The sequence below is a fragment of the Nicotiana attenuata genome, chromosome 9 (assembly GCF_001879085.1).
Source record: "Nicotiana attenuata strain UT chromosome 9, NIATTr2, whole genome shotgun sequence".
Lineage (NCBI taxonomy): Eukaryota > Viridiplantae > Streptophyta > Magnoliopsida > Solanales > Solanaceae > Nicotiana > Nicotiana attenuata.
In genome coordinates, this window is record NC_031997.1 from 1,887,351 (window position 1) to 1,959,439 (window position 72,089).

Genomic DNA, 72,089 nt, shown 5'->3' on the forward strand with positions numbered 1-72,089 from the left:
GGTAATCAACATACTAAAATTTACGGTAAACAAAAATAAGCTGAAGACTTAAGCAGCTAAAAATAACCAAGCTAGTACTACAATGCCAATATACTCCTCTACCTGGAATCTGGTGTCACAATATTCACGGACGGACTAAGATTACTACAACAAATGTCTGAAAGAAATACAATCTGTCTCGAAATCTAATGAAAATAGAGTCCATAATGAGATAGAAGAGAACGCCGAGCCTGCGGACGCCTGCAGGACTACCTCGGGATCTCTGGATGGACTGAAGGCTGGCTCCCCAAGTTCTACTGTTCAAATGCTGCTCCGGTATCTGCACATAGTGCAGAGTGTAGTATCAGCACAACCGACCCCATGTGCTGGTAAGTGCCTGGCCTAACCCCAGCGAGGTAGTGACGAGGCTAGGACCAGACTCCAGATAAACCTGTGCAGTTATATAATATACAGCGGAAAATAAACAGGAATAAACAATTTATATGGGAGGGGATACATGCTACAGGGAAAAATGTCCAATCCAGCAGGAACTTAAGAGAAATATGAAAGAACAACTCAGAATCTACAACAAACAATAATAATATTGTTGCGGCGCGCAACCCGATCCAATATAACATTTGTTGCGGCGTGCAACCCGATCCATAATTAGTATTGTTGCGGCGTGCAACCAGATCCATATTTAATATTGTTGCGGCGTGCAACCCGATCCATATTTAATATTGTTGCGGCGTGCAACCCGATCCATATATAGTATTGTTGCGGCGTGCAACCCGATCCATATATAGTATTGTTGCGACGTGCAACCCGATCCATATATTCATATACCTTTAGCAACAACCATACCAAGAGTCCCGGCAAGGGATCAACAATAAACTACACTATCCCGGCAAGGGATCAACAATAACTACACTATCCCGGCAAGGGATCAACAATAAAAGTAAATATGTCCCGGCAAGGGAGAATCAGCTATAACCAATCTTAACTCAACTTCTATTCATCTCAAATAACACCAATATTCAAATCATAAGTAATTTCCACGAGAACAAACTTAATCCTTGCTCAATATCGAGAATCATCAATTAAAGCATCTGTAGTATCACTTAAGAACACAACAAATTTCAATTTAAGACTCACAGTCATGCTCGACTCCAACGTATAGATACTCGTCACCATGCCTATATGTCGTACTCAACAAGAAGCAAATAGCAAATAGGACACAACTCCTAATCCCTCGAGCTAATGTTAGACCGAACACTTACCTCGAACTTCCACGGTCAACTCAATCCTCAAACACCGCCTTTCCTTTCGAATTCGGCTCCAAATCAATTGTATCTATAAATAATCGACTTAATAACATCAATATATGCTAAAAAATCCAATCCCAATACTTAATTATAGTTTTCTAATCATTCTTCCCAAAAAGTCAAAAATTGACCCCGGGCCCGCTTGGTCAAAATACGAGGTTCGGACCAAAACCCGATCACCCATTTACCCACAAGCCGAATATATAATTTGTTTTGGAATCAGACCCCAAAACGAGGTCAAATTCCCAAATAATCAAAGAGCCCTAATTCTACCCAATTCCCCAATTTTCTACCATTAAAACCCTAGGATTATTGATAAAAGTTGATGAAAAACATTAGATAGTTGACAGAAATCAGTTAATGAATACTTACTTGTGATTTGTGAAGAAAATCTCTTGAGAAAATCGCCCTAGTTCTTCTATTTTTGTGAAAGTTTGAAAGAAAAATCGCTGAAGTTATGTTTTAAAAGACTCATTGTCCGACTTCCGCACCTGCGGTGCCTGGTCGCACCTGCGAGACCGCACGTGCGGAAAATTGGTCGCTTCTGCGAAATGACTAGGCCCCGCTGGGGCCGCACCTGTGAGAAAAGGACCCGCTCCTGCGGAACCGCTTCTGCGGAAGATTGTCCGCATCTGCGAGACTGGACCGCACCTGCGACCCACTGTGCGCACCTGCGAGCTCGCAGCTGCGGTGCTCGACTCGCAGGTGCGGTTACACCAGAACTGATGCAACAACAGTGTTTTCCTAAGTTTAAGCACCCCGGAATGTACCCGAAACTCACCCGGGCCCTCGGGGATCCAAACCAAACATGCGTACTAACTCAAAAACATCATATGAACTTATCCTTGCGATCAAATCGCCAAAATAACCTCTCAAACAACGAATTAAACCTCAAAATCAATGAAATATCTCAAAACTTCTTAAACATCAACTTTTGCATTTTAGGTACGAATTCCGTTTCTTACCAAAATTCACAGAATTATCTTAAACCACATATAAGACATGTACCGGGCACCGGAACCAAAATACGGGCTCGATACCAACATGTTCTGATCAAAATTCATTTCCATATCCTTTAAACAATTTCAGAAAACAATTTTCTTTAAAAATTCATTTCTCGGGCTTGGGACCTCGGAATTCGATTTCGGGCATACGCCCAAGTCCCATATTTTCCTACAGATCCTCCGGGATCGTCACATCACGGGTCCGGGTCCGTTTACCCAAAACGTTGACCGAAGTCAAATTAATTAATTTTATAGTCAAAATTTATCATTTTTCACAGATTTTCTCATTTAAGCTTTTCGGATACACGCCCGGACTGTGCACGTAAATCGAGGTGAAGATAAAAGAGGATTTTAAGGCCTCGAAACACTGAATTCAATTTAAAAGCAAGTGATGACCTTTTGGGTCATCACACTTTATATGCTAAAAGTGCCTCTCAGTATGTTCCATTGCAGTCACTGCCTGCAAACTATAGTCATCATTAGGCTATGAGTCAGGGTGGTGAAAAATATCTACAAGGGAGCTCTAGTGCTCAGGTTCAGGCTGGCCCTGCTGCTTCACAGGCCCAAAGTGTTGTAAATGCCAAGCCATCAGCTCAAGGAGGTGCTTTTCCATTCACCAAAGAACAGTATGAGCAAATCATGCAAATCCTGAACAGCAGTCACAATGGCACTCCATCCTCTACTTCTCATGCAAATGCAGCAGGTACTACCATTGCTCTTTTGGCATCATCACCTAGCTCACATGAATGGATCATTGACACAAGAGCCACAAACCACATGGTTTCAGATATTAATCTGTTAACCAAAACCTCCCTAACTGCTCCTACTGATCCTAGAAAAGTTCTACTACCTAATGGAGATGTCACTCCAGTCACACACATTGGAGATAGTCATATTTCAGACAACAATGTCATTAAAGAAGTTTTCTATGTGCCTCAGTTCAAATTCAGTTTGTTGTCAGTTTCCAAAGTGACAAGCGACTTAAGATGTTTTGCTTCTTTTTATCCTGATTTCTGTGTATTTCAGGATCTCTTCAGTGGTAGGGTGAGGGAGATTGGTAGGGAGAGAAATGGCTTGTACTTCCTGCAGAGGCATGGCTCCAAGAAGCTCACTGCTATCTCATTGGTTGCAGCTGGAATAAAGTCACACAGGAAGAACTCTACTTAGGGGTGTGCATCGGTTTATCGATTCGATTTTGACCCTTATCGATAATTACTTATCGATTATCGATTTGTAAATATGCTTATCGTTATCGTTTCAATAAGGTTTCAATTTTTTCGATTTCTATTTATTGATTTTTGGGGCTTATCGATTCGGTTATCGATTACACCAATAAGAAAATTTGCAGGATTCCACGGAAAGTATATCGCTATAAACACGCCGGAGTACGCCGGAGTACGCCGGAGTTCACTTTCTCTGCTGGGTTTGCAGTTCGCGGGAGAGAGGGAGAAAGGTAAAAGCAGCACTGAAGAATGGGTAGAGGAAATGATAGGGCTAGGGACTTAGGGTAAAGGAAAGGGTATTATAGAATAAGGGTATATTTGTCTTTTTAGTATATCTTATCGGTTTATCGAGAAACCGATAACCGAAGAGGACAAAATCAAAATCGAAATCGATAACTCGATAAGGAAAATTTCGAAATCAAAAACAAAATCGATAAATTGATAAACCGATAACAAATAATCGATTCGATTTTTCGATAAACTGATTCGAATGCACACCCCTAACTCTACTATTGATGTTAGCTTGTGGCACAAAAGATTAGGACATGTGTCTAGCATAGTTCTTAAGAAATTATTTCCTGCCAAACTAGCAAATATTACTGACATCATAAATAAATGCACTGTATGTCCATGTGCTAAGCAAACCAGACTGCCTTTCCTAATAATTGTATTAAAAGTACTGCTACTTTTGATCTCATTCATGTTGACGTTTGGGGTCCCTACAAATATGCAACATTTGATGGTCATAGATATTTTCTAACAGTGGTTGATGACTTCACCAGAATGACTTGGTTGTTTCTCTTGAAACTAAAGTCTGATGTTTGTATGGTTCTTACTCAGTTTGTTGTTTTTGTTCAAACTCAATTTAACAAAGTTCTAAAGGCAGTCAGGTCTGATAATGGATATGAGTTTGTCAACTCTATCTGTCTTGCTCTATTTCAAAAATATGGTATTATTCACCAGAAGACTTGTGCATATACCCCTCAGAAAAATGGAGTTGCTGAGAGGAAACACAGACATATTCTGGAGGTAAATAAGGCCTTGATATTTCAAGCACATATTCCTATTAAATAATGGGGTCACTGTGTTATTGCAGTTGTCTATATTATCAATAGAATGCCAACTTCTGTTCTCAATGGTTTATCTCCCTTTGAGCTGCTATATGGACAGGAACCTACATTAGAGCATCTGAGAGTTCTTGGTTGCTTATGTTATGCCAAGCAAGTTCAAGAGACAGATAAGCTCCTTCCAAGGGTTAACCTTATTGTTGTTATGGGTTTCTCTGATACTCAAAAGGGTTATGTGTTACTGGATCTTGCCCCCAACTGTTTCTTCATCAATAGGGATGTCTCCTTTAGAGAGGATATTTTTCCCTAAGGAGTCTTCTTCATCTCCACACGTGTTCTTGTCTTCTGATCCTTCAACTTATGGTGCAGACTATATATCTACTTCACATGAGTTACACAGTTCAGAACATGCATCTTCTCCTTCTACATCTACCAATCTAAGTCCTGCAGGTGATGGCTCAAGCTAGGAGGCACCAGGGCAGCTGTCTAGTACCACTGAAGGAGTGTCAACCTTACTGCCTTCTGCTGATCAACACCCTACTGGCCTGAGAAGATCTCTGAGGACCAAGCAAGCTCCTATATGGTTGAAGGATTTTGTGACAGGTCCCAGTCACAAATCTGTTCCTTACTCTATTGCTAACTACATCTCTTATGATGGTGTGTCTCCCAAGTATCAGTGCTATCTAGCTGCTTTCTCTTCAATAATAGAACCTACTACATTTGAAGAAGCTGTCAAGGATCCCAGGTGGGTTGAGGCAATGCAAGCTGAGATTACTGCCTTGGAAACCAATCATACTTGGGATGTGGTACCTTTGCCTGCTGACAAAGTACCAATTGGATGTAAATGGATATATAAAGTGAAGTACAAAGCCACATGGGAGGTGGAGAGGTTTAAAGATAGACCTGTGGACAAGGGTTATAGCCAACAAGAGGGCATTGACTATCAGGAAACTTTCAGTCATGTAGTCAAAATGGTTACTATTAGGACAATTCTAGTTGTTGATGCTTCTGAACATTGGCATATCCATCAAATGGATGTGTACAATGCTTTTCTGCAGGGAGACCTACATGATGAGATCTATATGACTCTGCCACAAGGATTTCAGAGTCAAGGGGAGAGCAAACCAGCTTGCAGACTTCTGAAATCCATATATGGACTAAAACAGGCACCAAGACAGTGGAATGCCAAACTCTCAGAAGCACTACTGAAGTTTGGGTTCATACAGAGCCAGCATGACCACTCATTGTTCATAAAAGGAACAGGCAAACACACTATAATTATCTCAGTGTATGTAGATGACATGCTCCTTACTAGACCTGATCTGATGCTATTAGAAGAAGTCAAGGCCAATCTGCAACAAGCCTTTAAAATGAAAGACCTATGTGAACTGAAATACTTTCTTGGCATTGAGTTTGCTAGGTCACAACAAGGCATTCTAATGCACCAAAGGAAGTATAGCCTGGAACTAATCTCTGAGCTTAGACTAGGAGCTGCAAAACCAGCTGCTACACCTATTGAAGCCAACACTAAACTAACCACTAAGGACTATGATGAACATACAGGTATGCACAACACAATAGTTGATGAGTTGCTACCTGATCCTAGCAAGTATCAAAGACTACTAGGCAAACTACTTTATCTGACTGTCACAAGACCAGACATAGCCTTCAGTGTACAGACACTAAGTCAGTTCATGCAGAAACCCAAAAGATCTCATATGGCGGCTGCACAAAGAATAGTTAGATATGTGAAGAATCAGCCTGGACAAGGCATACTGTTGTCTACTGAGAAAAAGAACATAGTCACCGCCTATTGTGATGCTGACTGGGCAGCCTGTCCTCTCACTAGAAAGTCCGTAACTGGACTCTTCATTATGTATGGTGACGCACTAGTGTTCTGGAAGTCTAAGAAGCAGAGCACTATCTCTAGGAGTTCTGCAGAATCAGAATACAGAAGCATTGCATCGACTGTGGCAGAAATAGTTTGGATACTTGGATTGTTTAAAGATATTGGAGTGCATGTTGTTCTCCCTGTAACCATTCACACTGACAGCAAGGCAGCAATTCAGATAGCTGCAAATCCAGTATTTCATGAACGTACCAAACACATTGAGATCGATTGTCATTTTATAAGGGAAAATATACAAAATGGGCTGGTGAAGACAGAGTATGTTGCCACAAAGGAACAACTTGCAGATGTTTAACAAAAGGCTTAACTAGAGTGCAACATGAGTACTTGATGTCCAAGCTAGGTGTTCTTAATGTTTTTGTATCACCTAGCTTGAGGGGGAGTGTTGAGGAAAGAGGAGTGACTTAAGCATGAAGGATAGTTTAGTCTATTTATACTTAGCTGGATTAGTTAAGTTTGTTAGATAGGTTGTTAGAAGTTAACTTATGTGTATATATATAGCCTACTGTACAGCTCTTAAGCTCAGAATGAAAATGCTACTGTTTCATTCATTTCTCTTCTTCTCTTCTTCCTCTCAACTAGGGTTCTCTACTGCATCCAATCCATAAACTTTAGTATTACTCCACTTATTAAAAAAAGGTCAGAGTTGTGCCAAATATTTAAAATTCCAATATTAAATTTAGACACAATTGACAAAAAAATCCTTAGAACTGATGATAGTGCAAAAGAATACTTCAAATACAAAAAGAAAATTGTAGAAAGAAAGAATAGACATTTTCCCAAAATAGTTCGATTTCTACTGATTTCTTCCCATTCAGTATTCACCCTATTTTTTGGCGAAGGAAATCGTCCTTACAACAACATATTTGGTCAAAGAATACCTTTTAGAGTTTGACTTCCAGACTCCATGTTAGATTCTCCTTCAATCATTCCAAACTATCAAGTCATATTCACTATTCTTTTTAATGTTTTCGGATGCGGTGCATTTGCTAATGTTCATTAACATCAAATAGGAAAATTGATTTTAAAGTAATTGAAGGCATATTCATTAGATATTCACCAGATCAAAATATATGTGTACTGTTTTATATGAAATGTCTATTGCGCTGAACGTTTTATAAAGTCTCGTCCCATTTTGTGATAAAGAGAGAGTCGATAATACTTATTGAATACCGTGACGATTCAACCCTCTTGTGGGTCCATCTACGTACTTTACATATTCTAAAATGAGGGTGTCAGGGATGAGCAAACAATGCTAGGATGGTTTTCTTTTCTAGACTTTTTGGTGAGGCACCCCTTCTTGTTCATGGTAGCTATTATTCCTCCTTTATATTTAGTTTCGGAGTTATTTTGAATGATCATTCTTACTTCATGTATTTAGAGGCTTCATAGATAGATATATTGTATTTAATTTACAGTCTTCCAAACATACACGAAAGAAAACATTTATGATAATGTATAATTTCAACTTATATATATGAAATGGGCTGAACGAGCCAAAAATTAAATGTTTCATGCATGATTTTGAAAATGATTTATTTTGGTTTTTGATGCATATAGTTGGGGCATATTATATGAGTTGGATCACTCAGTGTGAATAGCATATCAGGTGCCGAACGCATCAGTTCATAGATTAGGGCGTGACACTAGTGTTCTTTGTGCAACTCTAGCCACAAAATAAAAATATTCTGCAACTCTTTCTATAGCAGGGGCGGGTTCTACTGAATCCGCTTCGCGAAAAACATACTGTTTATTATATAAATTATATTGGAAAAAGACAACTTTCTTGTTATATTATTGCAAATGAACCCACTTGACAAACCCGAAGGCTGTGGAGCAATGGTCAAGCGTGTTCAATAAGTCCAAGAAGTTCCGAGATCGAACCTTTTGTGCTGGCTCGGTTGTACTCTTTCGTTAACAAATTTATCCTGTAACTGTCTTATTCCTTATCCATATATTTCATTATTAGCTTATCAAATTTCTTTTCTATACTAATAGTGAGTTTTTTTAGTTCAGTGGTAAAATCTAGAAGAACCCCGTGAAATTTGATTTTTTTTTATTTGAGCAAACAAAAAAATAAGCCCACATATGTGGATTACTAATTCGATAATATGGTATATATTTCATAAGAACTTGTGATTTTGTTTTGCAGCAGAATTTGCTGAAACACATTTGTTATTTTTAGGGTACTTTAACTTTCGTTTATATTTAATTTTATTTATGTTACAGTAAGATTATGTGATTGCTATACAACATTCTTCCTTCTATTACACTTTGTAGTTTTGTTTACGTTGTAGTCCTCTTTTCTTTTTAGTTACTTTATTAGTTCATTATTTATATGTATAGAATTTGCTTTTGTTATTTCCTTTAAGAAATTATTAAATTTTTTAAAGTATGTTAGAGTTTAACAAATTTAAATTGAAAAAAAATATAAGAGTATATATTTGAAAGTAAAATTTATCAAATTGTAATTATTATTGATAAAATTTAAATTTGATAATTTATAATTTTCTTTTCTTAAACGATGACATTAACATTGATATACCTCTATTGAAGTGCGTAAAAAAAAGGGAAAAGGCTAAAAGATGGTGCACGATGTCGACTTTACTATGGTTGTACCATGAATTTACTAATAGTTTTTGACTCCACTTATGGGAAATCCTGGGTCCGCCATTGTTCTATAGATTGTCTAATCCTTCACTTGCACATTTCCAGTTTGTTTTTTGTTACAGAGTATTAGGCATTAATAAATCAGAGAGGAAGTACTGGAATATTGAATTGTTGGATCTAAAACTAAATTTCGTGTATGAATATTATTCCTGACATCTAACTCATTTGATAATATTTCTTTTCTTCAAAAAATAACTTAATAAAACTAGAACTTGGGATAAACCCACCGTGTCGATTTTAGCTTTAATTTTTTTGTTTTGTTTGTGGTAAACAAAATCTATTTTGAAAGTATAAAGACAAAAAGAAAAACAAGTCTATATCTTATTATATTAAAATGAGGGTAGTATGCATTGTGGTAAAGCCAAGTGGCAAGCTAAAAGCCACTTGGCAATTTTAGGACAACATTAGTTAATTAGAAATTACAAAATGGAAACATAGCTAAGGGAAGTAATTTAATAAATCTTATACATAATCTAAATATATTTTAGACAAATCTAATATATATATATATATATATATATATATATATACTGTCGCGACCGGAACTCCCACCACGTCGGACCGTGATGGCGCCTAACATCACACTNAACGTTAGAGGTTCTATTAGCCAAATATTTATGCGTCTTTTGTTTTGATGATTTGACAAACTTCATGAGAGAACCAGATAAGGAACCTGATACAATTAGTTCTCTTGCATTTAGAGTAACTAGTCAGATGTCTGGTCAATTCTCAACGAAATCAGATAAGGGAACAACAGAGGGAACAGATATGGATCAGCTCCCCTGGTCGTCGTATAGTCAACTCTACAGCTTTAAACATTCTCAAGACCTTAAGATCACAAGGTTCCAGGTTGGGATCCAGTTTGGGATATGGCTCATTTCTTCAGAGTCGAAGGAACAGCTGAGGGACCAGGTCCCTACCAGTTCCCGAGGTGACTGTACGAAGTCAACTCTCCAGTTGGAAAGTTGCTGCCTGCACACGCTACAGTACAGGAACAGTACAGCAGTCAACTTTCTGTGAAAAACTTTTTACCTACCTTGCTTACATCATCTAAGTGATGTCACAAATGAGATATTAACATCAAGCAAAGGTAAAACAAATCACTTGCACATTCAAGAACTCATCAAGCATTCTCTCAAGTGTGTGTCCATCTTGCAAGTGATTCTCAAGGGCATCAAGAATAAAGAACAATATAGCAACAGACATGTTCCCTATATTGAGTTATTATACGTCCTTAGTTGTGTTGTATCTTTGTTGAAGTTCTTACTTGTAATTCCTACTTAGATTACTTAGAAGCATTGTGTAGGAAATTCTTTGTAAATCATAAACCCTTGTGTTTGTGTCCTGGCTAGAGTTAGTTGAATTGTGAAGTCTTTATAATAGAGTTATTACAAAGTGGCTTGTAATAGTATTGTTACAAGTTAGTGAGTGATTAAGTCTTTATAATAGAGTTATTACAAAGTGGCTTGTAATAGTGTAGTTACAAGTTACTGAAGGATTAAGAGGTTAATTCCTAGGTTACAATAGCTTGTAATCTGAAGATTGCTCAGTAGTGAAGTTGGAATCCTACAAGGTTAGGTCATCGTTTTTAATCCCCTGAGCTGGGAGTTTTCCACGTAAAATTCCTCTGTGTTCTTTATTCACTGCTGATTTACAGTGGGAACAGATAAAGAACCTGATTCCCTATACTGTTTGGTTTTATAGTCTGTTGCTTACTGTGGGAACTGATAGAGAACTTGATTCTCTATATAGTTTGGTGGACCCTAAATTCTATCGATTGGTATAGAGCAGGTTCTTTCTAAAAGGTTAACACCTATAAAGGATCTTCATGGCTGCTCCACCAAACTTCGAGGAAGGACAATCAACATACAGACCATCGAGATTCAACGACCAATGCTATGGTTGGTGGAAAATAAGAATGCATGACTTCATAATGGCTGAGGACTCCGAGCTTTGGGATATGATTTGTGATGGTCCCTTTGTCCCTATGAAAGCAGTTGGAGAGGGAACAAAGACTGTTCCAGAAACAAGAAAAGAATACATTGGTGCTGACCGAAAAGCTATTGAGAAGAACTTCAAGGTGAAGAAGATTCTTGTGTGTGGTATTGGACCAGACGAGTATAATCGTCTCGACATGTGAATCTGGCAAGGAAATCTGGGAAGCTCTTCAAACGACTCATGAGGGAACTACTCAGGTAAAGCAGTCCAAAATATATATGCTTACAACTGAGTATGAACTCTTTAAAATGGAAGAGCATGAGTCCATTCAAGAGATCCATACACGCTTCACCTCCATAATCAATGAGCTTCATTCTCTTGGTGAAATCATTCCAACAAACAAGCTGGTCCGGAAGATACTCAGTGTTCTACCAGGTTCCTGGGAGAGCAAGGTTAATGCTATCACTGAAGCCAAAGACCTGCAGAGGCTGACTATTGACGAGCTTATTGGAAATCTCAAAACATATGAGATGAAGAGAAAGAAGGATATTGAAAGAAGAGAGCCCAATGAGGAGAGGAACCTGGTTCTCAAAGCTGCCCACACTGACTCAAGTAGTGATGAATCTGAAATTACGTATCTCACTCGAATATTTCAAAAGATGGTTCGTAAAAATGGTGGGATCCTAAAGAAAGGAAGTTCCACCAGGAATTTCAAAGGAAATGATTGTTGTCATAAGTGTGGAAAGCCTGGACACTTCATTAAAGATTGCCCTTTTCATAAGCAGGATCATTACAAAACCAAAACTGATAAGGTGGCTAAGAGGAACCAGGTCCCTGACAGGAAATTCAAATTAAGAAGATGTAGCATAATCTCCAAAAGACACAGAGGAACCTGGTCCCTTTATCACCTCGAATGTAGCTGAACATAGGGTTGTTGATGCTGCATTAGGTACTCTTGAAGCAGACAAAAGAGTGGAAGCCATAATTCTGTTGATGTCAATGATGACTCACATATGGAGGAACCTGGTCCTTCAGATTCTGAAGTTCAAGTATCCAACTAGAAGCAAAAGACTTCACATCCCTTCAAAATGTAATCAGACGCTTAAACTCTGGTATTCAACCTAGTTTTAAGGCAAGGAACATGTTTTCCCTCTCAGCGTTCTTGTCTCAAACGAGCCTAAGAACATAAAAGAAGCATTGAAAAATGCTAACTGGATGGCTGCTATGCAAGAAGAACTCCATCAGTTGAGAGGAACCAAGTGTGACACCTGGTCCCTAGGCCTTCAGACAGAACAGTGATTGGAACCTGGTCCCTCGATGATTGGCTATGTTAAGAAGGAAAGGTACAATGCTAAAAAGTGTTTTTTAGCGACATCTAACTCAAATCTATACTGTTACTAGTATACATACATGGCAGTTTCAGGACAAAACAAGTAAGAGTGACATTGCGCTTCTGGGAATTTTTGCTCAAATTTTCAAAAACCATCAAGGTACCTGGTTCCCGTGACCCAGGCTAGTAGTCTCTTCAATACTTATATGCATTTTTAAACTGCTAAAGTGTAATGTCATTAATTATTCCATTCTCTCTCCAAATTTTTGAAGTCCAAAATTTTAAACCTTTTCTGAACCGTCCTGTTGCCCCCAAAAACCATTTCCTTCTCTCACACCCAACCAAAACCGATTCTTTTCTTCGAAACAAAATCAAACTTGTCTCAAAAAGAATCCATTTCTCCAAATATGCCAGAAGTGTACCCAACTCTATCACCTCGCAAAATCCTAACTCCATCTGAATTGAAACCCAAGAAGTCTTTGGTAGATTTTGATGGGACTTTAACTGAAAAAGAACGGGGTAGATCTAATATCCTAGAGAGTGAGGGTGAAATTATTGCTGGGTTTGTAGAAGCCTTGAAGGATGGAGGAATTGGTGAAAGTGCTGGGAAAAAGTGGGAATTGAATGAGGGACCTGGTCCCTCAAATCCTTCTTAGGGTGTTAATTCTGATGGTGATATTTTTCTCTTGGGTTCTGTGCTTAAACGAACCTATGATCCAGTAAAAAGGATTGAGAAAAGTAGGCTGATTGATGGTGAAGTGGTATGACTTGCAGATGTGGTGATTGTGGAAGGGAGAATAAAGTGGAAAAATCTCCATTTGTGAGAAAGAATTCAAAAAAATAGAGAAAAGAAAGTTGGGTGAGAAAGATGCAGCAGATGATAAGGGTGAACAGATTGAGAAGAAGAAGAGGGAGACATGGCCGCTTAGGGAAAGAAAGGGTAGTGTGAGTGAGGAACCTGGTTTCTTACAAAAGCAAAAGGTTGAGTTGTCGGGTTTGGAGAGGTAGAAGACTCTGATTTCTCAAAAAGTGCTGTTAGGTAGAGTGTTGACTATGATATTACTGAAAACTAAGGAACTTCTTGACATTGTTGAGTACCAAAAATAGAATCACCTCTTTGTTCCTCCAAGTCCCAACATTTATGAAGAAGAAGTAAAAACTTCTATGTTGTATGTGTTACTTTGATGCTATGTGTGCATGGGACTGAGTTTGTTCTTGATGACGAGAAGCTTGGGGAGATTCTTGGTGATCTGATTGATGGTTCAGCCTGCTCAGATAGGTAGAGAACCAGGTCCACGTGGACCCTTGGCAGAATAGAATGCTAAGTTGAAGGGTGAGAATGAAAGATTGAGGAAACATGTGGAGGAACTGAGAGAGCAGATGATCATTGATCAAAGGAGAGTGAATGAACGAATGGACAAGTTCATCAAGGCCTTAGCCCCTTACTTTTGTTCCTGCCTAGTGATCTATGTCTTTCACTCCTTCCAAATTCCCTCGAATTCCTATCTTCTTTTGATCCCTATATTTGATGACAGTGGTACTTAGTTGTTTAAATTTTCATATTCTGTATTGTTGAAACTACTATGCTTTTGTTATAATTACTCTACTATGGGCAATCACTCTATTTTGTGCAATGACATTCACTTGTTGTTCTTGTTATTGTTTATGCTGTGTTGCCCAAGTGGCATGAGTTAATGTTGTTTAACTTCTTTTTGGTTGTGCTTCTTTTGTTATTCTTTTCAATGATGCCAAAAGGGGGAAGTTATATAGGTGTCAACATGGGGGATGAACAGAATCAAATTGATATGTTGTGTTGTGCATGAAAGATAGCTTTGCTTCGCATGGGGAACGTTGCTGATAACATGTTGATTCTAGGTCTGATCCGCAGGGAAACATGTGAGGAATCTGGTTCTCAGGGGGAACATTAATTTTGGGTTTGTCATCATCAAAAAGGGGGAAATTGATAAGTTATGTTATTTTGTGTTTTGATGATTTGCCAAACAATATTGAAGAACCAGTTGTGATCAGTTCCAAACATGTGAGGAATCTGGTTCTCAAGGGGAACACTAATTTTGGGTTTATCATCATCAAAAAGGGGGAAATTGATAAGTTATGTTATTTTGTGTTTTGATGATTTGCCAAACAATCTTGAAGAACGAGTTGTGATCAGTTCCTTTGGTCTAGTTCTCATGGGAAATATGGCTGATTCATAGGGGGGACAATGTAGAGATCTGGTTCTCAGGGGGAATATCAATTCTAAGTTTGTCATCATCAAAAAGGGGAAAATTGATAAGTTATGCGTCTTTTGTTTTGATGATTTGACAAACTTCATGAGAGAACCATATAAGGAACTTGATACAATTAGTTCTCTTGCATTTAGAGTAACTAGTCATATGTCTGGTTGAATTCTCAACGAAATCGGATAAGGGAACATCAGAGGGAACAGATATGGATCAGTTCCCCTGGTTGTCGTATAGTCAACTCTACAGCTTTAAACATTCTCAAGGCCTTAAGATCACAAGGTTCCAGGTTGGGATCCAGTTTGGGATATGGCTCAACTCTTCAGAGTCGAAGGAACAGCTGAGGGACCAGGTCCCTACCAATTCCCAACGTGACTGTACGGAGTCAACTCTCCAGCTGGAAAGTTACTGCCTGCACACGCTACAGTACAGGAACAGTGCAGCAGTCAACTTTCTGTGGAAAGCTTTTTACCTACCTTGCTTACATCATCCAAGTGATGTCACAAATGAGATATTAACATCAAGCAAAGGTAAAACAAATCATAAACCCTTGTGTTTGTGTCTTGGCTAGAGTTAGTCGAGTTGTGAAGTCTTTGTAATAGAGTTATTACAATGTGGTTTGTAAATAGTGTTGTTACAAGTTAGTGAGTGATTAAGTCTTTGTAATAGAGTTATTACAAAGTGGCTTGTAATAGTGTAGTTACAAGTTAGTGAGGAATTAAGAGGTTAATTCCTAGGTTACAGTAGGTTGTAATCTGAAGATTGCTCGGTAGTGAAGTTGAAATACTACAAGGGTAGGTCGTGGTTTTTAATACCGTGAGCTAGGAGTTTTCCACGTAAAATTGTTCTTTATTCACTGCCGATTTACTGTGGGAACAGATAGAGAACTTGGTTCCCTATACTGTTTGGTTTTATAGTCTGTTGTTTATTGTGGGAACTGATAGAGAACTTGGTTCTCTATATAGTTTGGCGGACCCTTAAATTCTATTACGGTGATTAACAACAAACAAGCTAAAACAAGTAGAAATAAATGCAGAAGTAAGTAAATAGCCTCTTTGTTTATATACTATTATTGTTACTAACCAGAATCTGGTGTCACAATCCACGAACATTCTAAGATTCTACTACAAGTATTTGTCCGAAAGAAAATGCAAATATTTACGAAATAAGGAAAATAGCAAAGTTTGGGGTATAGAAGGGGACGCCAGGGCCTGCGGACGCCAACATGACTACCTTGGGTCTCCAAACAAGTGAATCCTACAGCCAACCTCTCGATCAGCACGAGCCTGTTCCAAAATCTACATAGGAAATGCAGAGTGTAGTATCAGTACAACTGACCTCATGTAGTGGTAAGTGCCGAGCCTAACCTCGACGAGGTAGTGACGAGGCTGCGATGGGGCATTTACAATATAACCTGCATAACAGTGTATAATAAAAGGAGAAAGAAAGACAGGATAAAATAAAGCAGTAACTAGCAAGGAATAAATACAGTTCTCGAAGCGTATCATCAGTGTTAGGCTATTACCAATCCTTAAGTAAAGTTTAAGACCACCGTTCAGCTAACACAGTCAAGGAAAAATATAAGCATAAAGATTGTTGCGGCGTGCAACCCGATCCCACCATATCACAATAATCACAATCACAATTCACCCTTATTTCACCACAAACCACCCTTATTACACCTGTTGCGGCATGCAACCCGATCCCACCGTACACATCATTTCACCCTTATTCCTCCTTAATATATCACCCTTATTCCACATATTGCGGCCTGATCCCACCATATCAATATCATTTACTCATTAAATACATAAATTACATAATTCAAATCACATAACTCTTCACAAGGCTCAACTTCTAACCAAAACATCTAAGGATATTATACACTATGAGACTTTACACAAGTAATATATACTCAGTGAGACCAATCCAGAATATGCCTTGAAAGTACCAATAACAAGCTCAAACAAACAATAGGAGACAACGAAGCTATGAAAGAAATAATACTTCCAACAAGAGATACAATGTCTAAGTAGCAAATAGGCATGGAATTACAGGTAAAACATGTAGCAATTAAGGCAGGAAAAGACTATATAAGAAGAACGGGGAGAAAACAGGCAAAACAGATAATTGGTGGCGCATAGGTACTCATCACCTCACCTATACGCCACGCACATGAATTTCACATAGCAAATAAGTCAGGGGTTCCTAATCCCTCGAGTCAAAGTTAGACATGACACTTACCTCGCTCCGCGGGCCGCTCAATGCTCAATTACCGCTTTTCCTCTAGTATCCACCTCCAAACCACTCTTATCTAGCCACAATTAACTCAATAACATCAATTATTGCTAAAAGAACCAACTACAATGCATAAATTTAGATTTCTCAAGCTTTACCCCAAAAGGTCAAAAATAGACCCGGGCCTGCTTGGTCAAAACACGAGGTTCACACCAAAATTCATTCACCCATTCACCCCCAAGCCCGAGTATGTAATTAGTTTTGAAATTTGACCCTAATTTGAGGTCTAAATCCCAATTTTCCAAAAATCCCTAATTCTACCTAAACCCCCAATTTCCACCATGGAAATCCTAGATTTTAGGTAGGAAATTCATGAAATGTGATGGAAAATTGAAAGAAAGTGGGTTAGGATTACTTACCAAAGTTTTGGGAAAGAGTTGGTCTTGGAAGAATTGCCTCTAGGGTTCTAGGATTTGAAAATTTGGAGAATGGGAGAAAATCCCGTCTAACTTAAGTTTTGAACAGTTGCAGGTGTTGCATTTGCGACCTGGGGTTCGCAAATGCAAACCCCGCAAATGCAAAAGAGACTTCGCAAATGCGAAGATTGGCTGAACCTGCTGACCTCGCAAATGCGAACTGCCAGGATCGCAAATGTGATCAAAAACTTCGCAAATGCAAAGGTGTCCCTCCCAGCCACTGCTCGCAAATGCGATGGCCTCTTCGCAAATGCGAGGCTCGCATTTGTGAGCCAGACCTCGCAAATGCAAAATCTGTAGATCTGGTGCATTAACTGCTGGTTTTTCTAAGTTTAAACACTCCGTAGCCTATCCGAAACTCACTCAAGCCCTCGAGGCGCCAAACCAAACATGCACACAAGTCTTAAAATATCGTACGAACTTGCTCGCGCGATCAAATCGCCAAAATAACACCTAGAACTACGAATTTAGCACCAAGTCAAATGAAATTCTCAAGAACACTTTAAAATTTCTATTTTCTCAACCGGACGTCCGAATCACGTCAAACCAACTCCGTTTCTAGGGGTGTTCATGGTTCAGTTTGGGTCGATTTTTTCCTAAAAAGAAACCAAACCAAGTAAGTCGATTTTTCAAATATTGGAACCAAACAAGACCAATTAAGTCGGTTTTTTATCGATTCGGTTTTTGTTGGTTTTTGTCGATTTTTCGGTTTTTCGGTTATTTATCGGATTTTTTCTTAAATATGAGACATACACTACCAAACGCATATTTGGACGGCTACATTTTTAACGTAACACAATCAAACCAATTGCTCTTTGAGAAATCTATCATTAACCAAGATATATTGATGATAATTGAATCAAATAGTGATGAATAATTTAAGTACTCAATTAAAAATTGATTATTTTTAACATGAAATAAATTCTTGTACTTAGCAAACGAAAACTACCAATCAAACTAGAATGTAAATGGAAAGAATTAGATTATTATAATAGCAAAGAACTAGACTAAAAATACAAACGATTAATATGTACCATAAAATTTTAGAAATTTTATATAAAAATATACTTATATATAGGTGTAATAATAAGTTTAAATAGCTACTTTTATAGTCGGTTTGGTTCGGTTTTTTCGGTTATTTTTTTATTAAAATCAAAATCAAACCAAATTTGATCGGTTTTTAAAATTCAAAACCAAAACCAAACCAAACCTAGAAAGTATTGGTTTTTTTGGTCGGTTTGGTTCGGTTTTCGGTTTGGTTCGATTTTCAGTTTGGTTCGGAACATCCCTATTCGTTTCTCACCAAATTTTACATACAAGTTTTAAATATCATAATGAACCTGTACCGGGCTCCGGAACCAAAGTACGAGCCCGATACCAACAAGATCAAACATTAACCAAATTCTTAAAACCATTAGATTTTCAGTCTTTCAATTTTTAACAAAAATTCATATCTCGAGCTAGGGACCTCGGAATTCGATTCTGGGCATACGCCCAGGTCCCATATTTCATTACGGACCCACCGGGACCGTCAAAATACGGATCCGGGTTCGTTTACTCAAAGCGTTGACCGAGGTCAACTAAAACCAACTTTTCAGGCAAAACTTATTATTTTCATCAACTTTCAACATAAAAGCTTTCCGGAAGCACGCCCGGACTGCGCTCGCAAACCGAGGAGGGTAAAAATGAGATTTTTATGGATTAAGATCGCAAAATCGAGTTCTAAAACATAAGACGACCCTTTGGGTTATCACAAATATATGTGTGTGTATATATATACATACATGTGGCATAATGAGGGTAGTATGTATATATTAAAATGAGGGTAGTATTTATGTATTATATTAAAAGGATGGTAGTATGTATTGTGTTAAGCCAAGTAGCATAATGAGAACAAGATATTTGGCATTTTTAGGACAAAATCTAAAACTTTTAAGACAAATCTAATACAGATTAAGACAAAGATTTAACATAAACTTTCTAAACTAAAAGATAAATCTATACCAAAATACAACTTCGCATTTTTAGTCATAACACTATTCTCTAATTATGGGATGTATCAAACTCAAAGATATTTTTTTTTAAAGAGTTAGGAGTATTTATTATCAAGTACCACATTTAACTTAAATTTATTTATCATCTAAATTTATGATTTATTCAGAATAAATTTAAATATATACCAAATACCATTTAATTTTAATATGCTAAGCTCATTAAAATTGTAGGATCTAGGATAATATCTCCATCAAAATCGTTATGATAATGATTACACAAATACATACACACACAAAAAAAAAAGGAGCAAAAATTTAGCCTTGAGATAACTACATATCAGTATTATAAGGAAAGTAAGTCAAGTAGCTTACTATAAATAAGACATATGAAAAAATTATGATAAAATTATTAGTAAATAGGATAAAACTAATGAGCATTATAATAAATTACTTTCATTTACAATTACACAAGATAAAGCCTAAAGCTGTGCGCTGTTGTAAATCAAACTTCGTACATAAATCAATTTCAAGTTAATGCTTGTCATAGTTCAAAGTTTCAATAGATAAATGTAAAAATATTGAATTATGAAAATAAAATAAGGAGGATCTTAAATATTTTTAGAAAGATACAATCTACTTATATATATAATTAAGACAAGTGGCAAGCTAAAAACAAGTTACTTGGCAATCTTAGGACAATGTCATCTCGATTAGATAATAACAGTAACTTTTAGTTCAAAAATAAAACTTTTTAAATAAACAAGATAAACAATCTTTGTAGTTTTATTCTTGCATATTTTATCGCTCTACGATGGGAATTTTTTTTTCTAAATTACGGTGATATTTCTTTCAAATTGAAAAGCAAAATTGTAAAAAATGTGTTTCGCTCAAGCTCAATCATAAAAGAGTTTAAAAATACTAAGCTTTTGAATAATGGAGTTTCGTTTTTGTTCAATTTGAAAAAATATGTTTTTAATTTCTTGAAACAAACGCCATCATGAAGGATTAGATTTCCTGTTTTACCATAGTAAACTTTTAATAGTGACATATTTTTGTTAAATGTATAATAATCTTGAAAGGTAAAAGTTTACAAATAAATATTGTTAGTTTTTTTATTTAGACTTAAACATCAAAATTTAATGTTTGAGCGAATAAAGTGATAAAATTATTTTTAATTTGTGTCACGACCCAAATTCCATTAAAGGTCGTGATGGCGTCGGACATCACTGTCAGGCAAGCCAACATTACATAATCAATTGAGTTCTCGCTTTAGTATTTTTGAAATCATGATTTTTCTTCAATTTAATAGTAAAAGATGTACTTTACAGAATAAATAATAATATTTTAACAATTTCAATACTGAATAACCCATAATCATCCCAAAACCCAGCGTCACAAGTGCATGAGTGTTAGAGCTGTCAATATGGGCCGGGCGGGGCTAGCCCAGCCCAGCCCACCCCACGTGGGCTTTAGCAATTGACGGGCTGGGCTGGGCTAGCCCACCAATTTGATGTGCCTTATAATGGTCAGCCCACCCCAGCCCTATGTGGGTCGCGGGCCCCCGCGTGCCGGCCCATCATTTTTAAAAATATAATTATATATTTTTTCTTTAAGTTCTAACCTAAAAAAAGATAATTATTTAAAAGTTAAAAAATATCTTGTTGGAAAAAATTCGCAAAACTTAATAACTTTTATATTGTTCCAATATATCACAATAAATACTAAAATAAGTAAAAGACAAGACTATATTTCATTCACTGAAAGTCAAAACTTAAAACAAACTATTCAAGCGAACGTTCATGATGCTTATGACATATCCAACACATCATCTTCATCAAACACATTTGAATCCGCTTGTGACAAGGTTGTCTTAACATCTTCACTTTCATCTACAATTCATATGCAATATTAATTAATTAAATATTAAAAATAATTAATTTTTAGAAATTAATAATATTTAAATTCACATAAAAAATATTACCAGTTTGAGTTTGGAAAACTTGTGCAGCCAATTTCGAGTAGTAACACGTGTTTGGACATTTTCATAATAAATGCAACTTCTGTACTTTATAAGAACACGCCACCAGTGCTAAATGTTGATTCCGATGCTACAATGGTAATAAGAATACTAAGTACATCATGCACCATCATTGAAAGATCGGGATATTTTCTAGAATGGTTCCTTCCAATACATACAACATCCATCTCTTGAAACTTCTCAAGATCGCGTTTTGGTTCCTCTTAGTAAAGATCCAATTCTGACTTTCCATCTCTAAAGGCAGTATAATTTTTACTTTTTATATATTTTAAATAAATATTTTATTAAGCCCACGGGCCGGCCCGGCCCAGTCTCAGTCAAGCCTCACGGGCCACGGGCTTACACGGGCCTGACTTAAAAGCCCCATTTTTAAATGGGCTCCTAATATTCTAGCCCAGCCCTGCTAAATCACGGGCTGGGCTGGGCTGGCCCAACGGGCCAAGCCCATATTAACGGCTCTAATGAGCGTTTACTAAGAAATAAAATAAAATACAATAACTGTCCGGAATACAATTTGGACAGAAAGGAAAATACCAATACTCTGAAGTGACTCTGCTGGCTGCGGGTCGTCTCGAGAGATGCAGCTCACCTAAGTCTTCGTATCAACCAAGCCGTTGCGCCCACTAGGCCACTAGGTATACATGTACATGTGCATGTGCAACAAAAGTGCACAGCAAGTGTAGTATGAGTACGAAAATAATGCGTACCCAATAAGTATCCAGTCTAACCTCGAAGAAGTAGTGACAAGAGGTCGATTTCGACATATACTAGTGGTCCAATAATATCAGGTACAGTAAGGAAGTGAATAGATATGAAATAGAGTAAATACATGAAATAAACATGTATAAAATACGTGGTACAATTTTCCTCTTTACAATTTTTACTCAAGCTCTCAACTAGCAAGTTCCTTCTGTAACCGGAGCATATATATACAGATATAGTGGATATCATCAAGAGGTTGTCATAATTCAACTCAGGGAAAAACCCTCAGATACGGCCCAATCCAACATAAAAGTAAACTATGCACTGCCGAGGGTCGAATGGCGCGAACCATAGATGCACTATTAACATGCTGAGGCGATCGGCCTGCTCCCATGAGAGTAGTAGAAGGAAATACCCCGCTCGCGAATCATACATGCGACGCGGTCAAATATAAATTTAAGTAGTTACCCCGCTCGCGAATCATACATGCGACGCGGTTGAATATAGGTTTAAAGAATTACCCCACTCGCGGATCATACGTGCGACACGGTTACACATAGATTTCTTAAGTTATTAAGGTATTCCTCGATTCTCTTTAAATTATGAATTTCAAATGAAAACCTTTTAAGTTCCCAACCTTTCCACAATTTCAACTCCTTTCAAAACATTTAATAAGTTAACTCAATCTCGCTTGTTCTCAAGACAAGCAATAAACATAATTTAACAACAATATCAACAAGGCATGATGTAAGCCTAAAACTATCCGGACACAGGCATAGCTAGAAGCTACGTACGGACTCTCGTCACCTTGTGCGCACGTAGCCCCCGCAAATAGAAGCACATAATAATTTAGTTCATCTATGGGGTTAGTTCCCCCTTACAATGTTAGAAAGGAGACTTACCTCGCTTCGAAGTTCCATAACCGGCTCCCAAGCCCTTCCGACGACTCAAACCGACGCCCAACGCTCCAAAACTAGTCAATAATGATGCAAACTCATTAATATATACTCAAATACTCATTAAAATCCTATTTACAACAATTCCCAACTTCGCTTGAAAAATCGATAAAATCACCCTCGGGCCCACGTGCCCGGATACCGAAAATTATCGAAAATAATCTTTGCCCATGACATCACGACTCAAATATATAATTTATTGTCAATTCCTTGTCCATAATTCGTGGTCAAATTCCAAATATACAAGATTCTAGGTTTTTCCACCAAAATCCCAATTTCTACTAGTTTCTATGGTCAAATCTACATAAACACATGTATTTAACTCAAAAACGTGAAGAAAGCACTTACCCCGTTATGATTGATGAAGATGGCACTCCAATATGCTCTAAAATCGGCTCCCATGGGCGAAAATGAAATGAAATAGAGTCAAACCCTCGTTTTCAAAGAAGACACTACCAGCCCCGACTTTCGCACATGCGGTCACTTGACCGCTTTTGCAGTTTCGCAGTGCGGCCCAACTACCGCTTATGCGTCTATCCCCCCAGCTGCCCACTTCCGATTCTGCGCCTTCCTTTTCGCACGTGCGCTCTCGCTTCTGCGGCGAGATGACCACATCTGCGGTCTCAGCACTTCCCCACCAAATCGCATCTGCGCCCCTTTGGCCGCTTTTTGCGGCTCCGCACTTGCGGAACTCGCAGGTGCGGTTACACCAGATGACAACAGGCTTAGAAATCTTCATAAGGCCGAATTCAATCCGTTAATCACCCGGAATCCACCCGATGCCCCCGGGACCCCGTCCAGTCACACTGACCAGTTCCAAAACATAATGCGGACCTGCTCGAGGCTCCAAATCACATCAAACAACGCTAAAACCATGAATCGCACTCCAATTCAAGCTTAATGAACTGTAGAACTTCAAACTTCTACATTCGATGCCAAAACATATCAAATCACGTCCGATTGACCTCAAATTTTGCACACAAGCCACATTTGACATTATGGACCTACTCCAACTTCCGGAATCCGAATCCGAACCTGATATCAAAAAGTCCACTTCCGGTCAAACTTCTCAAAAACCTTCAAATTTCTAACTTTTGCCAAACGACTCCAAATTATATGCGGACCTCCAAATCCACTTCCGGTCGCGCTCCCAATACCGGAATCACCATACGGAGCTATTCTTAGACTCGGAATTCCAAATGGACATCGATAACATTGAAATGCACTTCAACCCAAATTTATGAAATTCTTCCAAAATGCTAACTTCCACAATATGCGCCGATGCTCCCGGGTCATCCAAAATCTGATCCGAACATACGCCCAAGTTCGAAATTATCATACGAACCTACTGGAACCACCAAATCGCGATTCCGAGGCCGTTTACTCTAAAACCCAATCTTAGTCAATTCTTCCAACTCAAAGCTTTCGAAATGAGAATTTTCTTTCCAGTTCCACTCCGAACTTCCCAAAATTCAATCCCGACCACGCGTACAAGTCATAATACCTGAAGTGAAGCTGTTTGTAGCCTCAAACTGTCGAAACGATGCGTTAGAGCTCAAAACGACCGGTTGGGTCGTTACAATTTGAATCACCCAAATATATCTCAAACATAACGTACATAAAGGAAAAAAAAGTGGAAAGAAAATAGGTAGGAGGAGCTACTGTTAGAGTGTTCAACTAAACCAGATGTTTGTCACAAAACATATTCAAATAATATTGAAAGAAATTTGATCAATAAAATATAAGTGAGAAAATATGTTAAATTTTGGAGAAAAAAAATCTACATTTATCTTTATTCTAATAAACGGAGATTTATGACAAGGAAGTTAAAGTCAAGTAAAAAGTTAATAAAAACACATATGGTTTCCCACTTGACTAACGTCCTTACCATTACTCTACATTTATTCAAGGAAAAAATAATTAGTCGACAAATATATTAATTCAAATAACAAGCTAATAAAAAATCATATTAGTAACGTAATAATACTAACTAACAGATAATATAATAAAAAATAAGAACAAAAAAGTTATTCGATGGCCATGTTCGCTTCAATTAACATCATGGAAATTTCTTATTAGGTACATTATATTAAAAAACTAGGTGACAATTGAAATTTTATTACACTAATATGATCTAATATAATTAAACGAGCCAAATCACAATATTATTACTGCGGTTTGATACGGATTAAGATGAAACATTTGTTTACTGTACGATAAGTATTTGTAAAATCTATGTGAAGAACGATACAATCCCTAAATTCCTTCCGACGACGAAAAAACATTTGCGAAAGTGACGACTGATTAAAATCATCTTTAAATCCATCACTCATCAGCGTCATCGTCCCGCTGCCCTCCGCCCCGAACCAATCGCCCTTACCTCAATGCCATCCCCGGTTGCGGCGGTTGATCCTAAAGCCGATGTGGAATTGGATGAGGACGACGAAGAATACGAGGAAATTGAGGTCGAAGAAGAAATAGAAGTAGAAGAGGAAGAGGAAGAGGAAGAGGAAGAAGAAGAAATAGAGGTAGAAGAGGAGGAAGAAGAAATAGAGGTAGAAGAAGAAATAGAAGTAGAAGAAGAGGAAGAAGAAGAAATAGAAGTAGAAGAAGAGGTAGAAGAGGAGGAAGAAGAAGGAAAAGGTGAAGAAGATAAAAGTGAAGAAAAAGATCAAGCATCAGTTCCACTCAATGTGGATGATCAGAAAGGTTAGTTCTTTGTGTTATCAACTCCAGTATGCTGATATTTTACTTGTTTAGTCATTATTTTTTTTAAAGTTGCCTGTATGTTTCGTTGCTTACAGCTTGTTTGGATGGTTGTTACGTATTGTATTGTATCGTATTGTTACTTTAAATACGATATTTGTTTTGATTGTTACTTAAATCTACTATTACGTAATGACGAAATGTGCACTTTATGTAACCACCGATTTGGTGTGGTCGCGTCGTTACCTTGTCTTTTTCTTTCAATCTCACCCTTCATTATTATTAAATAATTTTATTTTATCATTTATCCTACCTTTTTATATAGTAATTTAACCTCATATTATAATTTTTCTTTATAATATTCCAAGTTTATTCTTCATATTGATGGTGCATGATATCATGAAACGATGGTAAACGACACAAACTATCCAAACATTGTATTCATCAAACGATACAGTACAATACAATACGATACATTATGAAACGATATGTAACAACCATCCAAACAAGTTGTTAGTGAGAAGAAGTGGAACGTTCCTTTCCTTAGGGAAAAAATTATAAAAAGAATCTTTATGTTATCAATGTATATAACTTAAATCCTTGTGATTTAAGTTTTATGTACGATACAAAAAGTATTTACACTATCAGTTCAGTTATTAGGTAATTCTTTGGATAAACATTAATTGGTAATTTTGTGAGAAGAAGTGGAACATTCCTACCTAAGGATGTGGCCTATTGGTTAATGAAGTTAAAGGAGAACCATGAACTCTCAGGTTCAAATCCTTTTGTGGAAAGAGTTACCCGGTACCTGTGTCGGTCGGTAAATATGCCGGTGGGAAGTAGCAAATTGGTCTAGACAACATTGTGATAAAAAAGAAGAAAAAAGAAGCGGAACATTGCTTTCCTTAGAGAAAAAAGGCCGACTCTGCTACTATAACTCTGACTTTAAGTTTTATGCACTAATAATTGAAAAAAGTATTTACACAATTTGGTCACTTATTAGGTAATTACAGTGAATATCTTGATAATCATTAATTGGTAATTTAGTAAGAATGCTAACTGACTCACTACCACGAGTTAAATTCACTGATAAAATAAAAAAAATCTTTACACTGTCAGAAGAAGAAGACGAGGAAGAAGAAATAGAGGTAGAAGAAGAAGAAGACGAGGAAGAAGAAATAGAGGCCGAAGAAGAAGAAATAGAGGTAGAAGAAGAAGAAGAGGTAGAAGAGGAGGAGGAGGAGGAGGAGGAGGAGGAGGAGGAAGAAGAAGAAAAAGGTGAAGGATCAATTCCACTAAATGTAGATCATAAAAAAGGTTAGTCTTTGTGTTATCAACTACATTATGCTGATATTTATGTTGTCTAATCATTATCGTGTGAATTTCTAATTGTTTGTTTGTATCGTTCTTTTGCTTGCCTTCTATCTCGTTGAGTATCTGGATTTCGTTAGTGATAACATGTAGAAGTTGGGGAATTGTCTAATTTATTGGCGCTTATGCCGAGTATATGAGTAATAGGAGAAGCAATGCATTAAGGCTTGTACTGGATCTTGTTAGAAGACTGGTGGTGGGATATCCTTTTCGTAATGGATGCTTTAGACATAAAATGAGATCGTATTAATAGTTTTTAAAGATACTTAGTTTTTTAATGTTAATTCTTGTCGTATTCTGGCACTGGCTTTTTATTGTTCATTCTTATCGTATTCTGACACTGGCTTTTATCTGCTAAAATTGATGTTAGTTATAAGAAAAACGTTACATCTCTTACTGCCTATCTTTAACCTAAAATTATTTTGAATGAAGTTCATCGACAACGTACTTATAAAATGACATTTCAACATTACTTGAGCTAACCATGCTTAGTTGGGCTAAAACTTGATAAGTTTGTCACTCTAGATGCTATGCAAGAGGAGGGAAAAAGAAGAGCCTTCATGTGGCCATGCAAGTGGTTTGAGTCACTTCTTTCATAATGAAACATCACACTTTTGATGTTACAAAGGACAAGTGTTTTTGCTGATCACTGCAACCTTGGCAATCATGTGATGTATTTGGTTAGAATGTCTTGCCCTTTGCTTGGATAGTTGGGATGGGAAGGAAAAGAAGGGAAAGTAGAAATTGGAGCAATAGAAGAGAAAAATTTCTTTTTCATTCCATTGTTTGGTTTATGAAGAAAATATAAGAGAGTTGAAAGGAAACTCCTACTTATCAAAAAAGGAAAAAAGAAAAAGAAAGAAAGAAATGAAGAGAGTTGAAAGGAGATTTCTTCCTGAGTTAGAGTTGCAGGGAAAGAAAAGTTTGACATTTAATTTTTGGCCAGAACTTATCTTGCTATCTTGAAGCATGAAGGGGAGGATACCATCCAAAACCGTAAGCAGCTTGTTTGCCATGAAGGAAGCTGGCATGAAGATTGCTACTGTGAGGCTGCTAACTAGCTAGTTCTCTGTTACGTTTGCTGTTGCAGCTGACCGGAGAAGATCAAAGGCTACTACTAGCACAATTTGCTACTATGTGAAAGACTTGAGATTCGAGATGCTTTTTGCAAGTTAAAGTGAGATCTTCTGAGTTATTGAGTTGTGATAGTGGTATCTGCGTTGATACAGTGGTATCAATACAATGATCAGGTTCCTGTAGTGATAGCTAGTGAATGGCAGTTTAAGTGCATGGTCGCTCAAGTAGCTCCTCTGCTCGACTGAGGTTCTCCCTTTCCATGCCTCCAATGCTGCTTGGCATCATTGTTGTCTTCTTGATTACAGACACTTAAATAAATGGTCTTCTTTGTACAGCTATTCTAATTGGCAGTTGTGTGCTAGTTCTCGTATTTATGGTCGAAGGTGGAAGATGTGCAGTGGCATAATAGTCAAAAAGTTGGAGTAACAACTAGGGACATCAAAATTCTGATCCCAGAAAGATGGCCGTTTGTGAATTCTTTCCATTTGTCTATGCCTCGATGGATAGAGTAACTCGATATTTGTGCTAGTGAGAGATAACACTAATTGAATTGGTCAAGACTGCAAAAGTTGGCCCGAACAATACGAAGAAAGTGAAAAATGAGCAGAAGGATATGGTTAAATAGCCTTCCAAGTTCATTTTGACATTGGAAGATTGGTCCCATGTGCGTGTTGATTTGATTTACACACGACGATGATTCTAATTTAATTACTTTTTCAGTTTTTATGCTAAACGTGGTTTTTTTTCAAATATCAGAGGATTTTAATCCAATTTGAATTAGACTACGCTAGCTAAGAACACATTGGTTTCATATGGTATCTTTGAAATTGTAGTGGCTTTAATTGGATGTGCACCTTCGCTGGATACTCCAACAACACTTCAATCTATGCCAAATATTGTTAATGTGTTGTAGAGGTTGACTGGCTTAGTGAATTGCCTCAAATAAAATGGTTTTGGTAGAATGTCAAGTACTAACCAATCCCACAATTTCGTACTCTTTGATTTGTGTATAATACTTTTCTTGTTTCCTTTAGTCTAGACTCACCTTATCTTTAGTAGCCTAAATTTCTATACAAGGTTTCTTCTATGTTGTTCCTGTTGAAAAAAAAAAAAATCCTGTTCAGAAAAAGGTTTCTTGTATGTTGTCTACAACCAATTCAAGGTAAGATTTCATTTTTTCCTCCCCTCTATTTTCACAACACTTCTATTGGATTTCTAGAATCACGAACTTGAGACAGAGTATGATTTGTGAAGCCAAAATTGGCTTCTTGTTGGACTGAGAGTTGTTGAACAGAAATGGGAAAGGTGATTTGTTTCCCTTTGTTCAACTTGGCCTCTATGTAACTCAAGATACGTCTTACCTCATAATGTCAAATTGTCTACCTCTTAACATCTCAATATGCAATAAATATTACTAGCTCTTAACATCTCAAATATGCAAGAAATATGTGAAACACAATGCCATTTAGATCTTTTCTGAGTTGATGAACAATCCAAGGTTTAAAAATAATGTAGGTCCATATGTTTGGAGCGGACTCATTATCTACTGAATTTCGAACAATGCACCACGTGCCCTTGAGGATTTCTTTGTTATCAAAATAGAAAAAATGGTACCTATGTTACGATTTTAAAGCTCATGGATGGACTTAGAACAGATGTCTCTTGTCTATAATATAAACCAAGACTCCAACCTCAACGGTCATGAAATTGAGACGTAATTGTGAATAGTGATATCAATTAGTTGTGTGAATAATTGGTCATGTAGAGCAGTGGCGGAGATAGGATATCCACAAAGGGAGTTCAAAAAAAAAAATTACAGCTAGTGGGAATCGAACTTATGACCTTAGGAAGGTTTTGAACCCCCTTGACCACTTAGCTAGACTTTTCGGTTGTGTTAAGGGGGTTCAAAACTTAATATATAGAGGTAAAAAACAGATTTTGCCTTATATATGCAGTGTAATTTTTCGGCGAAGGGGGTTCGGGCGAACCCCCTTCCGCCACCCTAAATTCGCCCCTGATGTAGAGATATTTTAATCAGAGGCAATTGAAGCATAAGAAGATGTATCTTACCAGTTTTGTCGAGGAATAGGTAACGGTAGATTTTCTTTTGCGAAAGCTCAGTTTTATTCAACTAAAACATCAAGAACTTGCTTCCTTTACAAACAACAGTAGTTATGCCTCAGTTCCGAACTTGTTAGACTATGTTCTAACATTTAATAATTTATCTTAAAAAGACAAATTAGGGTTTCCGTAAACTAGAGATCCTCTAAATCTCACTCATCCTTACACTTACATAGAAATCTTTTATAAGCTTCACAAAATTACAAAAAAAGCATATGTTTGGTTGTGAAGGAAGCTAATGAAGACTATCATGTTATGAGTTAGTGAAGACACTATACATGAATGGTTTTCCATATAATATGACTTCCTATTTCTCCTCATTCGTTTCAACCTTCAATAGTTATGGAATATGGTTTTGAGCAATAATCACTTGACACCATAAATATAAAAGTGAAGACGAGCATTTTAAGTAGAGCGCTGCTTTTCTCTCCAAATAACTCTTATGATACATATATGAATGGAATTCCATGTCTCTGACTTCCTATTTCATACTCATTCCTTTTCAACTACAAATGTTTTGTAATAAGTGGTTGACATTCTCCAATCCTTTCACACAAAGCAGCTATAGCACGATATTAGACATCTTCTCGTAAGATTACTTTAAAGCATGCTTCTTTTAGCAATCCAGCCAAAATAGGAAATCTCAAGGTGCCTTTATTTTCGAAACCATTTTCTGGGGCTACTTAGTATTATCGGTGTAGACAACTTTTTAGTCTCTTTTCTTATGATATTCAGCCCCTGCTGTCATGAGACCATCTTAAGTAGTATTTCTCTTCTAATATCCATGTTAATTCTTCCAGTCCGGTCATCAGTTGTAAAAGACTTTAACTCCTGGTCTTAGCAATTCTTTCTAAGAATTATACTTTTATTTTTGTCTGACCTATAATATTCCCACAACACTCAATAAAATACCTGTGACAATTAATTTTTTTTTCCTGACCTATATTGAGCTGTAGTAGCTTCCGATTAGGTAGCCAATTTGATATAGTTGGATTATTGTCTTCCAAAGAACTTTGACCCAGTAAAAACTTCCTTCTAGAATCTTTTTGTGCATCTCCAACCATTAGGTCGACATACTTAAAAATCTGTCACAAGCTTATTATACATCTCCATAGTGACACCGGTGAGGCTCCGAATCTCTTTTTGTGCACCAACAATCTACTTGCATTTTGTTGCGAGTATTTCATCCACCAGCAATCTTGTGCTCTATACATGCAGTAATTTCCCTTGTCCAAAGTATATCCTCTAGGATATACCTTCTAGACTTCTTTAATCAATCAAGGAGCGATCTCAACTTTCCACTCTCCACAATGAGATGAATCGTATGCGCATAACTTCATTATGTTTCACTTTAAAGTCCTCTATTCCACTGAGAACTTTGGCGTTTGCCATGGAGCTTTTAGCACTGCTCCTAAGTACGACGAAGCTTCTTGCAGCAGGCACATCAAAGGTTATTCATATAGAGGACGGAGATTGCATTCTCCCAAATTTTCAATTTGGAGTATTCAAGGCTAATGTTTTTTCAGTTTCAAACTTTTACTCTAACTAGTATGAGCAAAACATAACTCTATTATGACTTTGTTTAGCTTTGATGATTAAGATGACATTCAATGAAGGCAAATATCTCTTTTCCATATATCATCTTGTAAAACAAATAGAAGTATATATCTCTATTTGCAGATGACATCTTATGTTTCGTGATGTGGAGGCATTTCAATTAACATATCCCAAGTCTCATTCTACTTGGGATTCTTTATTTGGAGATCGAGAGCGGGGTCCGGAATAACATGATGTCTTTGTCCGGAGCTTCCGACCTGAGGATCAACTTTTTTTATTTTTCTGAATCAAGGCAAGAAAGAAGCATATATACAAGTATACCGATAACGTAGAAAGCCTGACACAAAGAAATGGTTTTCTACTAAAGGCACCAAATCTTTTATACATATAAGAACCTTGTGGGTGCTCCAAAAAGAGATAAGGGATAAAAAGCTATTTCTCAAAGTGTACAAAATCCTTCTATACTCCATCAAAATCTCTCCTATTTCTCTCTCTATATATGGTCCATGTTAGTGCTAGAGGAGTAATATTCCATGCCTTGCTTCTTCTCCTCCGTTTTCTAAAAATTCAAATAAACATTATTTCTTTCACAGTGCTCGGCTTCACATGCTCAATTCTGAAACATCTCAGAATTTTCCACCGCAAGCAAGGCACTATCCGGCAATGTAGAGGAGGTGGTTCACATCTTCTCCTTAGTTACGCATGAAACACCAATTGATACAAGTAATCTTCCTCTTTCTTAAATTCTTTGCTGCCAAGATCACTCTATTTCAGCTAAACAAGTGAAGAAACACACCTTTCACAGTATCCTGTGGATCCATATTGAGAGATGTGGAAAAGCTTCTCATAATCGACTTAAAGTACATGGTCATCTTGATGGTGGAGGTGAACAAATTCAGTAGCATAAATGTTTAATGGCAGAAACTTGAGATGCTTTTGACGACTTATCTAGAATTAATGCTTGGAGCATCACAAGTGGAATTCTTTGTCTAGCATCCGGTGATTGGAAAAGTTGACAAGAAGCTATTAAGGTGACAAAATAGTTGCTTATAAAAATGAGGCAATGAGGTATTGATTTAGAGCACTCTATCAAGCACTTACATATTTCATGTCTCATGCACGCGAACTAGTGGTATCAAAAAGTTGAAGAGGCCACAAAAGGAACTCTTCTGAGATACAAAAGATGGACATAGAAAGTTACATGGAATGAATTAGGAGGTGGTATTACATCTCCAAAAAGGTATGGTGGACTCGAGTGAAAGATCCGTGAAAAAGTGGTTTTGGTGGTTTGACTATTGGATGTAGGCTTCGTGGAGAGTAGTGATAGCAGACGACACATTGGAATAGAGGTGGACTAGAAATTTTTTATTACCCTATGAATGTGGACTATAGGGATATATCATGAAGGGATAATAAGTTTAGCGACGATATCTCTTTCAAAGTTGGGAATGAACATAGGATTACATTTTGGGAGAATATGTTGTGTATTGATGTTTTGTGAATTACCTTTGCGACTATTGAAAACATTTTGGGCAAAAGGATATCACGACTCGTTAAGTTTAGAGGACACATGGTGGCAAACTCATTAAGAATTGAAGTTCCAAAAAGATCTACAAGAGTGGGAGAGAGATAAATTCCAAAACTTGATGTAAGTTTTTAATTCACAAATCATCGCATAGTTGTAATAAGGCAATTGGAAATGGGATGGAAGGGGAATGGGATTGTTCTTGGTAAATTCCTAGTACCACAAGTTACCTAAAGGAGAGAACACATTGTGCCATTGCTGTCATTTTGGATTTCTACCGTGATTAGGGAGGTATGTTTGTTCTTGTGATTGGTAGTAAGGAGGGTATTCTAATCCACTGAAAAGTTCAGAAAAAAAAGGTTAACTTATGTTACTAGTGCTTTATACGCTAACGATTGACGTGAATCAGAGCCTTGCCTGTTGCGAGTGTTGTGGTACTGGTGGACTATACTGAACCTCTTTGGTACACCGTAATTAATGCCTACTATTGTTAAGGACGTAATGCACAACTTAACTTTCAGAAGAAAGAGAAGAAGATGCTAAATTAGGGATTCATCTCCTTTGACCCATGCGAGTACTTTGGAGATTGAAGATAAGAGAGCACTTACAAGGGTGGAAAATGAATTTGCTTTGTCAAAGTGCTTTAGATTTCGGTGATCGTTGTACACACGATGTCACCATCACTGTAGATGAATGAATATCACTCGTTGAGAACCTTTCTTTTTAAAAAAAAAATAACGTAGGTCCTTAACTCTTTCTACTTGTATACCTTGTTTCTTCACATGACATCTCTAAAATTATTAGTTTATAAAAAAAATTTACAATATAAGAAAGGACTCTAAAGCATGGACATAGACATGATCCTGCATGACTCAAAATTTGAGAGAAAAAACACAAATTCTAAAACATCAGGGAACACGACACCATTAGTACTATATAATTCATGTTTTTGTTTAATTTAATGTATAGCTCGAAATTGATATTTATAAAATAACAAATAATGAAAAACATATTTCATTCTAGCAATGTTATCAGATGGTATAAAACTCTGCCACTGAGAAAAGCCTGGTATTTAAGTGGAGAAGGGTAGAGAGATGAACCCATTGCTCATTGAGTTTCGAACCATGAGCTAGTGGCCCCCGTGAATTTCTTGGTTATCAAAACAAAGTCATCAGATGGTATATTTTCATAATTATTTGAGGGCTACCAAATAATCTAATATAGGGAAAAATTTGAATATTTTGTATGAATCCAGGATGGCTGGTGTATAATTTGAGGATACAAGTCTGAGGAAAAAACGGGATCTTCATCAAAAGTAAAAAAGGTACATGATGGTGTCTGACGTGTCCTCATGTGTGATGTATTTGGATTGTATGGTATATGTGGTGTCTTTTTATATTAAAGGTCAGTTTCAATTGTTTTTAACATGGTATTAATATCACTCGTCCGCAGAGTCTCTAATAGATTGACCATTCAAGTTTACGTGTGTATTAAACACAATCTTAATTTCAAGATGAAGGGTTGATCCAAGCCCAGGAAAAGGAGTGTAGAATCTTCTTGAAGCGCCTTCTATTGTGTTATGGGCTGATGTTCTTGTTTTGGGATGCACTACGTTTCCTGTGTTTAGTCGGTCTGTTAGGATTATACCACAGATTACACAACCTCCTTTTCTGTTTAGACTGACTTTCTAGGTAAATCATCATAAAGGTTCTGCCACAAAGAGCTTGCTTGTGTTTTATGGTGGAGACATTTACATTGGCAAGAGTTGTTATTGTTATATTTCTTTCTTGTAGATGGTAGCCATGTTTTGGAGCCTTCGGGGCTTGAACAGCACTTAAGATCAGGCTTTTCTACACAACAAGAACCTGTAGCAAATTTACCCCCACATACCCCTTTGATCGAAGGTGGTAATGACAGTTGCAGAATTTCTAATTCAGATGAAGCAAGAGAGAGGAAGGGCGGTGAGAACTCTTAGTATATCATACCCGAACGCTGGTTAATGTTGAAGGAAAGATACTTGTATATGGTATTCTGTGGACTCACAGAGATTCTTTGGAGCTTTTGCAGGAGAAAGAACCCACATAGAGTCTGATGTCCAAGCTTCTGGATTTGAGGACGGTGAAACAAATAGAGAGAGAATCCAGCCTTTTGGTCAAGCAGTGGATGCCGAAATATTGACTGATGGTTCTGGCAAGGTGGCTATTGGTGTTCAATTTACTGAAGGAGGTGATCAAGAAGCTGTGGACGATTTAAAGCAAACATCACCAAGGTTTTAGTTATACTGCTGAGGCCTGGTTCAATTTTTTTTTTCCTTGTAGTTGGAAGTTGGGTCTTATGCTGCTTTTCGATGTCTCTTACTGGACGTTCTTTTGCGTATAGTTTAAGTAGAACGAAGTTTGATGGTATCTAGTCTTTTCAGGTTGGAAGTTCTCAAGACAAGGGAAAGAAGTTCATCCCCTGGTGCTGATTCTAGGGGTGGAAGCAAAAGATTAGCAATGAGATGTGAGTTTTTTTCCAGGGGTTGGTGCATCAAAGGGAACTCTTGTAGATTTCTTCACATAAAGGATCATGTAACGAGCCATGATAAGGATGTCATTCTAAATGAGGCTATGATAAAAGGCAAACTTGCAAATGGCAAAGGTAATCCTGAATCTTAGTCGTTTTATAATAATGTGTTACCATGCTTTAATTTGATATGGCAGCGCCTTGCATAACTAATCAGGATGAGGTGCGTTATTCCCTATAGGTTTGGAAGAGAATGGCAAGAGATCAGTGCTGGATGGTTCTTCTGATTCAGTACCATCAGCAGTTCAATCTGGAGAAAATATAAAATTGAGAAGTGACGAGGAATCGCATATGCTTATGGATGGTCCTTCGTCCATCCCAGAGGTTAGAAGAGAGTCTCTTGGATGTAAACCATACTTGGCTGGTTATAGCACCTCTTCTTCTCCATTACTCAAAGATGGTTCTGTACATAAAAATAGCCTCCATGGTGGAAAGCGTAGCTCAGTCCTGTTATCTGATAGTTACCAAAATACTGTAGTTTCCTCTTACGCCTCAGGTTTGAACAATGTGAATTATAAGAGGAGCCAGTCTATGCACGACAATCATGGTTTGCAAGTCTTGAATGACTCTGCAGATAGGTTGTCTCATCGTTGTTCGTCTTCGCGGAACATAGATGGCCTTGATGATCAGAAGCTTTTGGATAGTAGCCAAGAATATTCTTCTTCTAAATCCACCTCTTTGCAGCAGAAGTCTTCGGCTTTTCCTAGTTCTGAAGCTGAACTTCCTCGGGTTGATTTATCACGGGACACACGACGATCATCTGATTATATAACTAAGGTGTCTGACAATTGGGAGCCATCTGTTCCTTTTCGACCATCATCCTTTCTTAGTCAAATCATTGGATGTCCTGAAAGTCTATATGATCCTCTTCGTGATAGTATTGAGCAAAGTAATGTAGGAGATGGGCCCTCAAAGTTCTCTTCCTCTGGTAAAGGAGGGCCTGTATTCACCAAATGCACACAGGAAAATGATGATCCAGTTTCACCAGGAACCTTGGGTCCAGAACAGAGCTCCAATAAACATCCAATTTCTGGTCATGTCTACCATAGGGATATATTGCCTGACAACTTGTCTGAGAAAGAATTGTCTAATAATGAAGCAGATACAGCAGATACGGCAGTTTCTCATCAGGAACACATAAATACCTCTTCAAAAGCAGAAAAACTAAATTTATCTACTGAACTACAACGCACCAGGCTCCGGAAAAAGACAAAATCAGAATTTGAGAGGCTCGGACATGGAAATGAAATTGATATTGACTGGAAAACAGATAGATCTGTGAACAAAGAGTCGAGAGTTTTGAAGCATTTTCATGCTGCTCTTGTGGAATTTATTAAAGAACTACTAAAGCCAACTTGGAGTGAGGGTCTCATGAGTAAGGATGCTTACAAGATAATAGTCAAGAAGACAGTTGATAAAGTTGTCAACTCTTTGCATCCCCATCAGGTTCCTGGTACGGCTGAATCAATCAGACAGTATCTTTCTGTATCTCAGCCAAAACTTGCTAAGCTCATTGAGGTGAGTCATGCTTCGAAAATATTACTGATGATGTAGAGAGTACAGTCTGTGAAGTCTATTCGTCCCTAAATTTGACAAGTAATTTGCTTTTGCAGGCGTACGTGGATAAATATGGAAAATCTTGAAAATATCAAATGAGCTTTGCTCAGAATAAGGGGTACGTGGATATATATGGAAAATCTTGAAATTATTAAATGAGTTCTTCTCAGCATATTGCCAACAATAGCAAACTGGTGAAACACATTTTTGTGAGCCTAATTTGCTACTTCTAGGGGTTAGAATGAGGACTTGGAAAACATTAATTTTTTGTATGTATTTTGTCTTTTTGGGTAGGAACCTTTCTGCTACCTTTATGGGCTGAAGAATTTTTCCCTTGTGTTTACTGAGTTATAGTTTCAGCAGAATTTGCAAATATGTGCACTTGTGTCCTTAAGCGAAGTCAGCTATCGTAATAAGGGCTCATTGGGTTTATAGCAATGGCAGTTTCTAAATAGGGTCTTGCTGGTTCAGGTTGTTAGAGGATTTTGTATTAGTTTAGAATGTTAAAATTGTTAAGGTATTGAGCTAGATATTGTCCCACGTTGGATAAATATGATAAATGTATGTATTAGTCTCCTATAATTAGGTGGTGTTATATATTGATCAAATTAATATCCTCTCTTATCTTATTCTCTGATCACATAGGCTTCAAATTTCAATAACTTCTTTCTTCATCCTTCTGTTACACAAGGGTATCATGATCTATTCCATTGGCATAAGGCTTTTACTTTGAGATGGTTTCAACCTAATAAAATAGACTTAAATATGTTAAACACACTTACCTTTTGCGTGTGGTGCTAATCAATTTTCACATATAGGATGTTATGAGAAGCTCTAAGTAGCTCTCTGATGGTGAATTGGGACAGTGAAATGGTTATTTGAATTTGGTTGTACAAATAAATCGGTAATATCTTTGCGTAGAGGGCATAATTTGAAGGGAGAAAACAACATGTTTTCATAATTTAGAATAGCTGTCTCTTCAACTTGTATTTTTGGTGTAATAGAAGTATTATTGTAAATATGGAGCAATACTTGGACATTTTAGAGGAGTTGGGAGATTTGTAGTTGCTATGATAGTGGTAACTCGTACCATCTTGGTACCTGTAGACACTGAAATTTTAACAGATAAAGATAAGTCCTACAACTCTTGAAATATTAGGAGTCTATTTAGGGTTACTTGGTGGCTACTTCACCCAAACCCTAATTTATGCCTATAAATAAGGCTACATGTATCTAAAGACGATCTCGAAATTCCATAAAAAATCATGGAATATTCACAAAGAGATCAAAGACATCAAATATTGTCTTCTCAAAGCCGCCGAAGTGATCAACGAATGTTCTTCATTTTCATTGAGATCAAATACATCTCAGGAAGGTCAGCATCATCCTACATTCGATAAATACGCCGCTAAGGCCCTCGAATCACGTAGAATAAATTGGAGGGAAGAATCAAGGGATAAACAGAGTTGTAACCTGCAATGTTTATCAATAAAATCCTTTTTTCTTTATAGTTGTTTGTGATTGTGTTTTATTTTTCTCTGCATAAATTTGTTGCAAACAGTGCCTTTTTCAATAAAATCTTACCTTAAAAAAATTGACATTTTTTTGTATGTTAGTATTACCAAAGGCTAAAAGCGAAAAAATAGCCACTGTAATTTGTTGCCTTGTTGGAGCCCAAATAGTGCTCAATCTTCAAGGCTTAAAGGAGCCTCTGCTGAGCTATGATAACATCCATGGTTGATATTGAGTCTGAAGTGTTTTGACATTTTGGCTTTAGGTATTTGTATGCATAAGTATGTAGATGCAAATTGACGGATCCTTTAGCAATTGGCTAGGTGTTCTTACATGGTCGAGTGGGAATTATCTGTGATTCAGTGCCAAAAGGGAATAAGGAGAAACGTCGGGGGGGGGGGGGTGGGGAATGAGAAAGGGTAGAAAGAGAGACAAAAAGGAGAAAGGAGAGCGAGGAATACGTGGGGAAATAGACAAATAAAAAGATAGAGACTGAGAAATTGAGAGAAAAAGAACAAGAGAGAAATGGAGAGATATTAATTTTTTCAAATATTATCCATCAAGTCAAGTGTGCAAGAAATGGGAAGTTTGTGCAGAAACCCACAGTGTTGCTGTTTGGAAGTTCATCGGTATGTACTTGGAAGAATTTCAAAAACATATAAAATTGGAAGTGGGGAATGGGAGGTTTATTAAATTTTGGTCTGATAGGTGGCAGGACTTTGGGATTTTGAAAGAAATGCTCCTTGAGTTTTATAGTATAGCCCTAAATAAAGATACATTGATTGCAGAGTATTTTACAAATTCAGCGGCAATTACACTTCAGAGGAAACCTTAACGACTGTAAAATTGATAGTATCAGTGGACTCTTAGCTCTACTAAAACGAATATCAACTGACAAAGGCAGGAGTGGCTCACAGGTGTGGTCGGTCAGCAGCAATGTTGTCTTCACAATTAAAAGGTGTTACAATTTGCTGCAGAAAGAAGCAGATAGATGGGTGAATGATTGGCCATGGAAGATGCTTTGGGAAACAAAAGCCCCCCTAAAACAGCTTGCTTTGGTTGGACAACTGCAATGGAAGTTTGTTTGACTCAAGATCTGTTACAAAAAAGAGGGTTCTCTCTCGGAAATAGATGTTTTTTTATGTGAAGAATCCATGCAATCTAACATTTTTATTTTTTGGCATTCTAACTTGTCTTGGAAAATTTGGTTCTTCAGTATTTTTGAGTGTGTTGGGAGATGCCTCAAGATGTGAACGGCTTGTTAACTTGCTGGCAGAAGCAGAATAAAAAGACTAAAGAAGTTTGAAATCAACTTGGAGGACCATTCCACTTTGCATCATGTGGACTATTTGGCTAGAAAGGAACAATAGATATTTTGAGGGATAAACCAGACATATCTCTTATGTGAAGTATATCTGTATACAGAACTTAGACTTGTGGTATAGGGCTAAATACGCAGGAAAATCCGTCTTTTCGTTTGGAATGTTTGGAAGCCTTGATACTGTAATTGTTGAATATCGTCTTGTTGGATCTTTTGTACTTGTGTAGTATCTCCTTGGTCCTATTCATTAACTAAATTACCTTATTAAAAAAAGCATATAGCAAACAAAGTATGTAAGGATCCTATCCGTAGAACACTAATATATATAAAAGCAAAAAGGGTCAAATTGCCCCTCTACTATACGAGAAGGATCAAGTTTACTCTCCATTATACTTTTAGTACTAAAAACTCCCGTTGTTGGCCAAGTGGCTCAAACATACCCCTTCTCCTTGGGGCTGTCCAAGGTGGATACCCAATCTCACGTGTCACTGTCATTGTACTGAGGTTGACACCACGTGGCTTGCCACCTCACTGCCCCAACGCGGTTACCCCCTCCCCCCACTTCCTCTTCCACCAATAGCACCTCTCCCTCTCCACCACAATTTCCACCATTAACAACCAGCATGCATATTCTTTCAAAATAAGAAGGTAACGGTAAAAAAGAACAAATAAGAATACCAGTCTTCTCTATCTTCTGTTGTCTCTATCTTCTGCTTGTGTCTCTCTTCATCGCGTAAACAGTTAGTTGGGGTAATAGGAAACATTGAGGCTTGTGAAGTGCTCTAGTGTATCACAGTAAGTACTCTGTCTACTTCTGCTTTTCAGTGTCCTCCTGGTTTGCTGCTCCTATTCCTCATTCTTCTATGTCACCTGTGCTCTTGTTTTTCTCTTTATCTGTTTGCACATCACCTATGTTCTATTCTCTAGTCTCCTCTTGAATCTTCTGCTTCTTCATCTGTTTTATTCTATATGTGCGAATGCTCAATTTTAGAAATCTTTTCTTTCAGTTGTTAACTTTATAACAGTTACAGGATGCCCGAGACATAGAACTTACATGATGGAATCTATTGTCTAGCTGGCGATTTTGAAACTTAAGCGCTAGAATGAATGAAGCTCCTGATTGGAAATGGAAGCTGGCAAATATGCCATATGTTTAGAAGAAGTATGCTATTGACCAGAGTTTCTCTTTGGTAAACTGTGCAATTCCCTTCTTGATTGCCATTATAGCCTGAGGAAGCTAACTGTTTGTTTTTCTGCTTGTACTTTGCTTTGGTGGTAGTGATCTTGAGCATGAGGGTCTTATTTGTGCAAGATCCCAGAGCTGCCTCAATTTTGCTGTAGTTGAATGAAGCATAATTCTTTCTTCTATGAAAGCAAAGCTAAAAAGCTCTATGATTTTGATTATTCTCCTTCGCCTTTTCCCCTCTTCTCAATGTTTTTATATAGCAAAAGCAAAAACCAAGTTGCATTTTTTATAAACTGGAGTTGACCAAAACGTATCCCAAAGAAAAATGGCCTTGAGCCAAACCACAGTCTTTAATTGCAAATGAGATTTACTGTTCATATAGAAAGAGTTCATATATGAAGTTCCCTTTGGGATGAGATATGTGGCTGTTGGTAGAAAATTCCACAGATGAGTTACAAGAGCATCATGAGGCGACAATGGCTTGGTACTACTTACGTGGCTATGTGGACGCAAATCTTAAATATGATCTTAATGTGTATATCAGAGCGAAATAGTTTTTTCTTTTGATGTGTATATCCAGAGTGAAAATAGCTTCTCTAGTTGGAGTCTTGTAATTTCTCTAAAGTGCAGAGTGATGTGTTGTACGATACTAAGACCTTGAAAGATCTTTTAGCTTCTCTGGAATGCAGATGACGTGTTCAACAGCATCGATACCTTGAAAGATGGTGAGATTCTGTAGGTTGCTACAATTTAGATTGTAGCATTGTAGTAGGACCATCTTATCCTTATGGTGCAAGTTTAAGATATTTACTTTACATCAATATATGTAGTGCGTGAGGTGTCCGGAAAGAGTGAAATGGTGGCATACTTTGGATTATGGTGTTTGATACTACTTTCTGGGGTTTGATATTCTTTTGTGGATGAGTTTGGAGGTCCTTCGTGCATGTTACTCTATTATTAGCAACATAGTGTTTTTGTTGTATGAGCTCCTGAATTTCTATAGGATGTTAGATGATGTAATCTATTTTCTGGGTAAGTGAGTACTATGTGCTATCTCTGACTTCTGAGTTGGCAAATCTGAAAAGGGCGTGCACCCTTTTCCAATAATATATACTTTATTTGTTTGCTAATCTTTCTCTGCTCGCTTAATGCTTGTGGAATCAGTACAGCAGGTTGGTCTCTGAATTGGGGTGTGAAGAAACAGAGCTGTCATGTCTAACATCCTTGTTGTGCAATAAATTTTGTCCTTGTCTACCTTAGTATGCACATACAAGTGTAGGTTCACCCTCTTGGATCAAACGGTGGGTCTCTTGACGCCAGAATGTCTGCGTCGCGAAGAAATGTTAGTTTCATGAATCTGAGTTGCTACTTATGCAGGGAGTAGTTACAGTTCTTTAGTTCTGTTGTTATTCGTCGATTCTGTTTTTTGTTGCAACTCAAATGACATGGCAGCAGTTTTCTTGGTTCTAAGGGGCATAGCATTAGCATATTAGGAATTTATGTCTAGTTTTTGAGATTTTGAAGGTGGTTCTAGTGTGCTATGGTTCCAACTATTTTCAGAGTTGCTATCTTATGTTTTGAAAGAGGACGAACTTCTTGATTTGTCTTCAGAGATCTTATCATTTTGCTGCATGTTCTTCCTCCTTGCTATTTATCCTTTTACTGTCGCTTGCTGCACCTAATTTTAGTGTTAAAGCAAGTTCCGTAATTCATTGACAGGCCGTTTTTACGCGATGGTGTGATAGAGCTATGTTGGTCGGATCCTTCAGAATACTGTTGCATCCGTGTTGGATCCTTAAAAAAGGCGTAAGTTTTTAAAGATACGAGCAACATAGTCAATGAGTATAGTCATCTTTTGTTGCTCATTTTTGGTTCTGTTTCTGGCTGCTAGGGGTGTTCGTAAAAATCCGAAAACCCGAACCAAACCGAAAACTAAACCAAACCGACCAAAAAAACCGATACTTTTTGGTTTGGTTTGGTTTTGGTTTTGAAATTTAAAAACCGATCAAATTTGGTTTGGTTTTGGTTTTAATTAAAAAAATCGAACCAAACCGAATATATGAGTAGCTATTTTAAATTTATTATTACACCTATATATATGTATAATTTTATACAAATTTTTAAAATTTTTATAGTAAATATTAATCGTTTGCACTTTTACTACAGTTCTTTACCTTTACATTCTAGTTTAATTGGTAGTTTTCTTTTGTTAAGTGTAAGAATCTATTTCATGTTAAAAATAATATATTTTTAATTGAGTCCTTAAATTATTCATCATTATTTGATTCAATTGTCATCAATATATCTTGGTAAATAATAGATTTCTCAAAGGGCAATTGATTTGATAGTGTTACGTTGAAAATGTGGTCGCCGAAATGTGTTTGGTAGTGTATGTCTTATATTTAAGAAAAAACCTACAAATAGCCGAAAAAATCGAAAAACCGACATAAGGCGAATCGAGAAACACCCGACTTAATTGGTTTGATTTGGTTCTAATATTTGAAAAACCGACTTAATTGGTTTGGTTTCTTTTTAGGGAAAAACCGATCCAAACCGAACCATGAACACCCCTACTGGCTGCTCTGCCTTTCTCAGGCTGNTATATATATATATTATGTATGTTATATATAAAAATTATATAAATTTTATATATTTTTCGGCTACGAAATATAAATAATTTCTGCTGCGGGCTAAAAGTATAATACCCTGTTATTATACGATATGGGTGCTTGAGCGCCCATTACTTATGGAACCAAATAATTACTTATTTATTATAAAAACTAGGAAATTTGTACAAATTTTTTAATGGAGCACCCAGTTTTAGTAGCAATTTTGAGACGAAAATAGTTAAATTGCACAGTACAGAATTTAATGTCCTGTTACAACGAGATCAACCACTAGGGGTGGGCATAGTTTGGGCAAACCCGAAATTCAAACCGAAATCTGAATTTTTTAGATTTTTAGTTTGGATTTTCGGATTATGGATTGGATTTTGGATTTAATTTTTAAATCTTTTGGATTTCAGATTGGATGTTGGATTTGGTACTTTTGATTTTTGGATATCCGAAATCCGAAAAGTTTATACTTTATATGTAGTCCATTATCTATATGTCAATAATAATAAGTTAAATACCCTATCCATTAAAAATTATTTCATATATGCAATATTAATTACTAAGTTACTGTCAGAATACTTTCTATTTGGACATGGTTTTACTATTACTACTTCTTATCGGCCGTATTAATGTCTCTGTTGCATTTTCTTGATAGTAATTTCATTACTTGAATGCTTTATTTGGATGATTGCGATGAGAATGAGTAACTTTTCAGGCAATTTAATATGAGTACTTCATTTGGATATTCATTTTTGTAAAAAGAAGAAACATGTCAACTTATAAGCTCAAAACCGAAAATCCAAAATATCCAACACGATTAATCCGAAACCAAACTCAAAAAATCCGATCCAATCCGAGCTTATTTGGATTGGATTTGGATTGTCATTTCTTCAATCCGAAAATCAAAAATCCAAACCGAAATTCTATATTTAATCCAAACAGCCCGAACGCCCACCCCTAGTATTATACATGTCAAGTAAAAGTGAACGGAGTGAGTATGTAAATATACATCTACATCTCTTTTTTTGCTTAGAACATTTTTAATTGCGCTACACTCATTCGCTGCTCGTAAGGTACATCAACCACTTGGTGCATCTTATTAAGTTCTTACATTTAAAACTTGAAGCCTCCAGTGGGAAAAATTTGTGAAATTTCGTCGTTATTGCTTTATAACGAATAGAGGCAACACCATAAACTATAAGAAAAAGAGCAGAAAAAATGTTTGAAGAACAATCAACTGACTTAACTATTTGGTCTTATTTCTTGAACTTAATCTAGTCACTATCTCAGGTAAGGATTTCTGTGGTAGGATTTCGATTGATTAAGAGTCAATTTGAACTCGGTTCGGCTTAAGATCGATTATATATAGAGCTGTCAATATGGATCGGACTGGGTTAGCCCAGCCCATGTGGGCTTTAGCAATTGACGGGTTGGGCTAGCCCACCATTTTGATGGGCCTTATAATGGTCAGCCCATCCCAGCCCTATGTAGGTAGCGGGCCCCCACGGGCTAGCCCATCATTTTTAAAAATATAATTTTATATATTTTTTTTAAGTTCTAACTTAAAAAAAGATAAATATTTAAAAGTTAAAAAATATCTTATTGGAAAAATTTCGCAAAACTTAATAACTTTTTATACTGTTCCAATATATCATAATAAACATTAAAAAAGTAAAAGACAAGACTATATTTCATTCACTAAAAGTCAAAACTCAAAACAAACTATTCAAGAAAACGTCAATGACGCTTATGGGATATCTAACACATCATCTTCATCAAACACATTTGAATCCGCTCGTGACAAGGTTGTCTTAACATCTTCACTTTCATCTACATCTACAATTCATATGCAATATTAATTAGTTAAATATTAATAATAATAAAATTTTAAAAATTAATAATATTCAAAACCACATAAAAAATATTACCAGTTTGAATTTGGAAAAATCCGTGCAGCCAATTTCGAGTAGTAATAAGTGTTTGGACATTTTCATGATGGATGCAACTTCTGTACTTTGTTCGAACACACCCACTGATGCTAAATGTTGATTCCGATGCTACAGTAGTAATAGGAATACTAAGTACATCACCCCCCTCCCCCCATCAATGAAAGATCTGAGATATTTTTTAGAATGGTTCTTCCAATACATGACAACATCTATCTCTTGAAACTTCTCAAGATCAAGCTTTGGTTCCTTTAAGTAAAGATCCAATTCTGACTTTCCATCACTAGAGGCAGTATACTTTTTATATTTTAAATAAATATTTTTATTGGGCCCACGGGCCTACCCAGTCCAGCCTCGGTCAAGCCTCACGGGCCAGGGGCTTACTCTGGCTGGGCTTAAAAGCCTCATTTTTTAAATGGGCTCCAAAAATTTTAGCTCCAGCCTGCTAAATCACGGGCTGGACTGGGCTAGGGTGACCCAACGAGCCAAGCCCATATTAATAGCTCTAATTATATACTGTAACAAATTCCGATTAGGCTCAGTTCGAGATCTGAACTCAGTACTATCATAAGCTCTCTTAGGAGCTCGAGTGGCTAAGCTCAGACGCTTAGACTTAGTTTTATGCGAATAATATTCATACAAAATTAGAAATAAAATCTTGGTGTAGCTTTTACTATATCTTTCAGCACAGCAATATCCTCTATTACGTGAAAGCCACAACCTTAAAACCCTTAGCGTCGTTTGGCAGGGAAATAAGTTATTTCGGGATTATAACGATAGGATTATAGTACGGAAATTAAATATTGACAAAATTATTTAGGGCGATGTGCACAAATAGCCACTAACAACTCCTGTCTTTATTTTAAAGCCAGTGTTTTAAATGTCTTTAGTCTTTAGCCACTGGTTTAATAAACTTTAACTGCCCGGACGAAAATACCCTTCTGCTCATGTCCTTAACTTCAGGACTACATGTCCTTAACTTTTGAACTTGAAACTCTAAGTTCAGGACTTCAAGACTACATGTCCTTAACTTTTTAACCTGTAACTCTAAGTTCAGGACTACATGTCCTTAACTTTTGAACTTGGAACTCTAAGTTCAGGACTTCAAGGCTACATGTCCTTAACTTTTGAACTTGGAACTCAAACTTCAAGACCAAGCGTCCTTAACTTTTGAACTTGTAAGTCAAAGTTAAGGACCTATTGTCCTTAACTTTTGAACTTGTAATTGTAAGTTAAGTACTGCTTGTCCTTAACTTTTGAACGTGTAACTGTAAGTTAAGGACTGTCTGTCCTTAACTTTTGAACTTGGAAATCAAAGTTAATGACCTATTGTCCTTAACTTTTGAACCTGTAACTGTAAGTTAAGGACTGCTTGTCCTTAACTTTTGAACTTGGAAATTAAAAGTTATTCACTTGAAATTTTGATAAGTAGTCTGTAGTACCATTCTTAATTAAAGCTATACAATTCTGCATACAGTTGAAGATTAATTATTTTATTGTGTCTTGGTACTTTATTTTATTTCCCAAGCGCATTGACTTTTTAGATCATTTTGAAAATTTTAGTAAATCTGCACTCTTTTGTTACTATTAAATCCATGAACAAGAAAATGTGGTGGGTGGTAACAGAATGATATTAAAATTAATAGCCACTACCGTCATGGTAGATGATGGTAGTGGAGCGTACATCATCCATCCCCGAGGATTTGGGAAGAAAAGCAAGGGAAGAAAGGGTAAAAATGTCTTTTCATATTAATTTTAATAGGGTAGTGACTATTTTTGCTCGACATTAGAATTGCTGGATAAAAAATAAATGCCACCTTAAATAGTGGCTACCCCATGCCATTTCTACAATTATTTACGCTCCTTGTCACTTCGCCTAACAGTCCATCAGAAAATGGCCCATGTTTGAAGCCCTTGCCTGATATGCCCAAGATTGTTCATAATTTAAAAATTACTTTTTACCAGTTAGCCTACCCCATTTAATTTTTTTTCTTTTCTTCGTTCTTCTTCTCCCTGCATCACAATTTTGCATCCCAAAATTTCTCTACCATTATGTTTATTCTTCAATCTCCTTCCAGATTCAAAGTTGATAACCACTATTTAGGTGATAAGAAAAAATACTACGTAAAACAATTATTTTGTTTGGAGTCACCATTAAAGGTCGTTCGAAGCTTTAATTTCAGAAATTGGATTTTCTAATTTTGTTAGTTGTTTGGATTGGGTGTTGTCCCAATTAATTGGGACCATCAAGAGGAGTTCAAAACTCAAATTTGAAGTGATTTGGAGTAGATTTAAGCTAAATTTGAGTAGAATTTCATAAGATGCCCAAGGAAGAAGAAGAACCCGTGAAGCTCCATTAATAAGATTCATTTGTATAATAGTGTATAATTATATAAGTGATGCATAATAGTGTATAAACACCTCTTATACAAGGCTGATACATTATTTACAGGTATTTGATGGATTTCTCACATTTCTTCTTCTTCTTCTTCAACTATCTCTTCAACTACTACACCTATATACATAGTGTATCACCAATATTTTTACTACTGTACTTATATATATATATATATATATATATATATATATATATATATATATATATATATATATAATGTACCTCTTTGTATAAAAGTGTATAATATTGTATAAAAGTGTATAAGCATCTATGATGAACTTTTTGTACGATTTTTACTTGCAATTCTTGTATAAAACTAGTCCANATATATATATAATGTACCTCTTTGTATAAAAGTGTATAACATTGTATAAACTCTGACGAACTTTTTATATGATTTTCACTTGCAATTCTTGTTTAAAACTAGCCCAAATCTCCATCAAAACTTTGTATACAACCTACTTAGGCTATTACTAATAAGTTCAAAAAATACCCACTCCAAATTTCTTACAAAATCATATTCGAAATTTAACAAGATTAGAATTAAAGGAGATGGGATTTTAGATTTCTCGCGTATTTTTTTGCGTTTTTTTAGCTATAATAGGTATATAAAAACTTGAGAAAAAAGGGGAACAGAAACTCACGGATGTATCACGCCTGAAGATATAGAGAACAAAAAAAAAATCAGATCGAAGCTTATTTTTATTTGACTACACATTTGCAAACTTGTGAATGGGCTAAAATACTACAAGGTTAACTTACGGAGTGCATTATTCTGTAATTTTGTCAATACTTTTTTTGGAAGATGTTTGGTTTATTGGACTAAAAATACAATATACAACCATCTATGACATAATATAAATATGTGTTCGATGTATATTAGATAAATTAGGATAAACTTTTGAGTTTCAATTTTAATCGTATATTATTTAAAAAAGCTTTGGAGAATGGCATCCTGGTTATTTTAGTGTAATTAATCCCAGAATTATTACTCTCCCTCAATGTGAGATGGAATAATACGTAATTATGGAATTAATTAATCTCTGAATTATTAATTCCGAATTCAAAAATTCAAATCAAACGGAATAAAATAATTTTGCATCTAATTCCAGAATTTTTATCTCTTATTCCACTTACCAAACGGCACTTAATCTTTGAGAATACTGTACAAAATTTGGAGAAAATCAAATGATGATAATGCTATTCCTATGATGTACTGCCTCGTTTAAATGAAGCCAAGTGTTGTCATTATTATAAGCTCAAATTGACCCCTAATAATTTTCATTTTCAATCTAAAGAATAGGACAAATATTTAATCTGACAACTGACACTTGTTTAGTAACCCATAACTTACTCATCCTTTTGGGCCCCACCTTTACTCAATCTTTATCCTTATCCACTTTGCTTTCCTCTTTCCACTCCCAAATTTGCTCTTTCCCAACCCCCTTTTTTATATCTATTTTTTTCCCCAAAAAAAGAAAATTCTATATTTTCTTTGAAGTTACTCATATAAATTATAGACAGTGAATTTAGTTTTTAAAATAAATTATAAACTTAATTTTAAGTAATGTAAATCATACTTTATACTGAGAATATTTTTAAATTAGTGGGCGTTTGGACATAAGAATTGTAAAATTTCGATAAAAATAAATTTTTTTTCAAGTGAAAATGGTATTTGAAAATTAGAGTTGTGTTGGACATGTATATAAGTTTGCGTTATTTTTGAATTTTTGTGTGTGATTTGAGTGAAAATTTTGAAAAACAATTTTTTTGGAGTTTTTTAAATTTTCAAAAAATTCCAAAATTCATCTTCAAGCGAAAATTTAAAATTTTATGGGCTAAACACTGATTTCGGAAAAAAGTGAAAAATTTTCATGGCCAAACGGGCTCTTATAGTAAATAAATTACTTACTTTCCGGGTAGGAGTGCAATCGTTTTTTTTCTTTGACAAAGTAAAACAATATTTATACTAAATTAGGAACCTTTATTTTCACATAGACCAATCTTGAAATAAGAAATGAAAAATATGTTTAAAAATTGTAACTGAACAAGAAAAAAAAAGCTAAAGATTAGGCGCTATATTAGCACCAAAGCTCTATAAATTCTAGGCATTGAGCATTATCATTTTTTCATATATTGTAACTAAGAGAGTTGAATATTTTGGAGAAAAAAAAGAAAGAAAGATGGTGTTAGATGGTTGGGATGAAGTTATGGCTGGGCCCCACCCCACTACTAGAATCCGAAAGGGTCTCTCTATCAACACTTCGAGTAAGAAATTTTTACATCATCAGGTTATCTTTATCTCGAAACGTCTCTTTTTATCAGCAATTTGATTATATATTTAAAATATTTTCATGTACATAGACTTTGAGTTAGATTTAGAGTTTAGAGACGGTCAATTTTGAGTCGTGATAGTAATTACTAAATATTATAATATAGTGTGTAACAAGGATATATAATGTGGAAGTTTTTATGGCCAATTTTTTCTTTTTACCAGAAAAATATAGACGTGAACGTAAAATCAGCTATTGATGCTTGCCTATGTCATCTATGGAATGCGGCCTTCCTACTAACTTTTTATAAAAGCAAATTTAGAATTTTAAGACCAAAGATGCACAACATCGATATATATATTTTTTTTGTAGAAATGAATGTGATTTTTGGTATAAATAAATAATTTTAATTAAAAATATTTAATTATATAATTGAAATCGAAGACACAATAAAAACATATACATTGACGAGTTAGATCCAGAGGGGCAAAACTTCCGTATTGGGAATAGAAATAATCTATCTGGAAACATCCATTAAAAAAGAAAAGGAAAATTCCAAAAAACTAGAAGATAATTTCAGTGCGAAACTCTCTATTTATTCTAGCCAAGAGCCATTATTCTATTTATTCTTTACACTAAAAAATACAGAGTTAAAGAGAGAAAAAAAATAGTGAAGAAAATGGTGTTAATTGAAAAGCTGTGGGATGATGTTATGGCCGGACCTCAACCAGATAAAGGCCTCGGCAAACTACGAAAGAGTATAACTGTCAAAACTACTGGTAATCCTTTAAATAAATATATATATAATATGATCCTTTTTTTTTCTTTATATATATTCATGCATTAATTAATCAGAGCACTATTTTTCCTTATATTTTCTCTACTTTATTATCTTCTTCAAGTTATTTACATCATTCTATAAGGGTAGTCCAGTGCTCAAGGTATTTTGCGTTCATGCAGAGTACGGGACCCATATTTTATACGGAATAAAATTCAAGATCTAAAATCCGTGAGTTTAGAATGAGTGTAGTCTTATCGTATGTATACCATAAACGTAGTTATCTTTAGTGAAGGAGATTTAATTCGTTAAAAAATTACACTCTTCGAAAAGAATAAAAACAGTTTTTTTTAATGTAATATAAGCTATTCATTGATGTAGGTTCATATATCATAGGTGTGATATTTTTATTATTTTTTGAATCCCTAATTCAAACTTCTCATTTCACCAATGATATGTATATTTTTAATTTTTTTGTACTATATATAAATATAAAGTTCGAGCCGAAAATAATGAGTTTAGTTGGACGAGCAGAATCTGCATTAGATCTGCAGTGAGAGAGAAGCATAGATTTGATGGAGCTTGTATTGACTCGGTTAAATTAAACGTAGTATCATAACACAATACACATATACATGTGAAAAATCGTTAATGTTTTAATAAATATTAAATTAGTGAACCATATAATTTCAAAAATAATAAATTTCATTATTAAGAGCCCATTTGGCCATGCTAAGAATGCCGAAAACGAAATCCATCAGTATAAATTTTGGATCTGCCTCTAGCAGAAAAGTTGTAACAATATTTGCATGTGGAAATGTGTTTGGATGAAAGATACTCCTAATAATATTCTTAGTGTGTAACTCTTTCATTTGGTTCATTAGGTGGGGAAGGTGGAGAAGGATCAGGTAAGTACTACCAAAGGTCACTGTCGATGTCGGGGAGCCCAACGACGCCGGGAACTCCGGTGACACCGACTACTCCGTCGCCAACGGCGGCGGCGAAGAAAGAGAATGTGTGGAGGAGTGTATTCAACCCTGGAAGCAATATTGCTACCAAGAGAATTGGTGCTGAAGTCTTTGACAAACCCTCTCACCCCAATTCTCCCACTGTTTATGACTGGTAAGTCTCATAGGTAATTAGAATAATGGAGTATAATATGTCAAAATAATTTAAATTATACCGTTAGTGTAAAATTATTTAATAATCTCGACGTATTTAATTCAATCATAAAAATATATTATTATCACTCAGATTCATAGTCTAGCGATACCGATGAGAGTCTTCCACAATAGGTGCGGATTCAATTTTCGTTGTACTCTCTCCCTGATCTCCACGTAAAAATAGAAAACATTAAAAAACGAAGAAGATTTTTTCCCCTTTTTAGTCATGCTATTACAGTCAGACATCTCTATAACAGTTAAGTTTTCGTCGGAATTAATTTTTCATATTATGTTATAATATATGTTCTATGTAATAGCACTTTACTATAACAATGACAAGGCTGTTATAGAGAAGTTTGACTTGTTTTTTTTAAAAAAAAATCTTGGAACAGAAGAGACTGTTATAGAAAGGTTTATAATTTTAAGCATGATTTCTAGTGTTCTGATGATAATAAAGGGCAGTTCGGTGTACTAAGCTTCCGCTATATGCGGGATCCGGGGAAAGGCCGGACCATAAGGGTCTATTGTATGCAGCCTTACCCTGCATTTCTGCAAGAGGCTGTTTCCGCAATTTGAAACCCGAGACCTCTTGGTCACATGACAATAACTTTACCAATTACGTCAGGTTGTTCTGATGATAGTAGATACGATTTATTTGGCTGAAGTGTGATTTAATTTAATTTTAATTTGCAGGCTTTACAGTGGGGAGACTAGATCCAAGCATCAGTGAGAAGTAAAGAGAAGTTATATGTAAATAACGTATTTTCCGTTAGTTTCCTTTCCTTTTCTTGTGGGGAGAGTTGTTTTGCCACTGGAAAATGGAATAGTGAATTTCAGTATTATGTTTTCTGCTGAGTATTATAAGTATTAATTAAGTACTAACTAGTTATGTGTAATTAGATTTTGAAAGCTAACTTGAGCTTCAGTTGCTTTCCAGCTACTACTAATATATGAATTAGTAGTAGACTAGTAATGTAATGTTCTTTTGCTATGTATTTTGGAATAAGAAGCTTTTTGTGTTTTTGTTATTTTCATGGTCAAGCAATATATTTTTTTTCAAGTTTCAATCAAATTTATGTCCAAACACTAACTTTGTAAGTTTGTTCATCATAGAATTCGACTTTGTGGATTAATTCAAGGGCAATTTATACTTTTGGTCGACCAAAATAATTATACATGCTAGTTAAATATTTGAAAAATATACATGATTATATATATATAATAAATAATTGGTATTATTTTTTGGGAATGTATACAGTATAGTTTTCCTTTAATTCAATGTGATGAGCTCTTATCATTTCTTATCTAGTTTCGATCCACAAACTATTGACCACACTTGGCAAGGCCCAAGATCCACTCGAGAAAGATGTTAGGCCGGCTGAGATTGCAAGTGTTGGGCCAGTGAAATCACCAAAAAAATGTAAAAATTGCATGGAGCGCGTTATTTGGTCGCCCCCTTTTAACTTATACCCGTTTTGTTTTTTCGTTTGCATTCATACCTATTTTTTTGTTAAAAGCGTTTTAAAAAGATGATTTTGCCCTTCAGGACTGTTGACAAAACAATAGTCTGCAGGACAAAACCTCTACATGTTTTGGCATGATGTTTTAGCAAATGAACTAAATAACTTAAGCATGTTTAGTCTGAAGTTTTGGCAAATGAACTAAATAACTTAAGCATGTTTAGTCTGAAGTGTCAGCAAATGAACTAAATAACTTAAGCACGCATTAGCAAAAACTCATTAGAAAATTACATACTGCAAGACAAAAACTTAAGCAGGTTTAGTCTGAAGTTTTCGCAAATGAACTAAATAACTTCAACATGTTTAAACTGAAGTTTTAGCAAATGAACTAATTAACTTCAGCACTCATGACAAAACCGTAGACTGCAGGATAAATAACTTCAGCATGCATTAGCATGAAGTTTTAGCTTCAATGTAAAACAACTTCATGATATATTAGCATGAAGTTTTAGCTTCAATATAAAACAACTTCATGCTACATTAGCATGAAGTTTTTAGCTTCGAAGTGAAACAACTTCATGCAAGTGTGATTCTGAAGATGAATTTGGATAACTTTTTGGTTTTTTGATAAAGCTGCTGAGAGGAGAGGAGGAGATTTTTTTTCATGAATGAGGTTGCAGATCACGCGATTTATCAGGGGTGTAATTATCATATTATTACGGATTTTTTGTCAACTGGATACCAAATCAATAGTTTTAAAAAATAGGGTACAGGTTAAAAGGTGACACAAATATAAGGTACGTATAATGTATTTTAGATTTATGTATAATATATGTCTAACTGTGTATACTGGCTAGAAAAAGTAAACATTGAATCTGGTCGGCTATTTGTAACAATCCCTACTTTTTGGGGTGGTTCTTAATTTTTGACTCCCGCTTTCTTCATAGGAAGAACTCCAAGATCAAAAGTGAAAAGTGTTGTCTACGGGGCAACACTTGTTAAACTTGAGAATAAAAATTCAAGACTATTCATTTTGAGGGCTAGTTATGTACTTTACCCCTGAGGAGAAGCAAAAGGGATCGAAGGTCTTCATTGAGGTTCCTAGCTAATTAGAAGAATTATTCTAAATAGCCGTCTATTCAACCGTTTAAGCTAACCGTAACCAGCAAATTGTATAATGATAAGTTATGGTATTTTGTGGTTTGATGATTTGCCAAATAGTCTTGAGGAACCAGTTGTGATCAGTTCCTTATGTTTGGTTCTTAGGGGGGATATGGATGATTCGTAGGGGGAACAATATGGAGATCCGGTTCTCAGGGGGAATATCAATTCCAAGTTTGTCATCATCAAAAAGGGGGAAATTGTTAGGTTACAAGTACTTTGGGCATAAGTACTTTACTTTATGTTTTGATGATCTAACAAACTTACCATCCAGAACCAGATAAGGAACCTGTTACACATTTACAAGACCTTAAGATCACAAAGTTGCAGGTTGGGATCCAGCGTGGGATATAACTCAACTCTTCATAGTGGAAGGAATAGCTGAGGGAACAGGTCCCTACCAGTTCCCGAGGAGACTGTACGAAGTCAACTCTCCAGCTGGAAAGTTGCTGCCTGCACACGCTACTGTACAGGAATAATGCAGCAGTCAACTTTCTGTGGAAGGCTTTTTACCTACCTTGCTTACATCATTGTAAGTGATATTAAACATGTATAAATATAATCAAGGAAGGTAAAACAACTTACTTCATGAGAGAACAAGATAAGGAATCTGATACAATTAAGTTCCCTTGCATTCAGAATAACTAGTCAGATGTCTGGTTCAATTCTCAATGAAATCAGATAAGGAAATAATAGAGGGACCAGATAGGGATCAGTTCCTCTCTTCGTTGTACAGTCAACTCTACAGTTGTAAAAGCTGCTGCACTGTACCGTCTAGCAGCAGTACATCAGCACAACTGTAGCTTGCTAAGGCCAAACTAAAGGGCACTTTATTGCATCATCCTTGATGACATTACACACACATATTATCAACATGAGGCAAGTGATTTCATCTCTCCAACACTTGAAAAAAATAAAAAGAAAATATATTCTCTCAAGTGCTAGCCACAACCTCTCTCAAGAACAAAGTTGCTGCAACCTCAAGGACCGGATCCAAAGATTGAAGATATCTTAAGTCCTTAGGTTTGTTGAATCTTTGTTATTTTTTCTTCATTTGTAACTCCTACTTAGCTTAGTTAGAAGTATTGTGTAGGAAACCCTTTGTAAATCATAAACTCTTGTGTTTGTGTCTTGGCTAGAGTTATTCGAGTTGTGAAGTCTTTGTAATAGAGTTATTACATAGTGGCTTGTCATAGTGTAGTTACAAGTTAGTGAGGGATTAAGAAGTTAATTCCTAGGTTACAATAGGTTGATATCTAAAGATTGCTCAGTAGTGAAGTTGAAATCCTACGAGGGTAGGTCGTGGTTTTAATCCCGTTGAGCTGGGAGTTTTTCACGTAAAATTCCTCTGTGTTCTTTATTTACTGCCGATTTATTGTGGGAACAAATAGAGAACCTAGTTCCCTATACTGTTTGGTTTTACAGTCTGTTGCTTACGGTGGGAACTAATAGAGAACCTGGTTCTCTATATAGTTTGGTGGACGCTTAGTTTCTATCAATTGGTATCAGAGCAGGTTCTTTCTAAAATGTTAACACCTAGAAAGGATCTTCATGGCTGCTCCACCAAACTTCGAGGAAGGTCAATCAACATACAGACCACCAAGATTCAACGGCCAATACTATGCTTGGTGGAAAACAAGAATGCATGACTTCATAATGGTCGAGGACTCCAAGCTTTTGGATGTGATTTGTGACGGTCCCTTTGTCCCTATGAAGGCTGTTGGAGAGGGAACAAGGACTGTTCCAAAAACAAGAGAAGAATACAATGGTGCTGACCGAAATGCTATTGAGAAGAACTTCAAGGCAAAGAAGATTCTTGTGTGTGGTATTGGACCAGACGAGTATAATCGTATCTCGGCATGTGAATCTGCCAAGGAAATCTGGGAAGCTCTTCAAACGGCTCGCGGGGGAACTACACAGATAAAGCAGTCCAAAATAGATATGCTTACAACTGAGTATGAACTCTTTAAAATGGAAGAGGATGAGTTTATTCAAGAGATGCATACCCGTTTCACCTCCATAATCAATGAGGTTCATTCACTTGGTGAAATCATTCCAACCAACAAGCTAGTCCGGAAGATACTCAATGTTCTACCAGGTTCTTGGGAGAGCAAGGTTAATGCTATCACTGAAGCAAAAGACCTGCAGAAGCTAACTATTGACGAGCTTATTGGAAATCTCAAAACATATGAGATGAAGAGAAAGAAGGATCTTGAAAGAAGAGAGCCCAATAAAGAGAGGAACCTGGTTCTCAAAGCTGCCCTCACCGACTCAAGTAGTGATGAATCTGAAATGACGTATCTCACTCGAAGATTTCAAAAGATGGTTCGTAAAAATGGTGGGATCCCAAAGAAAAGAAGTTCCAGTAGGAATTTCAAAGGAAATGATTGATGTCATAAGTGTCTCGCACGCAGGATTTTAGTATTTTTAGGCTTCGCCAATTAACCCAATTTCTGTTAACATGAAATTGCCCTGCGATTTGGGCCTTCTTAACGTCCATTCCGATCTGAACGAGCTTGGTTTTCCGTTGAGCAACTGGGCCAAATCGTTGGGCCCAGATTTTATTCAAGGGTTATTTTGGCTTGCTTTGGCTCAGTATTGAACCCAAGGAGCCAATTCTTAGACCTGCAGCTATTCGAATCCAATGGACTATTGATAAATGACACTTCAATAACAGTAGACTATTGATTCAAGGATATTTCATTATGCATTTCAAATAAGTCCAAATTAACATTCAACACACATGAGCAATGGCCTAGTGTCTTATGATTTACAAAACAGGATTCTACACATATGATTTATAAGACTAAAACTAAATATACCGTACTGGAGTTCTTTGATAAAGCATTTCTTACAATTCCAACCAGCTGATGGTTCGATTACTCACGAAGCACACTATATTAATGCTAATAACAGATAAATGGAGCACACACGATGATTATCCCCATATGTTCGACCATAATTCGTAACTAAACTTGAACTAAGTTAAGTATACCTACTGCTATTGGAACCTGCTACACTAGACTAATGTTTAAAAAAAAACAACTACGTGATTAAAGTATTCAATAGTCTATTACAGGTCGAAAATCCAGAGCATTCCAAATCAAGTTTTAAAGGAAACAGTCCTAATTATACAGTCATGTGTTTATTGTTCAGGTAATACAACCAAACGACTAACATTAATTAACATCTAATTACTTGTTCACAACAGAACACGTTCAATGAGCAGAGATCTGAAGAACAGTTCATTTCAACTCCAATTCGAAGCCACAATGAGGTGAATTTGAAGATATGTACCTGGAATTTGAAATACAACAAGGAAAAGGAGAAATCAGCAGCAGTAACGAACATGAGATCACAGCAATCACAAACAGCAGTAGTTCAACCCCAGAAATAATTTCAAATGAACCCAGCAGGTGTTTTCACGCCAAATTAGACAGCAAACCAATCAAAATAGCTTGAATAACACCAGACGGATTTGAAATGGCACCCAGAACACACTTTGAAACTTCAACTACTAGAAATCGAACTAGGAGAGGGAAATCATCAACTGAAACTCAGAATCATCCTAGAAATTGCAATATGACAGTACTTTTGAGTTTTTTTACTGGCTTTTCTTTTGTTCTCATTTTTTTTATATCTGATTTTAGATCTGGAGATTATAGAGAGAGAATTTATAGAGGGGAGTTTTTGGAGACTCCAAACTTGTCAATGAAGGCATTGGGGCTGCCTTTTATAGGCAACATGAGGTGCAATTTCAGATTTTTTTAGTTTTACATATTAGTCCCTCACTTCTTAACTTGTTACTCAAGTTAGTGTACTATGTTTCTTGCAATTGCAACTAAAGCCCTAGTCTAGAAGGTCCTAGAAGACTCTAATATTAACTACCATGTTCTACTCAATTCCAAATGTCCAAACTATCCCTGAACTTACATCTAAACTACAGCTATAACCAAACATTTTCCAAAGCTTTGAATTGAACTACTTAAACTATTATTGAATTTATCAATTGAACCAATAACCAAATTAAACTATTCTGCTAATTACACGACTAATTAAATTGAAGATGAACTAACTGGTGATTATCCTAAACTAAAGGAATATCAGAACTTAATTCAAACAAACTTAATAAAACCAACTAACAGATTATCACGGGCTTAACTAAAATCAAACTAAAATCAAGAGTCGGAACAAATTACAATCAAACAAACAACTAGAATTAATCAAGCAACTCAGAACACAAGATTAAAACAGTATTGACAAAATTAAACGCACATTAGACTGTAAATTAACCATAGTGAGAACAGGAGCAATAGAAGACAATTAAACGAGGAAAAGAAAAGAAAATTGGAACTCACTGGCACAACTCAAAATTCGGCTGCCTCTCGATTTAAAATTTGAGTGATTCTGAGGCTATTTGAACGCCGTTGACACCGGATTCTTTGTGGAGAGGATGAGGAGACCTTATGGTATTGATTTGGTAGGGTTTGGAAGAATTAGGGTTTTGCCGGAAATTTTAAATTGAAATTCGAGATGTTCCGGCTAGATTTAGGGACGAGTTTGGGGGGTTTGAGAGAGGGGGTCTAGGCGATTCTATGGTGTTAGTTTGGTTGATTTTGGACGACTTCGTGTCTTGGCCGGAAAATTTCGATCCGATATTCGCCGGATTCTGGTGGTTTTTGAGGGAGATGGATGGTAGCATGGGCATGAGGAGAAAGAGGAGAAGCGATGGTGTGATTTTGGTTAGGTTTGGTCGATCGCCGCCGGCGGAGGCGATTTCCGGCCGACGTCTATGGCGGAGGACGGCGGAGATGGGAGGGGGTCTCTAGGGTTAGAGGGGGTGAGAGAGATGGCTTGGGGGGGGGGGTAGGGTGACCCGACATTTTTATATCAAAGAGGGTGGACTTCTCAACCGTCCGATTGATAAACATCGACGGTTGAGATTGAATTTTAACTAAACGACGCCGTTTTGACCTATCACGGGACTGGACCGGGTTGGCTATGATTTGGGCCTGGTGTTATCGACCGTTTTTTTTTTAATTTTTTGGGCTGGGGATTTATTTTGACAAAGGCCTAATCACAAGCTGGCCTGCTTCTTCTTTTCCTTTTTATTCCTTTTGTGTCTTCATTTTGTATTTCTTTTTATATATTTTTTCTAATTTTAGTAAAATGCAAAAAATTAAAATAAAGTCCTGATATATTTCAAAGTTAAACTAATTAAATCCTAAAATTATTTAAAATCTATTTCATGACGAATTCACAATTAAACAATTAAAATGCAAAAGTGAACTATTTTTGTATTTTCCTCGTATTTTGTTCTAAAACGAATTAACCCCTAATTAATCCTAAAATATGAAATTAGATCCTAAATGCAAATGTCACGTGTATATTTTTTATATTTTCCATATGAATTAAATGCACAAATAAAATGCAAACAATTAACACAAAATAACACAAAATTCACAAAATTGCAAAATAATTGAAGAAATCATTTTGTTTGAATTTTCGGGAATAATTCACTTAGGGCAAAAATCACGTGCTCACATCAACAATGGTGGCAAAGGGTCAGGTAACAAAGAAGATGAAGATAGAGAATTCACAAATGCTCCTGGTGAAGCTATAGATATTGCAAATGGAAAGACTGATTTGATGTGTGAAGTCAAGCAGTGCAATGTAGAAGATACAGTAGAATCTCCAAGAGGCACATAGAGACCTGGTCCTTTGATGATTGGCTATGTTAAGAAGGAAATGTACAATGCTAAAAAGTGTTTTTCGGCGACATCTAACTCAAAGCTATACTGTTATAGGTATACACATATGCCAGTTTCAGGACAAAACAAGTAAGAGTGACATTGCTCTTCTAGAAGTCTTTGCTCAGATTTTCAAAAACCGTCAAGGAACCTGGTTTCTGCGACTCAGGTTAGTAGTCTCTCCAATACTTATATGCCTTTTTAAGCTGCTGAAGTGTCATGTCATTAATTTATTCCCGCCTTTCTCCTGCCTCTCTCCTAATTTTTGAAGTCCAAAATGTTAAACCCCTTCTGAACTGACCCGTTGCCCAAAAAAAACCACTTCTCTATCTTACACTCAACGAAAATCGATTCTTTTCTTCAAAACCAAAATCAACCTTGTCTCCAAAAGAATCATTCTCTCCAAATGTGCTAGAAGTGAACCCAACTCTATCACTTTCCAAAATACTAACTCTATCTGAATCAAAACCCCAAGAAGTCTTTGATAGATTTTGATGGAAGTTTAACTGGAAGGGAACATGGTAGATCTAATATTCTAGAGCGTGAGGCTGAAATTGTTGCTGGATTTGTGGAAGTCTTGAAGGATGGAGAAATTGGTAAATGTGAGAACTGAATGAGGGACCTGATCCCTCAAGTCCTTCTCAGGAAGTCAATTTTAATGATGATCTTTTTCTTTTTGAGTTCTGTGTTTAAACGAACTTCCGATATAGTAAAAAGGATTGATGAAAAGTAGGCTGATTGATGATGAAGTGGTGTGACCTGCGATGTGATTGTGGAAGAGAGAACGAAGTTAAAAAAAAACAAAAAAAATTGAGAAAAGAAAGTTGGATGAGAAAGATGCAGCAGATGATAAGGGTAAACAAATTGAGAAGAAGAAGAGGGAGACATGGCTGCTCAGGGATAGAAAGGGTAGTGTAAGTGAGGAACCTGGTTCCTTACAGAAGCAAAAGGTTGAGTCATCAGGTTTGGAGAGGTAGAAGACTCTGAAGTCTCAAAAAGTGCGGTTAGGCAGAGTGTTGACTCTGATATTGCTGAAAAATGGAGGAACTTCTTGACATTGTTGAGTTCCAAAAATAGAATCACCTCTTTGTTCCTCCAAGTCCCAACGTTTATGAAGAAGAAGTAAGAACTTCTATATTTTATGTGATACGCTGATGCTATATGTGCATGGGACTGAGTTTGTTCTTGATGAGAACAAGCTTGGGGAGATTCTTGGTGATCCGATTGATGGTTCAGCCTACTCAGATAGGTTGAGAACCAGGTCCCCGTGGACCCTTGGCAGAATAGAATGCTAAGTTGAAGTGTGAATGAACGAATGGACAAGCTCATCAAGGCCTTAGCCCCTTACTTTTCTTCCTGCCCAGTGATCCATGTCTTTCACTCCTTCCAAATTCCCTTGAATTCCTATCTTCTTTTGATCCCTATGTTTGATGACATTGGTACTTTAGTTGTTTAAATTGTCATATTTTGTATTATTGAAACTACTGTGGTTTTATTATAATTACTCTACTATGGGAAATCACTCTATTTTGTGCAATGACATTCACTTGTTGTTCTTGTTATTGTTTATTATGTGTTGCCCAAGTGGCATGAGTTAATGCTACTGAACTTCTTTTTGGTGGTGCTTCTTCTGTTATTCTTTTCAATGATGCCAAAACGGGGAAGTTACATAGGTGTCAATAGGGGGAGGAACATAAATGAATTGATATGCTGTGTTATGCAAGAAAGATAGCTCTGCTTCGCAAGAGAATGTTGCAGATAACATGTTGATTATAGGTCTGATCCACAGATGACCATGTGAGGAATATGGTTCTCAAGGGGAATATTAATTTTGGGTTTGTCATCATCAAAAAAGGGGAAATTGCTCTAAGTCACGATGTGTTATGTTTTGATGATGACAAACGTTCTCAAGGAACTGGGTACGGACCACATGTGATCAGTACATGTAAGGAATCTGATTCTCAGGGGGAATATTAATTATGGGTTTGTCCTCGTAAAAAAGGGGGAAATTGATAAGTTATGGTATTTTGTGTTTTGAGGATTTGCCAAACAGTCTTGAGGAACCAGTTGTGATCAGTTACTTAGGTTTGGTTCTTAGGGAGGATATGGCTGATTCGTAGGGGGAACAATGTGGAGATCCGGTTCTCAGGGGGAATATCAATTCTAAGTTTGTCATCATCAAAAGGGGGAAATGGATAGGTTACAAGTACTTTAGGAATAAGTACTTTACTTTATGTTTTGATGATCTAACAAACTTACCATCCAGAACCAGATAAGGAACCTGTTACACATTTACAAGACCTTAAGATCACAAAATTCCAGGTTGGGATCCAGCGTGGGATATAACTCAACTCTTCAGAGTGGAAGGAACAGCTGAGGGAACATGTCCCTACCAGTTCCCGAGGAGACTGTACGAAGTCAACTCTCCAGCTGGAAAGTTGCTGCATGCACACGCTACTGTACAAGAACAGTGCAGCAGTCAACTTTCTGTGAAAGGCTTTTTACCTACCTTGCTTACATCATTGTAAGTGATGTCACACGTGTATAAATACAATCAAGGAAGGTAAAACAACTTACTTCATGAGAGAACAAGATAAGGAATCTGATACAATTAAGTTCCCTTGCATTCAGAATAAGATGTCTGGTTCAATTCTCAATGAAATCAGATAAGGAAACAGTAGAGGGACCAGGTAGGGATCAGTTCCCCTCTTCGTTGTACAGTCAACTCTACAGTTGTAAAAGCTGTTGCACTGTACCGTCTGGCAGGCTACTGCACTGTACCATCTACCAGCAGTACAGCAGCACAACTGTAGCTTGCTAAGGCCAAACTAAAGGGAACTTTATTGCATCATCCTTGATGACATCACACACACATATTATCAACATGAGGCAAGGGATTTCATCTCTCAAACACTTGCAAAAAATAAAAAGGAAATATATTCTCTCAAGTGCTAGCCACAACCTCTCTCAAGAACAAAGCTGCTGCAACCTCAAAGACCAGATCCGAAGATTAAAGATATCTTAAGTCCTCAGGTTTATTGAGTCTTTGTTATTTGTTTTTCATTTGTAACTCCTACTTAGCTTAGTTAGAAGCATTGTGTAGGAAACCCTTTATAAATCATAAACCCTTGTGTTTGTGTCTTGGCTAGAGTTAGTCGGGTTGTGAAGTCTTTGTAATAGAGTTATTACAAAGTGGCTTAGTGTAGTTACAAGTTAGTGAGGGATTAAGAGGTTAATTCCTAGGTTACAATAGGTTGTAATCTAAAAATTGCTCAGTAGTGAAGTTGAAATCCTACAAGGGTAGGTCGTGGTTTTTAATCCCGTTGAGCTGAGATTTTTCCACGTAAAATTTCTGTGTGTTCAACCTAGTTCCCTATTGTACTGGCCACTCTATCAGAAACCATTAATCTATAGCGCAGGCAAGATTTTTTTTTTTTTTTTTTTTTGGATTAAAGAAATTGACAATTGGCGTTTACACTAAGGAGAGAGCGAATTGGATAGATACCCACAACAACTTGTACAGAATTGGATAGGACAGTGAATGAATTAAGTATGTCAGAACAAAATTCTTTGCTTGCTAGCTTATTAATATTAATTAGTAATTAATAAGGTTGAGATTTCGATGGGCATCAGTGAAAATTGTGAAGTATCGAAAAATTGCGGGAATATTACTTTTTGAGTTGGTCTTTCACCTTGCTCCATGGGCAGAATTTTACGCTGAAAAATTTAAAGTGTTACTCATGGAACAAACGAAGGACAATATTTGTTAAACTTGTAGTTATGTCCATGAGACAAACAGAAAAACAAATTTAAAACTATCCACTTTAAGGGTTATTTGTGTACTTCACCCGTAAAATATAACTTTAAAGTAAATTTCGACCCAAAACTAACTCATGACAAGAATTGGATGAGCTACTCTAAAATAGATAAATCCAGTAACAAAAGGTTGAAAAGAGAAACAACATCATTAACTCAGTAATGATCCCACTACTGGGGTTTGAGGAGGGTAGAGTGTACGCATACCTTAACCCCATCGGATGGAGGAGGGGAGGGGGGGGGGGGGGAGGATAGAGAGGCTGTTTTCGGGAGACCCTTGGCTCAGAGACAAAAGATCTGTAACAACAACAGAAACCAGACAAATAGTATCAGCTCCGTAAGAGACAACAAATAAGTGGAAGGACAATAAGTATGCTAATAATAAAATTGAAAAAAATAAAAATTGGAAATTGAAAAGAGAAAAAAGAAGTGAAATGGACAAGGACTTAAAGCGTATTTGTCATATAAGGAATGACTTGGACACGAGAAACCAAAAATAAAATGGAAACAGACAATTTTGGAGTTTCTTTTACCTGAAACAAAAGATATAGAGAATTCAAATAATTGTAAGTTTTTTTAGGCAATCGAAACTGGATGTCGATTGTCATGTAGCATAAATATAACATGCTATTAACAAACTATTATCGTACAAGAAATGGGAAAATATTTGTTGTCAGTTTAACTGAGAAAAGAAAATCAAACATTCTGAATCTGGTTTTGTCGATTCGTGCTTGATTCAACCTCCCTCTAAAACATTCTTTAATCACAATCTTTGTTTTATGGTTTCCCAACCGGTGTGGAGTATTCGCACTGAAACCCGACTATATCCGGATTCCCGCTGCGTAAGGCCCATTTAAGGGGGAAGCACTCCCTAACAGGATTTTTCCATACCTAAGACTTGAACCCAAAATCTCTAATCAGGGCGGCCCGACGAATTATGTAGCCTAAAGCCAAACTTTATGAGGGGTCTTAACCTTTTTTTTTCTTAATTTTTTATATTTATTTCTTTATTTGAAGTCTATTTTTCTAGCTTTTCTTATATACAAAGGTACTAATAATTTTCTTATAATCGATAACTCCTAAAAGACTCTTCGAGAGATTTTGAGATTGCATTATCAACATTCTCATCAAATTGTTACTTCCTATATATCACACGCTTCTTACGAAATTCGGATTCGATCTTCATTTCAAGTGCAATTTCCTTGGCAGAAATCATACCGATTGCAAATCCTTCTTCTCTATATTTGTTAAAGAAGAAAATCAAATTTTTTCACTTCACATTTTTTTTAAAACTTATGCATAGCCTATTAGGTGTAATAAAAAATGGGCCCCCAACAAATGTGAGGCCAAAAGCAATTGTTTTACTTGCTTTATGAAAAGGGTCGCCCCTGCCTCTAATTAAGGATGAAGGAATCCTATCCCACCACAACCCATGTTGGCTCTTTAATCATAATTATTTGGACATGAACGATGTGTGTGGATGTAGTTATCAAACAAATAAGAGTGAGCAAAATGGTATTGGCATAGAAGGACTAAAAGGGTATAAAAAAACAAACAAGTTGGGTAGATATCTTTGTCTGCAGCTGTTTGGGGTCAGCCACTTTATGATGGATATAGTAAGCTTGGAGTTGATGCTTTTGGTCCCCCAAATTTTAATTTTTTCAAATTTTCTCCTATCTTTCTTATCTCTGTCCGAAGTGGCTACATATTCAGTCCCTACAGCCAAACTTCCCTTTAACGTGCGCGTTGGGTCTTTCATGCTCTCCACTTTTGAATCTCTAAGGGCAAAATATAAAAATAAAGCGTTTTTGATCAACATTGTCCCTTATCTTTGAGGGTAGGTCTATTTTGGTCCCTCAAATATAACCTTGAGCATATTTAGTCCCTTAAGTATGCTAAAGTGGAGCACCTTTAGTCTCATTGACACAATGTGTTCAAAAACTAACAGCGTTACCCAACTTTGATTCATGAAGCAAATCTTCTGCTCTGAAGCAAAACGTTTCCTCTCCTTTCATTGGATAACGCAAATTATCACTTTAATTTCTCATTTTTAGATAATGTCTTCTAAAAATTTTGACCTTGAAAATATCCCCTTCTATGCCAGTTTTCAATGAGAAAATGACACTGTATAACTGCTGTAAAAATAACATCCGAAAAATATATAAAATTTGTATATTTTTTTGTATATATATATATATATATATATATATATACATTTATATATATATATATATAAATACAAAAAAACATACAAAATTTATACATTTATTTTTCAACTATTATTTTTACAGCGGCTATACAGTGTCATTTTTTCATTGAAAACTGGCACAAAAGGGATATTTTCAAGGTCAAAATTTTAGAAGACATTATCTAAAAATTAGGAATTAAAGTGATAATTTGCGTTATCCAATAAAAGGCTTCAGAGCAGAAGATCTGCTTCATGAATCAGAGTTGGGTAACACCGTTAATTTTTGAACACATTGTGTCAGTGAGACTAAAGGTGCTCAACTTTAACATACTAAAGGGACTAAATATGCTCAGGGTTATATTTGAGGGACCAAAATAGACCTACCCTCAAAGATAAGGGACAATATTGGCCAAATACTCTTAAAATTGGTCCATCAGTTAAAATTAATTGCATTCGCAAGTAGGAAAAAGTAAAGTAAAAATATATTTTATTGTATATAATACACATATATTTTTTGTCAGTTATTATTTTTGAAAGAAGCTAAAAATATATATTTATCTTAAGCAAGTTTGAAAAATTTAGATTTATGATATTTCTTTTAAGTTTCTAGTACAAATACAAAGGTAGTAAAAACTTTTCCAAACACATAGATCCGAACAAGTTGAGGTAAGTTATATGTCCTCATTTAAATTCATCTTAAACGAATGTCATAATAAATTAAAAATAAATTATGAAAGCGCTAGAACTTTTTTTATTTTTTATTATGTAAAAATTTCCAATAAGACTAAAAAACTCCTGCATACAACCTAGTTATGAGTTTTGGAAAATAGAGTTCGGATATCTTTAAGAAATGTTTTTTTTTTTTAATTTTCTTTTTGCAAAACCAACTCAGACAACAGAATAGCACCGCAAATACTCAATTTCCTTCTTTTTGCAAACTTTATTTTTGAAATTTTTTAAAAAAATTGTCCTTAGGTAGTGTGGGGTGAGCATGCAGGGGCAGAGTAGCTTTATGTTATCGAGTTTATCTGAATTTAGTACTCTCGACGCAAAGTATAAATTTATGTATAAAAATTTACTAAAATTACAACAAATAGTAGATATGACAAATTCATAACTTTAAAAATAAAACAGGCTCAATCCTAAAAATCTTAAAAATTATAATCATATTATTTTAAATTCTAGATCCGCGCTCTTTAGGCATGGTCGTGTAAGTGTCAATGAATGAGTTGCGGTTATGCTGGACCCCAACTTCCATACTTTTGACTTGACCAGTGTTATGCTCTTTTTCTTTTCGAATATATGGTATGATCTTCAGAGTCGGATTCAAAATTTGAAGTTTATGAGTTCCTAAAACGACCTCAAATTTATATACTACAATATAATTGAATTCACAATAAAATATTTATAGATATCATTGAATTTTTTTAATACATATACAAAAGTCTAGACAAAAGTCACTGGATTCTAATAAATTCGTATCTCATAATCTGGATCCGCCACTGATGATCTTATCTCGTCAATACAGCTTAATAACGCCATATTTACTATGCTCTTATTTATCAATCTAGCTTAATCGAGCAATATTCGTTTGTTATGTGACCCGACACTGATTTGTGATCAGTTTTTGTGTACATAATTATCCAAATAAGACTCCTTTTAGTAGATCATGTTGTAATAATGATTATATTCACTTAAAAAAAAAAGCCACTTGATTTTAAATTAATAACACACTTCATCTCTTGGTACAAGTTGAACCAAAAAGTGATTGTTTAATTCTTTTGCATTTCTTATAAGTGGTGGCTTATTAGGATCAGATTTCGAGTCTCACCATCTCTTAAAAATTGCAATAAAGAGGTTTTAGGAAGAAAATGTTAGTTTCAAGGTTTCACGTACTGATTTTGATGATAACAAACTAACATAAATATTAATCAAAGAATATTTATTTGTGGTAATCTTTTTTTTTGTTGTGGTAACTAACAAATTTTGTATTAATCACCAGTAAACTTTACATATTCATAGCTGATGATAGGCTATAATTGCGTATTTTAGTCGCTCATTACACTCTAATTTACTGCACTTTAATTGAGTTTGAGCTTTAATTGCTAGTGTTTTGCACTAAATATGTGTTTTATGCCTTGTAGGAGTGATTCCGATCTATGTAGGCGTTATGGAATGAATTCAAGTTATTTGGAGCTTTGAAGTCTGAGGAAAAGCCCAAGGAATTAAGGCAGAATTGTGTTCGGGGATCAACAGATGATAGTTAAGAACGAAACGGAGAATCGAGCGGGCATACAGCGCATTCTCTAGTAAAATGTACATAACTTTTCGCTCAGAACTCCGTTTGGGCTCCACAATATATCGTTGGAAAGCTATTTGAAAGGGCTACAACATTCATGTTTTAAATTTTCGCAAATTCACACTACAGAGCCGCAGAGTGCGGCGCAGCGTGCGCCGCGCCTTTGGAATTCTCCTGTAGTCTGTCAGAATCAGCTCTCTGAACTTTTCCACAAGCACACCGCAGTGTGCGGCGCAGCGTGCCTGTACAAATTTTACAGAGCCAGAGTCCTATTTCGCACAGAAAAGGGTGTTTCGTCTGGGCCCGACCCTACTTGGTATAAAGACATATAAAAACGCTATTTTGAGGACTTTTGATACATCTTAGACCTAGGGAGAGCAAAGAGCCGCCGTGGAGGCCGGGTTTCATCTTTTCTTCCACCAAACTTAGTAATTTTTATGTTTCTTGTATGATTTGTTGTTTGGCTACCATGTCTATGTGGAACTAAACTTCACGTTCTAGGGTTGTGGTTCTTTCATGAATATTGTTATTCGCATATTGATTTTGATTTCTTAGTTTATCATATTAGTTTATTTATTCAATCCTGCACATAATTATTTGATTGCTTGATCACCAATTGAATACTATCTACGAATCTAGAATTGAACTCGAAAGTGGGAATTCTAGATTGCATATAGGATTGAATAGAGCAAGTTCTTGAACCTGGGCATCGGGGAAGGGATTTGCGTTTAGGATAGACATATACCTAATTGCCTTGCTTGGTTGATTTACAGGAATTATAAATACATTCTTGTTGATTCTAACTCTATAGACATATAGGCGTTAGGTTAGCTTGAATAGGCGAGTAAGAACTCGACAGATTCTTATGAGCAATATTAACCCTGTTAACCACTAAACTAGATAAATTAGTTAGTCAATTCAATTGAAGAATACAATAGGAATGTTAGATAGCCCAGACCCTAGATCGTTTTCATTATATTGATATCGTAAAAATCTGCTTTTCCCTTGTTCAAAGTTCATTATTTATTTTTCTTTATTTTAATTAGTTTAGAGTCAAATATTTCTAGGTTTAATTCTTGTTTAGATAATAAGGATAGTCTAATTTAGTTAATAGTTAATCACAAGTCCTCGTGGGTTCGACATCCGACTTTTAGTCACTTTATTACTTGATGACCGCGTACTTGCGTGTGCGTTTGGCCGCAACAAATTTTTGGCGCCATTGCCGGGGACTTAGAAATTAACTATTTTTCTAGATTAGACATTTATCTTTTAATCTATTCATTTTTTTAGTTTAGTTAATATATTTTATTTTAACATGGCATCTTGGAATGAAAATTATTCGAATGATGGTTATTCTTATTTTGATGATCCTTGTCCATATTGTGTAGGACCCCACTGGTGAAAAATTGTCAGAATGTTCCAGCGAGTGAGTTGTGCGCACAATCTCAATCCTTTGAGTGGAATATTTATAATATGTGTGGTGGTCAAGATGGCCACTAGGATGGCTGTCCTAATTCTTTTCATCCTTCTTTGAGCCCTTATTATGATCTTTCTAATGATGTTTGTGAGTTTGATAAGGGCAATGAAGTACAGGATATGGAACCTGATGCATATATTAGGGATATTTTGAGGCAAGTAGCAGAGCAATAGGATGAACTCAAAAAAGATATAAAAAGAATGAGGGCAGCAATCACAAGAATGAAGGCCAATATGGAAGAACTGAATGAAGAGAGCGAGTACCAGCAAGAGGAAATTTTTTGGAAAAAAGGAGATTATGAGTCAAACTTGGCTGGTAGAACAAGCTAAAAAGTTAGCAATATATGAGGCTCAACGTGAGAAAATTACAAATGAGATTAAAGACTTAATAGAAGGACGAGCTGAACTGGGACAAGAGAGCGAAAAATTTGGCACTGCTATTCACGACTTGGGAGCTCAATTAATTGCAAAGGTTGATACGTCTAACACCCAATAAAATAGTTCTGAGTTGTGTGAAACTGAAAAGGAGCTTATACGCCAAATTGAGGAGCTAAAAGTGGAGAGTCAATCATTCGACCATACTTTTATTGATGATGTCCATGTTGAGGAAAGCACACTAGAGTTATGTGAGGAAGTAGATAATATTATATTTGAAGACTCTAATGTGTGTACATATGAGGATGTAAATAGTGATACAACTCTAGAGTTAGGGCAGATTGGTCCTCATTCCATACATTTTTCAACATTGTCACTACTAGAAATTACAGCTATGGCAACCCTTCTAAAACCGTTGCAATGGATAGGCTAACCGTCCCTATAGGTATATTGGAACGGATTTGGACGCGTTCCGGGATTCGGCGTTACAATAGGTCTATTGGAACGGTTATTTGTAACGGTTTGAAAACCGTCTTCATAGATAGGGATATTGTAACGGTTTGGACTGCACCATTGTCCTATCTATAGGAACGGTTTTCTTTTCTGTTGGGACGGTTATAAACCGTCCTGGTATAATAATACAGTTGATTTTTTTAGTCTATTGCAATGGTTTTTGTGATATATTGGAACAATTATCAGTACCCTATTGCAACAGATTGTGACATATTGGAACGGTTATTAGGGGTTGCTCATATTATTTGCTAGGTCTATTGGAACGGTTATATTCTCTATTGCAACAAATTA

At 36.2% G+C, this 72,089-nt stretch overlaps 2 protein-coding genes across 8 annotated transcripts; both read left to right on the plus strand.

Moving 5' to 3' along the window:
- Positions 25,267–43,525, plus strand: LOC109231954 (protein FRIGIDA-ESSENTIAL 1-like). 6 transcript variants are annotated; one of them, XR_002068866.1, is made up of 9 exons: positions 25,267–25,798; positions 26,915–27,112; positions 35,240–35,407; positions 35,514–35,715; positions 35,866–36,086; positions 36,193–37,529; positions 37,625–37,686; positions 41,433–41,591; positions 43,307–43,525. XR_002068866.1 is itself a non-coding variant. In XM_019397563.1 (8 exons), the coding sequence occupies exons 1-7, from the start codon at positions 25,474–25,476 to the stop codon at positions 37,652–37,654; spliced, it is 2,481 nt and encodes an 826-aa protein (XP_019253108.1). In that variant the 5' UTR covers positions 25,267–25,473; the 3' UTR covers positions 37,655–37,686; positions 43,307–43,524. The 6 variants fall into 6 exon arrangements, 5 of the variants coding, with proteins under 5 accessions (XP_019253108.1, XP_019253106.1, XP_019253105.1 ...); XM_019397563.1 differs by lacking the exon at positions 41,433–41,591 and having other exon boundaries at positions 43,307–43,524; XM_019397561.1 differs by lacking the exon at positions 43,307–43,525 and having other exon boundaries at positions 41,427–41,805.
- On the plus strand, positions 50,692–53,788 carry LOC109231955 (dormancy-associated protein 1-like). Of its 2 annotated transcripts, none has more exons than XM_019397566.1 (3): positions 50,692–50,814; positions 52,482–52,719; positions 53,454–53,788. In XM_019397566.1, exons 1-3 carry the CDS (start codon positions 50,730–50,732, stop codon positions 53,488–53,490), a joined length of 360 nt encoding a protein of 119 aa, XP_019253111.1. In that variant the 5' UTR covers positions 50,692–50,729; the 3' UTR covers positions 53,491–53,788. The 2 variants fall into 2 exon arrangements, with proteins under 2 accessions (XP_019253111.1, XP_019253110.1); XM_019397565.1 differs by lacking the exon at positions 50,692–50,814 and adding an exon at positions 51,432–51,598.

Excerpts from the sequence above, each read along its gene's own strand:
- LOC109231954 (XM_019397563.1), top strand. The coding sequence starts at position 25,474 with ATGCCATCCCCGGTTGCGGCGGTTGATCCTAAAGCCGATGTGGAATTG. Across the intron at positions 27,113-35,239 it reads AAATGTAGATCATAAAAAAG|ATGGTAGCCATGTTTTGGAG; the intron begins GTTAGTCTTTGT and ends TCTTTCTTGTAG. Across the intron at positions 35,408-35,513 it reads AGCAAGAGAGAGGAAGGGCG|GAGAAAGAACCCACATAGAG; the intron begins GTGAGAACTCTT and ends GAGCTTTTGCAG.
- LOC109231955 (XM_019397565.1), top strand. The coding sequence starts at position 51,499 with ATGGTGTTAATTGAAAAGCTGTGGGATGATGTTATGGCCGGACCTCAA. Across the intron at positions 51,599-52,481 it reads TATAACTGTCAAAACTACTG|GTGGGGAAGGTGGAGAAGGA; the intron begins GTAATCCTTTAA and ends TTGGTTCATTAG. Across the intron at positions 52,720-53,453 it reads TCTCCCACTGTTTATGACTG|GCTTTACAGTGGGGAGACTA; the intron begins GTAAGTCTCATA and ends TTTAATTTGCAG.